The sequence below is a fragment of the Dasypus novemcinctus genome, chromosome 30 (assembly GCF_030445035.2).
Source record: "Dasypus novemcinctus isolate mDasNov1 chromosome 30, mDasNov1.1.hap2, whole genome shotgun sequence".
Taxonomy (NCBI): domain Eukaryota; kingdom Metazoa; phylum Chordata; class Mammalia; order Cingulata; family Dasypodidae; genus Dasypus; species Dasypus novemcinctus.
In genome coordinates this window covers 33,811,077-33,883,165 of record NC_080702.1, presented here as the reverse complement: position 1 = coordinate 33,883,165, position 72,089 = coordinate 33,811,077, and the positions used below count along the sequence as shown (strand labels likewise).

At 37.3% G+C, this 72,089-nt stretch overlaps 1 pseudogene; it reads right to left on the bottom strand.

Moving 5' to 3' along the window:
- Positions 1-36,553: 36,553 nt before the first annotated feature.
- LOC131276771 (vomeronasal type-2 receptor 116-like) lies at positions 36,554-66,843 on the bottom strand (annotated as a pseudogene).
- Between the last annotated feature and the right edge of the window lie 5,246 nt (positions 66,844-72,089).

The window sequence follows — 72,089 nt, the reverse complement described above, 5'->3', positions numbered from 1 at the left end:
AAGCAATTTTAATTGTTTTCAAAATGATTTTACCAGAAGATAATTTCACACAAAAGCACTGTTTTGCCTTGTAAATTTAGCTTTAATTAACTAAGAATTATTATTAAACCTATAGCAAAAGCTAATTTAAAAAAACGTGCAGTGTTTCATAATAATGTTTGAAGTTGGTCCTCATTCAGAAAAACTTCAATCTCCGGACTGAACTCAATCTAAAGAAACCATATCATTGGGAAGCCATAATACTTCTGTGAGGTAGGGCAAATCAGGACATTCAGCTTCTACTGCATATAAAAATTCAGAAAAAATCATGATTATTTTGCAAGAGTAAATGAAGTTCACTACTTACACTACCAGTTCAAGAACACATTATAGATTCAAATGTTTTATATAAACTACCTGCTAATAATATAATGAATAACCATAGACTTTATACATTTTACTTTTTCACAAGCATTGTAAATTTGTCCAACCAAATCTATTTCTGTTTGACATGTATTTTTACTACTTTTACTTATTACACTTCTTAGCAGGTTCTACTTCAGGGAGTATTGAATTAGTGTTTTCTTAAATTCTTTGAAAATATTCTGCCTGTAAATGTTCCACAGAGTATTTGTAGGGGCTAATTCTTGACATACTTCAAATTCTTTATTGGCCCTTAAATAAATAACTGAGCAGTATAGGTGGCATCTCTCAACTCACCCAAGGAAATTCTCTCAAAGTTGTTTGTCTTTATTTTAATTGGCAATTGATGTTGTTACAAATGTCCTCAACTCTTCACATAAGTATTCAATCAAACATGATCCAATTAGCTCCTCATAAATCAATGGCTTTTCTTGCTTATTTAACAAATGAGCCATCTGAAAGTTTACTTTGGTTGTGTGTCCATTTTCTATTTTTGTGAAGAATTTCTGCTGAGTTGAGATTAAAAAAAAACTTTCTAATTTTCCTGATCAATATTTTCAGGTTTGTTGAGGTATTTTGATGAGTGTTCATTCTGGCAATGTCCATATATGACATATTCTTTTATCATATCCATACTGTCACTGCATCATAAACACAATGATGTGGATTTAATAATAAAATAATTCACATTCCATTGTTAATTAAATGTGTGACATTCCATATTAGCTTTCTATTGCTAATGTAACAAATTACCATAAGTTTAGTGGCTTAAAATAACACAAATTTATCCTCTTATTGTGCTGGAGGTTCAAAGTCTGAAAGGAGTTTATGGGGATAAAATCAAGGTGTCAGCAGGGCAGTTCCTTCTGGAGTCTCCAGGGATTAAACCATTCCTTGCCTCTTCCAGCTTCTAGAGGCTGCTGGCATTTCTTGGCAGTTCCCTGCATCTTTGCAATCTCTGCTTCTCTCATTACATTGCCTTCTCTCTACATCTGACTTCTCTGTGCATCCTTCTTCGAAGGACCTTTGTGATTACACTGAAGCCACTAGGATAACCCAGGATTTACTCCACATCTCAAGATCCTTAATTTAGGCATAACTGCAAAGTTGCTTTTGCCAAAAAACTTAGTAATAATTTCAAAGGTTTCAGGGGTTAGGATATGGATACCTTTGGGATATTCAGTCTACCACACATTCAAAGCCTATTTTCTCTTTTTCAATTGTTTTGAAATGGTGGATATGAATTAATAATTTAAAAAATAAAGCATTGTAGTATGATCATATGTGTTGGAATGGTGTCAACTTATAACTGTGTCAATGCAGTTGTAATGTGCTGAGCCTGATGAGAAAGTCACATACACTCTAAGTTGCAAGTACTTAATTTGCTTTTGTATCATCAAAACAGCCATAGACAATATGCAAATGAATAAGCATGGACATTTTCTACACTGAAATTTAAATTACATATAATGTGCATGTGCCATGGAATATTAATCTTCTTTTGATTTTTGTCAACGAGTAATAAAATATAAATATTATCTTTAGCTATCAGGCCATACAAAAATAGGTGGCAGGCTTGATTTGACATGTAAGCCATAGTTTTCTGATTACTAGCATAAACCAAAAGACACACAATATCCAGACAAGATCTGCAGATATACCTTGGACCACCAAGTGATTTTTATAAAAAGAGAGAGCATTGATAATTAAAAATAAGGAGAAGGGAAACAGATGTGGCTCAGGCCACTGGGCTCCTGCCTGCCACATGGGAGGTCACTGGTTTGGATCCCAGTACCTCCTAAACAAGATAGCAAGCTGTCACAACAGGCAGGTGAAGCAAGCTAACATAATAAGTGACACAAGAAGAAGGAAAAAAAAAAGACATTCCGAGAGGCACAACAAAAGCAAGGAGCAGAAGTTCCTTGTGTCTCCTAAAGAAGACAACTAGCTCATGTGATGGGCAGGTGTGGCAAGCTGGCACAATGAGATGATGCAACAAGAGATGTGGGGAGGAAAAACAGAATGAGAGACACAACAAAGCAGGGAGTGGAGGTGGTTCAAGTGATTAGTCACCTCCCTCCTACATCAGAGGTCCTGGGTTCAGTTCCCAGTGCCTCCTAAAGAAACAAGGAAGACAAACAGACAGAGGAAGTGAGAAACAACAAGGGAGTGGGGAGAAATAAAATAAATCTTAAAAAGATATAGATGATAGGGGTTTATTTTTAAAAAATTAAGGAGAAGTTCACATGAAACCTTGCTTTCTGCCTCCTCTTATAAAATCCGAATATCCAGAAATAATGGGTCCACATGGCAACAATTTACCTCTTTTTTTCTTAGGACTGCCCTTCTGACCTACTTCAGTCTTTATGCCTTTGAGTTTGAAATCCAATATTCTTACCCTTCTAGGTTTTCTCTTAAGGTTAAATGTCTTAATTTCTTTCAACAATTCCTTCTAGGCCATCATTTCTCAACTCCCTCTACTATCTAAAACACTTTCCTTTGTACCAGTTCTTTTCTCACCTAAAATATGACATCCAGAACATTGTCCATTTAACACTTTCAATTCAGTGTTATCAATTACATTACCACTATTGTGCTTCCATAGCCAATATCCATTACTATTTTTCATCACTTCAAACAAATATTGCCCTCATTAAGCAATAAGTCACCTCTCACCTCCCCGCCCCTGGCCTCTGGTAATTTGTAATCTCCTATCTTTCTCTCAGAAATTTGTTTATTAGATATTTCACATAAGTGATCTCAATGCAATATTTGTCATTTTGTTTCTGGCTTATTTCACTCAGCCTGATGTCTCCAAGCTTCATCCATGTTGTAGCATGTATCAAAACTTCATTCCTTTTATGGTTGACTAACATTTCATTTTGTTTATCCATTCATTTGTTGATGGACACTTGGATTCCTTCTACCTTGCAGCTATTGTGAATAATACTGCTATGGACATTGGTTTACAAAGATGTGTTCCAGGCTCTGCTTTCATTTCTTTTCAGTATATACCAAGATGTGGGATTGCTGGGTTATATGGTAATTGATGCCTTTTTAAAATCACAAGTAGTCAAGGGTAGAGGTGAAATTGTGAGTTTCTGTATTTGCTCAGGTTTCAAGTGTCTGTTGTCCTTAAAGGGTATAGTTTTTCAGAGTGCTAAGAGTATCATCAATATAAATTTTGCCTTGTCTCACACCACACTTGCTTCTCCAAAATTTGCCATAGTCATATTTGATTTGTATTTTCTACTTTGGGACTTCAGCTACATTATATAGTAAGAGGTAATAAAAAACTTCCCCCTTGAAGAAAAATACCAAGAGCTGTTTCTCTAGTCACTTTTGATTAGCTCTAATCTGGCTCTCCAGAGAGAAAGAACATGACATTGGACATTGAGCCTCTCTATTAAAAAGCTGATTCTTAACAGCACTGAGGGAAAAGGTAAGATTCTTTTGATCCTGTATTTTAAACTTAAATTTTAATCTGCACCATAAAATTTTAATAACTGTCCTCTAGGTTTCAAAGTGAGTGGAATTAAGTATTTTGCTCATGCTGTATATTATACATATAACTTCAGATTCCTTTGTATCTGCAAGAACTTTGAAGACTGCTTATTAAATTAGTAATGACCACCAGTCAAAGACTGTCAACCTTTGTGTACTCATGAGCCTTGCCCACACATCGAAAATAGATGCTGCAATCCTTTCTGTTCACGAGCATAATGTAATCATATGACTGTGAATAATAAATTCTGTGTTTCTCATGGGACTCTCAATAATCATATCTCTAGCTTCTTCCAGACTCTGCTCTTTAAATGCTAATAAATGAAGAGGCCAATTGATGGTTTATACTTTCCAAAAGGCTGATGATAATGGGAACACTTCTGATCAAAATGCTTTACCCCTATTATCCTAAACTAAAGCAAAGTTTGTGTTCCAGAAATAGAAATGGATCAGTAGCCTAAACCCATTTAAAATTGGTCATTTTATTTTTCTGTTTAGTTTTTTGTTTTATGCAATGAGTAGATGGTTTTTAAAATTAAAGAATACATTTTGAAGAAATTATACCCTTTACCATTTTACATGTGGTGGAATAGGAGTATCTATAAGTCAATTAAGAAGAAACCAAAAAAAAAAAAAAAGAAACAAATGTGTAGTACAATTGGCAGACATATTGCTATTTTTCAAGAAAGTGTATTTTTTCCATTAGTTCACCCAGTGAAAATATGCTCAGAATGCACTACATGTTATGCACTATACAGGGAGATGAGATAGAAAATTTCTAAAACAAGGAGTTTTGTTTAGTAATTTGATATTTACTTATTACATAAAATAAACATAACTGTAATCAATCACATGAAGGCAGCAGAAGTGACAGAATGGAAGAAACATAGTAATTCAGAACAAAGTTGATTAGTGATTGCCCTGAGGGAGCAGGAAGCTTCAATGAGAATATAAACCTTAATTTAGTTCTTAAAATGTAAAGAAATAAGGAGGAGTTCACCAGTCAGATAAGTGGAGCAAGGACAATCCAGGAAGATCTCAGGTGAGTAAAAAGAAAGAGTGGCATGGAATGCATAGCCTTTTAGGGAATTTTTGAGTTATTCATTATTGATAGAAGATTGGGGGGGTGGAGAATAGGAGGTGATATTGAATAGGAAGACAAGACTTCACTGTGTGTGTGTGTATTTCTGTGTGTCCATGGCTACATGAGTACGGATAGAAGTTAAATAGTTGTTTCTAAGAATTAAAATGGCTACCCAAGCTATTTATGTATATATGCAATGTAGCAATGCAGGAGAAAATATAAGTGAGCATCAGATTTGCTATTTTATTCTCCTAACCCCATTGCCTCAACACCTTGTCCCCAACACTCAAACCCAAACAGCATATACAAGCAAAAATATATTTGGCACAGAATAAGGTATTCAATGAGTACAATCTATATATACTAATGACCTGGTAAGATACAAATTATAATAGACACAAATCTATATTTATTATCATAATGATTGACTCTAATGAGAGATTCAACAAATTACCTAAGTTGGTTTAATGTACTTTGTTTACTGAGCTATAATTTAAATGTAGTAAAATGGCCCTTTTTAGTGTACGATTCTATGGGTTTGACAAACACATACACTTATGAACATACCCAATTAAAATAGAGTACAGGGAAACAGATGTGGCTCAAGCGATTGAGCTCCCTCCTACCACATGGGAGGTCCATGGTTTGGTTCCCAGTGCCTCCGAAAGAAGAAAGAGAGCTGGTGTAACAGACAGGCACAGCAGGCTGACTCAACAAGATGATGCAACAAGAGACACAAGAAGAAAATCATAACGAGAGATACAACAAAGCAGGGAATGGCGGTGGCTGAAGTGATTAGGTACCTCCTTCCCCCATTGGAGGTCCAGGTTCAGTTCCCATTGCCTTCCTAAAGAAACAGCAAACAGACTCAGCAGGTGCAAACAATGAGGGTGTGGGGAGAAATAAATAAATAAAATAAATCTTTTTTAAAAATACAGTATGTTACTATCACTCAAATGTGTAATTATCAGAATGATCAAAATATAGTATGGGTCCATCGGCCCCGAAAATTTCTTCATGCCATTTAGTGATTAACTCAAGCCAATGGCAGCAAATGATTCACTTTTTGTCTCTGTAGTTATGCATTTCCCAGAGTGTAATATAAATGGAATCACAGTTTGAATCTGGCTAATTTGATTTGGCTTAATGCATGTGAGATTCATCCATATTATTAGATGCTTCAACAGTTCCTTCTGTTTTATTGCTGTTTTATTCCATTACATGTATGCACAACAGTTTATCTATTCACCAGTTTAAAAGCATTGGGTTGTTTCCAGGTTTTGCCAATTATTTATGAAGCCACTATATACTTTATATAAGTTTGCTTGTGAACATCAGTTTCCTCTTAGGTAAACATTTTGGAATTAAATTGATGGGTGATACAGTAAATATATTTTTAACTATATTTGTAACTGATAAACTGTTTTTCAGTTTGGCTATAGTATTTAACAGTCCCTGCAGCAAAGTATGAGAATTCCAATTGCTCTTCATTCCAACCAGCAGTGAAATTTTCCAGATTTCATTGTTTGTAATAGATATGGAGTATCACAGTGTAATAATAATTTCCTTAATGACACGTGATGTTGAACATATTCCCTTGTCCTTTTTGCCATCCATATATCTTCTTTGGTGAAGTATCCACTCAAAACCTTTTCCCATATTTTTAGATGGAATATTTTTTATATTTGTGCTTTGAAAGTATTTTTTATATTTGAATACAGCCATGTTCTGCAAAAATCTTCCCTCAACCAATAACTTTTCATTGTCCTAATGCTATCTTTCAAAGAGCAGAAATTTTTAATTTTCATTAAGCCCAAAGTTTTGGGTTTTTTTCTTTTATGGATTGTACTTTTGATGTCATAAATAAGAAATATTTGCTTATTCTAAGGTGACAAAAAATAAATTTTCTACTCCTAGAACTCTTGGCCTCTAAGGTCATTGTAGTAGAGAAAGAGATGGTTGGAGGACTGGATTTTGCACCATATTTTAAGTGCCATGGTTGAAAGTGACGTACATCAGTGCTTCTTCTACTTTAGTGTGCATCAAAGGGAATCTTTTTAATGTGGATTCTGATTGAGAACGTTGGAGATTGAGCTTGGGATATGTATTTCTAGCAAGCCCTAAGGTAATAGTGGTGCTACTGTCTCATAGCCCACACCTCGAGAAGCACAGACTCAAATTCCATCTGAATACATCCCTTTGGCCTGAACTCTTCATTTGCTCTAACCTAATTGCAAAGAGGTCAAGGAACATGTTTTTCCTATGTGCCCCAGAAGAGACATTATTTCTGTCCCATGAGACTATAACAAGAAACCTCAGAGAATCAAGATGGAATTTGCCTCTGTAGCTGCAGGGTCACTGTGGTTTGGCTGAATTATATCTCCAATGATGTCCATATCCTAGTGCCTGGAACCTGCTATGTTACCACATGTGGTAAAAGGGACTTTGTAGATGTGATTAAATATAGGATTTTAAGATCAGATGATTAGTCTGAATCATGCTGGTGGGCCCAATGTAATCACAAGGGCCTTGATAAGAAGAAGGGGCAGTGTCAGAGAGGGTGACATGATGATGGAAGCAGAGAAAGAGAAGCAGTTGCAGTGATGGAAGCAGAGGTAAAAGTGACATCAGTTGTGGAAGGGACCCACAAACCAAGGAATGCAAGTAGCATCCAGAAGCTGGAAAAGGTAAGGAATGGATTCTCCTCTGGAGCATCCAAAGAAATACAGCTCTGTCATACCTTGATTTTAGTCCAGTGAGACTTATTCTGGACTTCTGTACTCCAGAACACTCTCAGGGAACCTAGGAATTGGCTAAACACTCAGAGAAGCAACTGTTTTTAAAGACTTGGGACTGACATTCTGAAGGTGGCTGAGAAACTCCTGGCCTTGGACAAGGTTATGAGAAGGACACATGAGCCAAAACTGAGGGTGGAACTTTGAACAGTGAGCTATGATTCCATGAGTCTGGAGCTTCCTGATATTTGAATACTTTTCTCCCTCTCAGGAGATAGCATAGACAGTTTTATGTTGAAGGGAGCAGCAAGGTCTTAGGGTTAGCACATCCTGTCAGCTTGGGTCAGAGAACTGCTGAAGAAGGAACCAAAGAACTAAATTTGTCAGAGCTGGAGATTTTTGAGACAATCTATTTTAATAGTGTAATTTCCTGATAAGCAGGCCGCTCCTCCTTGCTCAACATCCTTGAACAAAGTCTAAATCTATTATGACATCTTTGTTTGCCTTTCCCCAATGAGTACCAACACTATCTCAGATTCATTTTCGGCTAGCAACCCACACAATAACCATTGAATCAGGCATGGATGTACCTGCTCAGAACTCCTATCAGGAAAGCACTTGCTGCCCAGCTGCCAAGAGTATGGCATCCTTCAGCTGTTAGCTCTTTCAGGGTCTGTCTCAGCTTTTGGGAGGAAATTGTATTCTTTTCTGGGCAACCCCTGCTCAATGCCTGAGCAGGGCCATAGTGTAAGGGCCCAGTTGTTAATAGCACCAGTAATTATGCCATAATATAAATTTTCCATTCCAAAAATCTTTGTATCAATGGGCCAGATATTTCAAACTCTTGGATAAACTTTTAAAAATGAAACAAATAAAATGATGGACCTAACTGATACTGCGGTAATATGCAGCAAGCTACCTAAGGTGGAAATGAGCAGTCTAAAAAGATAATTGAGGAGATGGGAGAGAGAGGCTTGACAGAATACAGAAGGCTCTAAAAACATGAGGTGCCCTAAACAACAACAGATAGCCATACTTAAAAAACAAAACTAAACAAAACACTGCTATATCCAAGTGTCCACATTGTGAAATTTCCTGACCTATATTTTTACTAAAATGAAATAATTGGAAAAACAATTACAGAGCAACCTAGCTAATAATTCAGGAATAATATTAGTAAGGAAAATAGTAGAGAAAAAAGAAGAAAACGTAGGATTACAGATTATTACCAGCTTAAAAAAAAGTAGTGAAAGAGACAAAACTCACACACTCAGTGGGGAAGTTTCAGGGATCTAAACAGTTCAGAAAGATGGGGTTTCCTTGTTTTCCTCCCAGGAAGGGAGAAGGTTGGAGAAGACAGGCTTAAGGAATTTGAACTCATTACTTTTGCAGTGTCTCATCAGACACACTTTGTCCTGTAACAGGGTCCCAGTGCCACTAACACCCACCCAATGGCCTTGAAAGGGGCCCTTTGGCTCTGAGCAATGACACCCCGAGGCAGCCTGTTCCTCCTGCACAGCCGCACCATACCACTATGATCAGCAGCACCAAGATCAGGAAGAGCAAGGAGAAAAGGGCCAAGGCCATGACCACATATTCTTTTATTTTTTATTTTTTAATGCCTAGGTGTGCATTTGTTTTTTTAAATATATTTTTATTTATTTTTAAGAGATACCTAGATTATGTAAAATGTTACATAAAAAAATAAATGGGATTCCCATATTTCCCACATTAACAATATCTTTTTTTAGTGTGGTACATTCACTGCAATTGATGAATACATTTTGGAGCACTGCCATAAGCATGGATTATAGTTTACATGGTAGTTTGTACTTTCTCCCACTCCATTCGGTAGGTTATGGCAGAATATGTAATGGACTGTATCTATCTTTGCAATGTCATTCAGGATGATTCCAAGTCCTGAAAATTCCCCCATATTACATCTCGTTTTCCCTCTCTCTGACTTCAGTACCTCCAGTGGCCACTGTCTCCACATCAATGATATAATTTCTTCCATTGCTACAATCACACAATAAGTCTATAGTAGAATACCAGTAAGTCTACTTTAGTCCATATTTTATTCCCCAATCCTGAGGATTCCTGGATGGTGATGCCCACTCCATCTCTAATTGAGAGGGGACTTTGATCCCATATGGCTGATGGATAGGACTCCCTTGCTTGCAGTTGTAGACACTCTTGGTTCCTTGGTGTGGAGGTTGCCCATCCTCACCTCCTTATTAGTTGTCCTGGGTGAGTCCAATGACCTGGAGAGTAGGTGTTGCAACTCCACTGAGGCTCAGGACCCAGCTGGCACATGGACAGCCCAGAGATTCAAGTTTCTTGGACATACACATACCAACTCCCCCACAACTATAGGTTGCAACAGCAGCGGCATGTGTAGAGAAGACACATCTGAGGTCAACTCTATCACATTTGGGAACCAAAAAGCAAAGTAGGGCCCACTGGGAAGGCATCAAACTCTGGAGCTATCTGCCATGACAATAGGACGTGGGTATCTTCAGAGCCCTCAGGAGCACCACTATTTTGAGTAGCATTTAGTTTGGCTGTCTGTGAGATCCTGCTGATATGTGCATGAGCATTACCTCTCTGATGACCTCCTAACTCACTTTGAAGTCTCTTAACCATATCAACCCATTTGTCTTTACCTTTTCCCCCTTTTATTCAAGTTCTTTTTCCAGTTGCATCACTAGCTGGTTATTGGTAGTAATCCCTTGGTGCCAGAGATGCTTGTCCCCGTGAGTCATGTCCCACACTGGGAGGAAGGTAATGCATTTATATGCTGAGTTTGGCTAGAGAGAGGCCACATTTGAGCAACATGGAGGCTCCAAGGCAGTAACTCTTAGGCACCCTACAATGCTAGCCTAAGCTTCAATTTCAAGAGCAAAAGGCTCATTAGCATTCTCATCAATATATAGGGCCTATTAATGGATCAGCCTTACTCACTAGTCATTGCTCCTGTACTTGGGGTATTGTTGCTGTTCCATTAGAGAATGTGACAGCGCTTCCCAGGAAGAAATTCAGTATTCGTTCAGTTGCTGTGCAGATCTCTACCCACTGTGGCAATGCCCCATGAACATCTGAAGATATTTATATACCTTATACATATGCACAGATGAACTTCCTCCCATGTATCCCCCATCACTGACACCTCAAACCAATGATGCTCCTCTGCCATAGTTGTAACCCTTCTGTGATCCAAAACTTCTTCAAAAATGAAGCTAAGAATATTCCCAATTTCAATTAATAAGAAAATGAAATAATAACAATAGATTTAAACATAAGAAATAAAATACTTAATAATTTTGAAAAACTAAAAGCAAAAAAATTGGGGCATTAAAAATGAAAAATAATTAAAAATTTTTTTTTTGCATTTTACCTTTCATCACCGTAATAAGTATTATCGGTATGTACAGTGGCATTTTCTTCCATTTCTTCCCCAGTGTCTTACTTTTTCTCATTTCATCTTCAAAGAAATATTTTTTGCTTTTTTTTAAAAGATTTATTTATATATTTCTCTCCCCTTCCCCCCCCCACCAGTTGTCTGCTTTCAGTGTCCATTCTTTGTGTGTTCTACTATGACTGCTTTTATCCTTAGCAGCACCAGGAATCTATGTTTCTTTTGGTTGTGTCATCTTGCTGTGCTAACTCTCTGTGTGTGCAGTGCCATCCTTGGGCAGGCTGCACTTTCTTTCATGCTGGGTGGCTCTCCTTACAGGATGCACTCCTTGTGCAAGGGGCTCCCCTACTCAGGGGACACCCCTGCATGGCAGGGCACTCCTTGTGCACATCAGCATTGTGCATGGGCCAGCTCCACATGGGTCAAGGAGGCCCAGGGTTTGAACTGAGGACCTCCCATTTGGTAAGCAGATGCCCTATCTGTCTCCAAGTCTACTACTCCAAAGAAATCTTATGTCACAGTAAAGTCACATACAGAATATAGGGGACTCCCATATATGTAACATCCTTCTCCTTTCCCCCTTCCCTATTAATAACCTTTTTTACATGTGGATGGCACATTCGTTACGACTGATGTCCAAATATTGAAATCATGGTCAATGGTTTACATTATGGTTTACATTTTAGATCATACACTTTTATAAATTTTTGATGAAATTTAACAAGGCCTGTATCCATCATTGCAAGATCATGCAGAACACTTCCATTGCTCCCTAACTACTATTCTTCTATCTATTCTATTCCTCCCTCCCCCTCTCCTCAGGGCCCTCAGTGACCACCAGCTTCACTGCTTGAAGGGCAAGATTCATAGATGCTTGCAATAATGCTGAGGACTTGACACACAAGTGTGTCCTGCCCTTTTAGGAATCGCCCATGCTCTTGAGAGACACCTAACCTCTTTTTAAGAACATATTGAGCCTCCCAAATTTGGAAGTCCAACTACTTCCCATTCATTATGTTGCTCTCCCTCCACTGATACAACACACTATGACCAAATGATCACTCACACTTTCTCTGGAAGATTGCCCCAGGTGTCCCCTGTGCCAAATGCCCCTCCACCACCCAACACCTGAACCAGTAACCCTTCCTTGTCATATTGCCAAAAGAGTTTTCTTAATATAGTAGTTTCAACCACATACCTCCCAATCCCCCATGTTCACCTGCTCCCTGTCCCAACCCTTCCCCCAGTTCCATGGACCTTCCAATCCATCCTCCTCATCCTAGCCCCCTGTCAAGCTTGCAGCACCCAACCCAATATCCTTACACCACTGTCATATCCCTTGATTGCACAAATACTCACTTCCACCTTCTCATAGATTTCGCCAGTGTGGGTCTTGGCTCACAACCTTCTTCTCGCTTTCTATTTCCTGTAAACCTATCTTCCAGACTCTAACTCTCTGAGTCAGCTCAATTTCCTTAATTCATATCAGAAAGGTTGTGTAATATTTGTCCTTCAATGCCAGCTTACTTCACTCAACATAAGATCCTCTAGATTCATCCATGTTATCCCATTTATTAGTACTGTATTCTTTGCTACAGCTGAGTAATATTCCATTGTATGTAAACACCACATTTTGTTTATGCATTTATCTGTTAATGGGTGTATTGGTTGATTCCAAATTTTGTTAAAAGTGAAGAATGCCACTATGAATATTGGTGTGCATACATCTGTTCATGTCCTTTTTTTCAGTTCTCCTGGGTATATACCCAGCAGTGGAATTTCTGAGTCATATGGCAGATCTATAGTTAGTTTTTTGAGGAACCACCAAACTGTCCACCACAATGGTGGGACCATTCTAAATACCTACCAGCAGTGCATATGTTCCCTTTCCTCCACAACCTCTCAAACATTTGTAGTCCTCTGTTTTTTCAATGGCGACCAGTCTAATGGGTGTAAGATGGTATCTCATTGTAGTTTTAATTGGCATTTCTCTAATAGTCATGTTGAGTGTCTTTTCATGTGCTTTTTAGCCATTTGTAGTTCATCTTTGGAGAAGTGTCTGTTCAAATCATTTGCCCATTTTTTAAATAGGTTGTTTTCCTTTTTACTTTTAAGATATAGGATTTCTTTATATATGCTGAATATAAGACTCCTCTCAGATAAATGGTTACCTAATACTTTTTCCCATTGTGTAGGCTGTCTTTTGACTTTTTTGACAAAAATCCTCTGAGGTGCAAAACATTTTAATTTTGAGCAAGTCCCATTTATCTATTTTTTCTTTCACTGCTCATGCTTTGGGTGTGATGTCATGAAACCATTTCCTATTACAAGTTCTCATAGATGCTTCCCTATATTATCTTCCAGTCTTTACGGACTTGGCCCTTATATTTAGATATTTTATCCATCTTGAGTTGATTTTTGTATAAGGTGGGAGATGGTGTTTGTATTTCATTCTAATGGATATGGATATCCAGCTCTCCAAGCACCATTTGTTGAAGAGGTCTTTCTCTCCCATTTGAGTAGGCTTGGTGGCCTTGTTGAATATCAGAAGACTGTATATGTGAGATTCTATATCAGAAGCCCCAATTCAGCTCCATTTGTCAGTATGTCTATCCTTGTGCCAATACCATGAAGTTTTGACCACTGTTGCTTTGTAGTATGTTTTAAAATCAGGCGTTGTGATTCCTCTGATTGCATTTTTCTTTCTCACTATGTCTTTGGCTATTCAGCACCTCTTGTACTTTGAAATAAATTTCATAGTTTTTCCAATTCAGTAAAAAATGCTGTGCTGATTTTTATTGGGATTGCATTAAGTCTGTAGATTAGTTTTAGTAGGATAGACATCTAATGATATTTACTCTTCTTACCTGTGAAGAGGGAATATTCTTCCATTTATTTAAGTCTTCTTTGATTTCCTTTAACAGTATTGTATAGTTTTCTGTATATAAGTCTTTTACATCTTTAGTTAGATTTATTCCTAGGTATTTGAATTTTTTAGTTACTACTGTAAATGGTATTTTTTCTTGATTTCCTCCTCAGATTGCTCATTATGGGTGCACAGAAATGCTACTGATTTTTACACATTGATCATATAACCTGCAACTTTACTGAACTTGTTTATATGTTCTAGAAGCTTCATTGTAGATTTCTCAGGGCTTTCTATGTAGAGGATTGTGTCATCTGTGAATAGTGAAATTTTCACTTCTTCCTTTCCAATTTGGATGCCTTTTATATCTTTTTCTTACCTCAGTGCTCAAGCAAGTACTTCTAACACAATGTTAAATAGGAATGGAGATAGAGTGCATCCTTGTCTTGTTCCTGATTATTAGAGGGGGAATTTTTAGGATTTCACCATAGTATGTGATGTTAGCTGTTGGTTTTTCATATATATCCTTTATCATGTTCAGAAATTTCCCTTCTATTCCTATCTTTTGCCGTGTTTTTATCAGGAAAGGGTGCTGTATTTTGTCAAATGTTTTTTTCTGTGTCTATAGAAATGATTGCATGATTTTTTTCTTTAGATCTGTTTATGTGGTGTATTACATTGAGGGATTTTCTTATTTGAACCATTCTTGCATACCTGGGATGAAACCAACTTGGTCATGGCATATAATTTATTTGATGTGCTGTTGAAATGATTATCAAGTATTTTGTTAAAGATTTTAAAATCTAGGTTCATTATAGAGATTGATCTGTAGTTTTCCATTTCTTGTGGCATCTTCATTTGGCTTTGGTATTAGAGGAATGTTGGCATCATATGAGTTAGGCAATGTTCCTTCTACTCCTGTTATTTGGAAGAGTTTAAGCAGCATTAGTGTTAGTTCTTCCTGGAATGTTCAGTGGAATTCACCGGTGAGGCTGTCTGGTCCTGGGCTCTTCTTAGTTGGTAGGTTTTTAATGACTGATTCTACCTCTTTACTTGTGATTGGTCTGTTGAGTTCATCAATTTCTTCTGTCATTAGTGTAGGCTGCTTGTGTGTTTCCAGGAATTTGCCTATTTCTTCTAAATTGTCGTACTTGTTGGCATATAATTTTTTCAAAGTATCCTCTAATGGTTCTCTTTATTTCTGTGCAGTCAGTGGTGACATAACCTTCCTTATTTCTTATCTTTTATATTTGCAGCTTCTCTCTTTTTTTATTTGTTAGTCTAGCTAAGGGATTGTCAATTTTATTGATCTTCTTGAAGAACGAGTTTTCACTTTTATTTTTTTCTAGTGCTTGGTTATTTTCTATTTCATTTAATTCTAATCTTTGCTATTTCTTTCCCTCTACTTCCTTTAGGGTTAGTTTGTTGTGCTTTTTCTAATTCCTTCAGGTGTGCATTTAGGTCTTGAATTTTAGTTCTTTTTTTTGTCTGACATATGCATTATGGCTATGAATTTCCCTCTTGGTACAGCTTTAGCTGCACCCCAAGTCATTTTCATTAATTTCAAGTATTATTGAGTTCGTTCAAAATTTCCTTCTTTACCCACTGTTTCTCTAATAGTGTGTTTATTTAATTTCCATATCTTAATTTCCATATCTAATCTGGTTCTCTGCCCCTTACTGATTTCCAGGTTCATTCCATTGTGGTCAGAGAAATTACTTTGTATAATTTCAATGTTTCTGAGTTCATTGAGAATTTTTCTGTGGCCTAGAATGTGATCTATTTTGGAGAATGGCCCATGAGCACTCAAGAAAATGTATCACACTGTATTTGGGTGTAGTGTTCTGTGTGTGTCTATTAGGTTCAGATCCTCTAATGTATCATTCAAAGTTTCTTTACTGATTCTCTGTCAAGAGGTTCTGTCAAATGGTGATAATGGTGTAATAAAGTGCCCCACTATAACTGTAGAGGCATCTGTTTCTCCACCTTAGTTTTTCCAGTCTTTGCCTCATATATTTTCAAGCACCCTGATTAGGTGCATAAATATTTATAATTGTTCTTACATCTTGAAACATTACCCTTTTTACTAATATAGACTGTGTATCTTTACATCTTACAATATTTTTGCATTTAAATTCTATTTTACCCAGTATTAACATAGCTACTCCCACCCTTTTTTGGTTATTGCTTGCTTGTAAGATTGTTTCCAGTCTTTCACTTTCAGCCTCCTTGAATCCCTGGGTCTCAGCATATAGGTGGGACATATTTCCTTATCCATTCTGCCAGTCTGTGTCTCTTGACTGGTAAGTTTAATCCATTAACATTCAGCACTATTATTCTCAAGGAATTACTTACATTAGCCATATTTTCTTTGGGTTTAGTTCATGTATATTGTATGTTTTATTTATTTCTGTTTTTTGTCTTTGTAGTTGTTCTTACACTCTCCTCCAAACTCTCTCTCCTGCTTTTTCCTTTCAGTCTGGAGAACTCGCTATAGTATTTCTTGAAGGGCAAGTTTCTTAGTGACATACTCTTAATTTCTCTTTATCTGTGAATATTTTGATTTCCATCATTTTTGAATTCCAGTTTTACTGGATAAAGAATTCTTGGCTGAATGTTTTTTCTTTTAGTATCTTAACTATGTCATACCATTGCCTTCTTGCCTCCATGGATTCAGATGAGAAATCAGCACTGGTCTCATTGAGTTTCCCTTTTATGTGATGGTTCTTTTTTCTCTTGCTGCCTTATTTTCTCTTTGTCTTGAGCTTGAAGATTTTCACACATGTATGTCTTGGAGAAGGCCTGTTGAAATTTATACTGTTTGTGGTTTGCTGTACTTCCTGGGCATGTACTCTATCTCCCTCAACAGGGTTGAGAAGTTTTCAGCCATTTTTTCCTCCAACAATCTTTCTGTTTCATTTCCCTTCTCTTCTCCCTCTGGGATGCCTATAATGCATATGTTTGTGCATTTTGTGTTGTCATTCAAATCCCTAATTCTCTGCTGGACTTTTTTCTATCTTTCATCTATCTGTTCTACTATCTGCTTGATTTCAGATGTATTGCCTTCCACATAGCTAATTCTTTCTTCTTCCGGTTGAAATATGCTCTTGTGTGCTTCCAGGGTATTTTCTATTTCTTGGATTGTGCCACTCATCAACATCATATCAGTTATCTTTTTCTCTATGTTTACAATTTCTTCAGTATGTTCTCCTGGTGTCTTAATATCCTTTATCTCTTCATTCACTTCATTAGGTTGGTCCATGAGATTTGTATGAAAAGCTTTGACTCATTGTTCCATGTTTTGAATCTCTCGCTGGTTTTTGTTTATTCACTGGACTGGGTCATGTCTCCCTGTTTCTTGATCTGGTTTGTAATTTTTTGTTGCTGTCTAGTCATCTTTTTATCTTGATGGTTTTAGTCAGGTGATTATGTTCTCTCTCTAATCCAAGATTTTATTTAGCTGTGGATTTGTGTGTGTGTGTTACATTTTCTCTTTGACACTTTGTTTTTGTTCTATTTCCTTGCTGTTTTCTTTGTTCCCTTGTAGGAAAAAGATTAGGGCCTGAGAATGCAAAAGATGTTAGAAAAGAAAAGGGATAATGGTTATAATAATAGTCAGAGTTAGAAGAGGAATCACTTAAGGCTAGGAAAATGAATATTTACCTTACATAAGCAGGATAGAGTAATAGAAATAAAAAAATGGAGTACCTACAGTGAAATGGAAAACTGAATAGAGAAAAATATATATAATGAATTATAAGGCCAGAATGATGAGGAGAAGAGGGAAAGAGAAAAGAGAGGACAAAAAGGAAAAAGTTGATAAAAGAAAGAAAACAGAATAGATGAGATAGAAACAAAAACCAGAAAAAAAATGAGGGCTAAACAAACAGGTAGAATGTAGGAACAACACAGAGAGTCAAAGATAGTAATATGAAGGAAGGAAAAGAGATAGCATTGGTAGACAAAATCATTATACAGAGAAAAGGGGGAATCAAAGAAGAGGAAACAAGAAACAAGTCAGCAGCACCTAAAGAAAAAGAAAAATGGGGAGGGGGAGAGAGGGGAAGAAAGAGGGAAAAAAAACAAGGAAACAATACAAACAAACACACAAGCAAGCAGTCAAACAAAAACTAAGGAAGAACTGCCTTCCCACTTAGGCCCCTGCGGAACTTCTCAGGCTGCCAGTGTTCATCGATCCATTACCCTGCAGCCTTCCCTCTGCAGGTTTTGAAGCATATTTTAGTGAGCAAACTAAGTTAAATTTTTAAACAAATGTAACCTTTTCTTAGGAAAAATAAGAGACCCAAGAGAAGCTAATACAAAAATAATATCTATCTTTTCCCTGTCATAAATTATCAGCTGGATGTTTGATATCCCAGGGGATCACTACTCTAAGAGGAGACAGGATTCAAACTAGGGACCTTGTATATTCAAGGTGGAAACTCCTCCACTGAGCTAAACTGTCTCATTGGGTCAGTTAGCTCTTCAGAAAGCTGTCTAGTCATTTTTCCTTGGGCAGATTTGACTCTTTGTAGTTGGATGAATTCCTGCTGATTGGGAGTCTGTACCAGCCTCCTCTTTATTCTTACTGCTTTCTCTCCCAGGGCAGCTGGATGCAATAGCCTATGTGAGCATTTCCCACCTCACCTCACCAGGTTAGGTTGTGCTCCCTTTTAAAATTCAAATGGGACCCTGGTGACTTAACTCACTGCAGAAAGAAATGATCACCAACCCTCTTCCAGACCACCTCCTCCTCCCAGGGGACCCTAACTAGACTATTGGAAGCTTATTAAGCACTTCCTATTGCCCACCAAATTCCAAATTAAGCACCAAATTCCTATTGAAATTCTTAGTTTTCAGCACAGGGCTAGTCAATTGCCTGGCTACCTTCTCCCAGGCCAAGTTTCCCTATCCCAGGGCAGTTAGGTGCCTCAGCAGCTTTGCCTCTCTCCTCCTCCTGGTGCCACCTCAAGCCAGCTGGTATGCTCCTCAAAACCCAAAGGGGATCCAGGCAACCAAATCCACAGAAAGAAAACTCCTCTCTGCCCTCCACCAGAGCCCTCCCACTTTCAGAGACATGGTCCTCCAGCTGGGTAGGGGCTCTCCCTGGCTTTTTTCCTTGAGGTAGGTCTTTGCCATCCTGCAGTTTCCAACCTCAAGGACAAGAAACTCACACTTTTTCCTTGAACAGTTTATCTCTTTGTCCAGCTCTCTCCAGACCAATGCCCTGAAGCCTCCTGCTCTGTGGGTTCCCAAAACAGTTCACTCAGGCAGGATCTTGCCCCAATTCCAACATATTCCTATTAGACAAATCAGTGTGGGTTATTTTTCCATGGATTCACTGATTTCAGCTGAAGCTGACACATGACCCAGGAAAACTGGCTAGGAAGATTTAACCTTTAGTGAACAGTCAATTAGGAGCCAGCACACACCTGAGTACCAGAGAATGCATGAAGACCAGCTCTTCATAGCTCTGTGTACAGATATTACAAGATTTTTTTCTTTCTTTCTTCGGATTGATCTTATATATGCCTATGGCAGAGTCGCTCAAAAAGCCCTTGGCTGAAAGGAAGTTTCTGAGATTCAAAGCCTCTGCTCTTAGTCAACGGTTTTTGATACCATAACTGCCCAAATCCAAATCCTCAGCTCACTTCTATCTGCATGCCATTTTCCTTTGTGTGATTCAGTACATAATTTACATGAAAGTCATCTCTCTATCAAGGGCTATAATTCTCCTTTAATTAGATTGTAATTAAAACCAAATAGAGAAACATGTCGATGAATAACTTCATAAATGTTTACTGCCAGAAAACAGTTGCTTTTTTCTTTGTTAATCAGCCTAAAATATATTCAGAGAACAGTTTTCTGCATCTTGATAGTAAACCGCTGAGTATGCCTGTGTGTCTTTTCCCCTGAAAGGCTCTCACACAGAGCATTTAAATTTTCCATAGTATTGTTATGATGACCTCTGAGACCTTGTAAAGGATTTATGATCCTGTGCTTTTTTATGGTATTTTTTCAATATTTTGTAACATTTGTATTTCTTGCTGATGTTTTTGGCATTAAAAATCACTCAAGTCATGCTAAAATATTATGGTATTCATTGAACCATACCATGGAAGGATAATTCAGTTCAGTGAGGTTATTCTAGCTCATCATGTACAAAAAGGATTGAAAGAAATTGTAGAAGAGTCTCAGCTTCTTACATGTGCAGTATTGAGACTTGCTCCCACGCCCAATAACTTCACGTAGAAAAACCTTCACTTGAACATAGAAATTTCTAGTTTAAAGTGTTTAGAAAGGACTAGAAATGAAAGGAATAATACAATGGCCCAAGAGATAAGAAAGCAAAGTACTGGTACTGGTAAACAGTTTCTCTGGATCACCAATATCCTTTACCTGTGACACAGACAAATATCAAGTTTCAACAAAGAGTCAGCACTCATTCCCAATTTCAACATATCTCTAGAGAAGTCCAACAAATGATGTCAACTCAAACTTAATTAACTTAGTAGAATGTGCTATTACAGATAGAAACCAGGGATGACTTAATGTCCACATATTTAAGTTGTCTGTAACTATGGACATGCCCACACAATGCCTAAGTTCGAATGCTATATTTATGCCATTTTCTACTTATTTTGCTATTTCTATCCCAAGAGTACACAAATACAGAGCCTCTTTCTTATCACACTCAGACTGACATATAGATGATAAGAGTATCTGGTATGTCTTGATCTTTTGTATATTTTCTGTTTTGATGGGTTAACCATTTATGTTTGATATTAATAATATCACATAAAGTCCTAAAAGCTGACTGGTCAAAACACCAATGTTTACATGCTTCAAGGATATGTGTGCGGGGTCTATGGGAAACTTTCATATTTTTTAATGTATCATTTTGTGTGATCTATGTATATTTTTTAAAAAAAGAAAATTGATTAAAAAAATAAAGGATGTATGTGTGCATATATGTTTAAATTATACAGTCCAAACATGTTTTGAATTACAAATGATTGAGTCCTTAAATTTGGTGTACCCATTCAATAGAAGTCATAAATTTTTTCTGAAGATGAAAAACAGACCTTTCAAATTTTATTTCTTGTAGATAAGAAAGTAAATACTGTGGCAATATACAAATGCAGTACAGTGCCAAGCACATGGGCTCTGGAATCAGCTAGGTCCTGGGTTCAAATGGAGCCACTGCTACGTACCTGCTGGATGGCTTTGGGCAAGTTACTTTTTCTTTTTTATGGCTCAAATTTATCATTTGTAAGATCAGTATATGTTTCAACTGTTACAGCAAAGACAATAAAATGATACTGAATTAAATAAGATAGAAGTTTATTTTTCTCTCAGATAATAACTCTGCTCATAAGCAGTCTAGGGTTGAAATAGCACCTCTAGGATACCAGGGACAGGGCTCGTTCTATTATGTTGCTTTGCCATTTTCAATATATAACTTCCATATTTTGGTCCAAAGAATGCTGCCTTAGCTCTAGTTTCATGTTTACATATTTGCCAGTGGGAAAATGAATAAATGGAAAGGAAGTGAGGTAGACCACAAAAATGGTCACTGTTCTCCACCCTTCCCTGTATCTATGTCCCTTTACAACATGCCTTGCAGCAATTCCTATAAAGTAGTCAATTTTCCCACCCTTTGAATATGTGCAGTCTTGTGATTTGCTTTAATTAATAAAATGCAGCAAAAATGACATTGTGAATGTTCTGAATCACAGTCTCATGAGGTCTTGAACTCTTCTGCTTGCTCTCCTGGAACCTGCTAGCCACTGCATAAACAAGCAGACTAGTCCACTGGATGAAAAACAGATGTGGAGCACCACTGCTCCTATGACACCAGCTCACAGTCAGCCCAAGTAGCTGCCAGATTACCACAACTGTAAAAGTTCACTGACTGCCAGAAGAAACAAACAACTGATCTTGGCCCAAATTGTCAGCTGCAGAACTGAGTAAAAGTAAATGGATGTTGTTTTACCCCACTAAGTTTTTAGGGGGTTTGTTAGTCAGCAAGAGAAAAAAAGAAAGACATTACTTTCTTTTGATAAATAAAATCTAGGAAGCCCATCGTGGAGGCACCCATGCTAAGCCCCACATCAGCAAGACCAAAAACCTAAGCAAATCTCTATTTCCTATAAATGCCTGACTCACCCAGAAAACCAAATTTACATACAGCCAATTAGTTATCACCAACTAACTTCATCCATCCCAAGCAACACTTGCACAAACCATTTTAGGAAACATAGTCTGAGCTAACCAATAAAATGTATCTCCCAATGTACTTGTTTATTCTACCTGTAAAAATTAATTTCTCTCTTTGTTTCCCTACTTCATGAATCGATTCACTGAAACTCTGAGATCCAACCAAAATTTGCTCAAGCTTTTATTTTAACACCTTCTAAGCTATGGCGGAATCTTCACGTATCACTTCCACCCATTTGCCAAAGATAATTTAACCCTCTGGCCACCCTAGCTGCAAGAGAATATGGGAAATGTAGTTTTTAGGTAGATGGACATCCTGTATCCAACTACACCTAAGTTTCTACTATTATTAAAGGATAAAGGGGAAAATCTATAGAGAGGGTAAAGTAGTAGTTTATGCCATCTCTCATTCTTCAGTTTGTTATGAAGATTACATGAGAACACAATTGCAAACTGCTTGGCCCCAGTGACTTGGAATTTCAAAAGGGCCCAATAAATATTTGCTGTTATTTATAGTCAGAATCAGAAATAGACAATATTTGTTCAAATAGTCACAAAGAATAATCTGCCATCTCAAATTCTCCAGACACATTTCTGAAGTCAGGGTCCACATTGGAAGAAGATCCATGGAGAGAACATAAAGGATGACATTGAAACACTGTGTCTTCTGATGTGATGTGGACAAAGCCTGGGTGCCTGCTAGAAAAGATTAGATAGTTGATGGCATAAAGGCAGGGGACAGGACTAAAGGAAGTCCGTTCAATTCTATTATCTGTCACTGTGTATAAATAGAGAATGTCACTGTGCAGCTGTTAGAAATCAGAGAAGAAAGTATTTTTTTCCACCTTTTTCTCTTTTTTTTTCCCATAAAAAAAGAAAAAAAAGGTGGTATATTAGTAAATGATTTTGGTCTTGAGCAGAGAAAAAATTGGTGCCTTTCCTGTGGTCAATTTATGTCTCTTCCCTATTTTAAAGTAAAATAAATGAAAATAAGCAGAATGGGAGATGGACTGTGTAGGAAAGTGACAGAAATGAAACCTAAATGTAAATCTTTTGAAAACAGCAGAATGAATGCATATAATCCTCCATAAAATATGATTGTCATTTATTGGTAAGTTCAATTATCACCTAATGATAGCTATAAAACAAATAAGCAACTAATAAATAGGCTTTAAACATGAACACAAGTTTATCTCTATATTCGGTATACCACAATAATTTAACTGAGCCTGTGGTTTCTTTAGATATCTGATGTTCTGAATTTTCCTCCAGACTACTGTATGGCTTTACACTTGGTAAGTAGTTATCATTGTTGAAATCTGTGTGAATCGTTCCTCTCTACATCCAGAGCTGCTGCCAATTCAGAATTTGCTATTACATGTCAAATCCTGAAACAACCTGAAAAAATATGAGACCCTGGATGGAAGAAAGATTAAATAATCAATAAGTAAAGTGGCACTTGCACAAAAGAATGAGACAGCAGTGAGATGGAGGGCAGGCACGGACCATCTTGTGAGTGGCAGTATTTATACAATAGGTCCAATTGAAATGCAAGGAAGGGCTCAAGGTCAACAACAACTAGAAAATCAGAAATCCCTAAGAAAGAAGGCCTTGTGAGGAGCCATATATGGGTAAGGACTAGCAGGGTGAGCCAGAGAAGACAAAGGATATTCCAAATGGGTGGAGAGAAGGAGCATAAACCAGTAAAATGGCAATGAAGGCAAAAAGAAAATGGAAGGCCCTAAAGCAGGGCTTTTAGGAATATTTATTTTATTCAAAATGATTAAGAAGCAAACACCCATGTCACCCATACGAGATGATATTCTAAAATATGAAAAATTGTGAGGCTAATTCTATCAAATGAATAGAAAATAATAATAGAGTATAGGAAAATAAAAACAAAGATTAAAGTGTGATGCCCAAGAGATATAAATCAGCAATCCCTAAGGATATTCAAAGGAGTACTAGTTTCTCCTGAGGTTAACAGACATCATATAAACAGCAAAAACTATGAGAGCATCAGGCAACATGTGGTTATATAGATTACTTTACTGGAGAGAATATTCAGAACTATTGTGCACTGTGGCACTGTAAAGGGAGAGAGTAGTGTGTTGTAGATTCCTGTTATTTATTCTTCCCAGGGTTCTTTCTCCCCCTTTCAGTAAAGCTGCCCACTTTTCCTCTGGGGAACAAGATGGAAACTTGATTTGGGACTTTCCATCAGAGTGCTCAAATTTTTTCCCCTTTCCCAAACTGCTGGACATATGACCCGGCCTAAGCCAATCAGGCTCCTCCTGAGAAATTGCCACTTTAGGAGCTGGACACAAAGACAAATTCAGTGCCATGAAGTGTCACTCCATTTTCCCGCCTCTTTCCAAGCTATGGTCGTTCAGTTTACCCTGAATGTTCTGAGGTACTTCACATGCTTCCCTTGAATTCTATTCAGGCTTAGTAACCAAATTATTTGTAACACTTCACAAACACATTTCCCTATAGATGTTCTCTCTCTCTCTCTTTCTCTGTCTTTCTTTCTTTCAGAAAAATAACCTGATACCACAAGCTATCTTCAGAAGACACACAGCTCTAGATATTAATGGAGGAGTCTGAGAACATATTAAGGGGACATAAACTGGACTCGGTGCTGATATTTACAACTCGGGAGTCATCTAGTAAAGAACAATAATGCATCCCTCTCTGTGTTCATGTCACAGAGGGATAAATGTTCTTGCTAGTGATGGTGAAGCCATCATACAAAGATATGGTATTGGTACCATGGCTATCAATGGCCACATGATTCTTTCTCTGGAAGAAATATGAGATCCACAGGCAAGGAATAGTCTTTACCAGGGCATCATCTTCAGAAATGACTATAAAAGGGAACCTTGCACTTATTACAATCTTCTGGGAGAACAATAATATTTAGTTAAGTGAACAGTCTCCCTCAGTCAGGAGGGATGTGGAAGGAGGAGAAGGGGGAGAGCATTCCTTGGAAGACCCCTCCCAAAGCCTAGTAATGGTTGGTATGTATATTTTTGAGAAGCCCAATAGCTCTTTAAGTGTATTCAATTAAGAATGAAGAATTAAGTAAAACTGTCCTAAGATAGAGGCACACACCATTAGCTTTGCCTTTGGAAAAAGCCCTCAACCAAAAGGGGGAAATGATAAATACAAATGAGTTTTTATGGCTAAGAGATTTCAAACTGAGTCAGGAGGTCATTCCAGAGGAGATGCTTGTGCGTGTCTCAGCAGGATCTCATTGACTGCCACAGTAAACAGTGCCTCAAAGAGCCTGGCTCCTGAGGGCCCCAGAGATACTGAGACACTATAGGCAGAGCAGACAAGCTTAGGACAGATACAGGTCATTATACATTTTGTCAAAACCTATAAAATTGTGCATTGCAAAATGTAAATTATAATGTAAACTACAGAACATGGTGAGCAGCAATGCTTCAATACATGTTCATCAATTGTAACAAATGTACCACATTAAGAGAAGATGTTACTAAGAGGTGAAAATCTGAGGGGGAGTGGGGTACATGAGAAACTCCCATCTTTCTGATGTAACATTTATGTAATCTAATGCTTACTTAAAAACAAAAAAGATTAAATTTTAAAAAATAGAGGTACAGCATATAAATATTCCTTAATATGAAAATGGCAGAAAGGGGAGAGTACAAGTGGAAAGAAAGAAGGGTGCTAATAGTACATGTGCAAATAATTTTAATTCTATATATGTGTTTCTACAATGATAAAACCAAAAAGCAACTATGATAATAATCATATTAATAATAGCAAAGATGAAAATATCACTTGGGCTCTATTCAATACACATTGCGAATCATTATCCCCATTATACAGATGAGAAAACTGAAGCAGGAAGATCAGCTAAGTTTAACATCCCCTCAGCTAATGTTTTTATCCTAACCTTTCTTCCTCTTTACCCCACAAAAAAATGCAAATATGATAAAATTTGTGATGATAGTTTTGTTGCAAGGACTTTGTACATAAGTATGTAAGTACTTCTTTCTGACTTTACCTGGTTCACACCCCAACTATTCCCAAGGTTATACCTTATCCAGCCAAATCTGCAAATCAGTAGCGGAAATCTGCTGCCAACTGTCTCCTCCGATTTTTCTGGGAAATGGAGCTTCAATTCCAGCCAAAAATAGTTCCTGAAGCAGCTTGTGCAGCTAGAGTAGGAAAATCACCAGTTTCCATGGATTGGCCAGTAATTTCCTGGAGAGGCAGGTGCAAGTCGCCACAGCTTCCTCCCTGCTGGACGTGGGGCTGGGACCTGGGCTGGAGCTTCAATTTGATCTGGATGGAAAGAAGCTGGTCCTTACCAGCACTGAGGTTTTCAGTCTGACTCACTTCCCCTCATGCCAGCTGAAGAGTTAAGATTGTGGGTCTCAGGCTTTTTCTGACTTGCACAGGCTCAAAATTTAGCTGTTCTCAGAATTATACTGTAGCCTGCTGAATTTACTCATCAATAGCTGAAATTGGTTCCCAACCATCTCTTCCTCCCCCATTTTGGGGAAGAGGAGCTTTCAATTACATCTGCAGAGCAGCTCCCAAGGAAATTTTGCCTCCAGGGGAGGATGGATACCAACCTCCACAGCATGGAGTGTTCTACTTACAAGTCTTCACTGAAGATGGGCAGTCTCCTCTTTCCACTCATTCAAGGATGTGGCAGGGTGATGTTGTGGACTCCTGGAGGCCCCAAACAAGTGTTTCAGCTAGCTCCAGAGAGCTATGCATGTTTGCTAACTGCCCTGTAGCAAGCGCAGTCTCTAGGGGCTCCTTACTCCACCGCCATCTTGCTCCTTCTCTCTCTTCTCTTTCTCTCTCTCTCTCTCTTTTTTTTTTTTTTTTTGAATAAGGGCACTTGACTGCAAGACTCAAAGCCTAAGATCTCAGAGTTTCAATTATTTGAATAATCCATGAAACTAGAGCTTAACCAAGAGTCACATAAGACCTTAAATATAATTTTTTTTGTGCACATATTTGATGTCTTTAAAATAGAAAAAATGGCAGGTGAGGCAAGATGGAATCTGAAACAGTGCACCTTATAGTCTCTCCTGCAAAGAACCAGTCAAATGGGATTGGAGTCTTGCCAGAATGGGGGGTCTTGAGGGCTTGAAAGGCAGGAGGTGTATGGATGTTGATCTGAAGAGACAGTGACAGAAGTAGTGCTTGCTAAAAATAGAATTGTTGGTTACAAGTACAGTGGCCAGTAGTTGTGGGCTGTCAGGCCCTTCCCCCTAGGGATAGTGGCCACCATGTTCCCTAAGAACTGTCATTTGAGCGGTGGTTTTCCTGGGGCCCATGATCCCCAGAGTCGTGGTCCCAAGGTCCATGTCCCTTAAGTCCCTATAACTCACATTCCAAAGACCTACATACATTAAGTCTTCAAGTTTCCCAGACTTCCGTTTCCCAAGCACTCCCTGAGGTCTGGGATTGCCCTAGCCCTCTGGTTTTGGACTGACTCTGTAAGTGGGAGGGATTCAGTTGGAGGTGCAGCAGAGGGACCGGGTTAGTGAGGCTTCAATTTTCTGGTTCTCTCTCCCCCGCATTTTTAATTTTTTTTTACACTTGGAGGGCCATACCAGTTGGCAAGGGAAGAGCCTGGGAAGAAATGAGTGATGAATCTATTGAGAAAACCCAATTCACCTAAATACCCTGGGATAAGAAATGTGGTCTGGAAGAAGGTGAAGTCAGAAAATCAACTAGCCCTCTGGTAGCACACTTAAAGGAGATTAACTGTAGGAGGTGATTTTCAAGTTTCCAATAGCATACTTGGGGTTCCTTGTGAGGTGTGGGTGCTCTGTATGGGAAATTAACAGTCATTGTTTCCTATGCAGATCTGGTTCAACAAGGAACCACTTGAACCTCCTACCAGACCTCTCAGGCAGATTCCCTGCTGTCCTGGGAGAGAGGGAAGGGAGGAAGGGAGAAAGAAGGAACATCAGGTCCCTAAGATATTATTTAACTGCAAAGAGGTTTCCTTGCTTCAAATTTTTTGTCTTGTCTTTCCTTCCTCTTAATCCCCTCAAGGTCCTTTTTTTCTTTTTCCCTTTTTTGTCTTTCTTTTTCTTACTTGCTTCCCCCCTCCCTTTTGTCCCTTTTTCTATTATTTTCTTTCTTTGTTTCTCTTCTTTTTTATTCTTTTTATATTAGGCACTACAGGGAGCATTTCACATTAGTTGTATTACCTCATCCACTATTTCCTCTTTTCTGTGTGTATAGATTTTGGCACCAACACTATACCCTTTCCTCTACATCTTTCTAGCCTCCATCATTTATTGTTTCTTCTACCTTCCACCTCTCTTTGTTTACTTTCCTATTTTTCTGAGTTTTTATTTCTAATACCTTTTTCTGATTTCTATATTATATTCACTCTTTATATTATTGCCTTTTTTTTCTTTTCACACTCTCCTGAAAACACTATCCTTTTAATTCACACTATATTCCTCCCCAAATACAGTTTACTCTCTCATTATACTTACTCTAATTTTCTTACTGTTATACCTCTACATACCTCACATGAGACTGATATCCATTCTCCTAGATCTCACATGGTTCCTCTGTAAATAATTACTATCAATACTACCATTATTCATTTTATTTTCTTACTCCTTTTGCTTGCTTTGGCCCTAATATTTTCCCTCAACTGAAATTAGTCAACAAAATGGAAATAAAATAAGAAGAACAAATGGAGAAAGAGAAGACTTAACACACAAAAACAACTAATTAAACCTCTAACTAGACAAAGAAGCTTAGCAACTGATTAAAATCTCAAGATAAAATGATGGCCAGACAGCAACAAAAAACTACAAGCCATACCAATAACCAGTAAAACATGACCCAATTCAATGAACAAACTAAAAATCAGGAAGAGGAACAGAACATCAAACAAGTAATGAAAGATCTCAAAACATAAATTAGGGGCCAATTCAATGAAAAGAAGGAAGAGACTAAGAATATAAAGGAAAAATATGGAGAGAATACAGAAGAAATTGCAATCATATGCTAAAAGATAACGGACATGATGGTGATGAACAGCACGATTCAAGAAATCAAAAAATATACTCTCATCAATAATAGCAGACTTGAAGAGGAAGAGTAAAGAATTAGTGATATGGAAGACAGTACATCTGAAAACAAACAGATAGTAGAACTGACCAAAAAAAGATAGAAATCATTCGGGAGGGACTGAGGGACCTGAATGACAATGCAAAATGCACAAACGTATGCATTATAGGCAACCCAAAAAGAGCAGAGAATGGTAAGGTTCTGGAAGGGGTATTGGAGGAAGTAGTGGCTGAAAATGTTCCAAAACTAATGAAGGAGATGAATGTACATGTCCATAAAGCATGATGCACCCCAAACACCATAAATGCCAACAGGCCTACCACAAAACATATACTTGTCAAATTATACAATGCTCAAGACAAAGATAAAATACTAAAAGCAGCAAGAGAAAAGAAAACCATCACATACAAAGGAGGCTCCATAAGATTAAGTGCTGATTTCTCATCTGAAACCATGGAGGCAGGAAGGCAGTAGTATGACATATTCAAGGTACTAAAAGAAAAAAAATTCCGACCAAGAATACTTTATCCAGCAAAGTTAGCATTCAAAAATGATGGACAGTTCAAATTATTCACAGATAAACAAAAACTAAGAGAGCATGCCAACCAGAATGCTGCCCTTCAAGAAATACTAAAGGGAGTTTTGCAAGAAGGAAGAAAAACACAAGAGAGACAGAGTTGGAGGAGAGTATAAGAGCAACTAAAAAGAAAAAACAAAAGAAAAAGTTAATCAAACAAAATATGAGAAACACAAATCCAAAGAAATTGTGGCTACTATAAGTAATTCCTTGAAAGTAATAACATTGAATGTCAAAGTATTAAACTCAAATTTCAAAAGACTCAGACTGGAAGATTGAATAAGAAAATCTGGCCCATCTATATGCTGTATACATGAAACACATCTTAGACCCAGGGATTCAAAGAGGTTGAAAGTGAATGGCTGGAAAACAATTTACAAGCAAACAATAACCAAAAAAGAGCAAAAGTAGCTATATTAATATTAGAGAATAGACACTTTAAATGCAAAACAATTGTGAGAGACAAAGATGGACACTACATATTAGTGAAAGGGAAAATCATTTATGTTCCTAATAAGGGAGGTTCCAAATATGTGAGGCAAACACTGAAAAAACTAAGTGAAGGGATAGATGCCTCTATAACTTTAGTGGAGGACTTTAATGTACCACTATCAACTTTGGACAGAACATCTCAAAAGAGAATCAATAAAGAAAAAAATTATTGAACAATATATTAGAGGAACTGGACCTAATGGACATATACAGAATATTACACCCAAATACTGTAGTATATTCATTCTTCTCAGGAGCACATGGATCATTCTCCAAGTCCACATGCGAGTCCTCAGAAAAGTCTCCATGAATTCAGAAATATTGCAAATATACAAAATAATTTCTCTGACGACAGTGGCATGAAGATGGAAATGTGCAAGGGACAGAGACCCAGATTTGGTACCAAAACTTGGAAGTTAAACAACACACTCTTAGAAAAAGAGTGGGTCAAGGAGGAAATCACAAAAGAAATTAATAACTACCTGGAAAATAATGAAAATTATAGCACAACATATCCAAACTTAGGTTTTGCAGCAAAAAGAGTACTGAGAAGAAATGCATAGCCATAAATTCATACATCAAAAAAAAAAAAAAAAGAAAGAGCGAGCTAAAATTGAACAACTAACTGCACACTTGGGGGAATTAGTAAAAAACAAAAAACTAAACCAAAAGGAAGAAGAAAGAAAGAAATAACAAAGCTCAGAGCAGAACTAAATGAAATAGAAAATCAGAAAGCACTTGAAAAAATAAACAAAACCAAGAGCTGGTTCATTGAGAAGATCAATAAAATTGACAATCACTTAGCTAGACTAATAAAAAAGAAAGAAGATGCAAATATGTAAAATAAGAAATGAGAAAGGAGATATCACCACTGACCCCACAGAAATAAAGACTATCAGAAGAGGATACTTTGAAAAACCATATTTCAACAAGACAGACACTTTAGAGGAAATAGAGAAATTCATAGGAACACATCAGTAGCTTACATGGAAAAAACAGGAAATTAATGATCTCAATAAACCAATCACAAGTAAAGAGATAGAATCAGTCATTAAAAACCTCTCAATGAAGAAGAGTCCTAGGCCAGATAGCTTCACAGGTGAATTCTACTAAACGTTCCAGAAAGAACTAACACCAACGTTGCTTAAACTCTTCCAAAAAATCAAAACCAAAGGAACATTACCTAACAAATTCTTTGATGGCAACATTAGTCTAGTACCAAAGCCAAACAAAGACACCACAGGAAAGGACAATTACAGATCAATATCTCTAAAGAACCTAAAGGCAAAAATCTTCAACAAAAACCTGAGCTTAGGCCTTATCATTATCTGGCGCTTGGTAGTAAACCCTCTGCCAGGGAGGCTCATCCCTGGGAGTCATGTACCATGCTGGGGATAAGGTACTGCATTTTACATGCTGAGTTTCTCTTAGAGAGTGGCCACATTTTAGCAACATGGAGGCTCTCAGGAGGTAACTCTTAGGAATGCTGCAGCTCTAGGACAAGTTCATATTTCAGGCACACAGGCTCATAAGCATAGTCATCAATATCAAGGGCTCATTGCTGGACCATCCTTCTTTGTTGGACTTTGCCATTGTGCTTGGGAAACTCCTGCTGTTCCCTTGGGGAATGTGAAAGAGCTCCCCTGGGTAGGAGCTCAGCATTCCCCCAGTTGTCATTTTGTAACAGTAACTACTGAGAAAATTCCCAAAATATATCCATTCTTTTTTATGTACCCTATATACATGTCATGAGGAACTCCCTCACAAACATGTGTGCCCCTCAATAACACCCCACACCGCTGTTCCTCCCTAGTTTCACACCAGTGAGAAGAGTTGGTGGAGGGTTAATGTATGAGACCCCTGTGTGATGTTATGTGTGTTAATTTTGTAAGTTTGCAATCTTCACTTATAGTTCATAAGTGTTCATGCATGAATGATAAACTTCAATGAAAAAAAAGGAAAAAAATAAATACATTTTTCTTTATTCTGTTCCCAGAAACTCACATATGGAGATGGAAAAACCAGCCAATTCATTTGAAAAATGAAGTAGTAGTTTAGTCTAAAAATTATAAGCTGTTCCATGTCATCATGCACAACATTTTTTCATTGTGAAAAGGAAAGGCTTTCAATTTTATCCATTTTAAAAGGTTAGAATAGATTGTGGTCATCATGGTTTTTAATATATTGACCTCTTTTATAAGTATTATTGGCCATTTGTGTATCATATTTTCTGAAATTTTCATGGTTTTTCCATCCATTTCTGATTTATGCTGTTTGTAGGTATTCAGCATATTTTAATCCATCAGGTATTTTTTCAGGTATACGTATTGAGAATATTTTCTCCTAGACTTTGTATACTTTTCAATTTATAAAGTAGTCTGTTTTGCTTTAGCTCTTATTGCAGTGAGGATTTGTTATTAATATCACAGCCCATTTCTTTCCTTTGTGTATGTGATATAATATGATACATACAAACATGTTGTTCAAAAACATTTCAGTTCAATTAACATTATGGTATTAAACCCATGGTTGGAATTTTAAAATGAAATAATATATATGTTTTGAACAATTTTTGAATACTTCACAATATTGATGTGAGCATTATTCTAATTCTAAAACCTCAGTTTTTGAGTGAATTGCTTTTTTTTCCTCATTGTGCAGAATATATGTGCTTTAGTGTTATCAAACTGACCTACACCTCTGCCATTAGCTCTTTTGGCTTAAACTATTAGAATATTCCCTTCCATCTGGTGAAGTCCATAGGTCAAAAATGTGTGTGTGACCAAAACTGAGCAATGGGAGGAAGTATATTTAAAGATTCATGGAGAGGATATGATAATTCATAGATTTATAGATAAATGCAATCAACTTCATACTTCTGCTTAAGCAAAATTAATTTTTTGTTGTTGTTTGCAAACCAAAAGATATCCAAGGTATGTGGTGATTTTTATTAATTATGATAGAATTTATGAGTGCCTCACTGGGTCTATCTTTATATCGAGTCAAAAGTAAGACTCATTTTAATTTAGATATTCTGTCTCTCCTTCCTCTATTTGCTCACCTCTTCAGTCTTATCTCTCTGATTTCATTCAGTCTTTCTCTTCCTCCATTGTCCTAATCTACTTCTATTCCTCTATGTTGCCTTTGTCCATTCCTCTCTCTTTCCTTCTTTCCCTCCGTTCATTGATTCATCATATCCTTCCATCTTTTCCCATTTGACTCTGTCTCTCCATTCATCCATCCCTCTATCCTTTCACTCTTTGCACGCTTTTATTTAACAAATATGTTTCCTTTCATTTGTACACTTAAGAATCCAGTAAGCATTGCACTAGAAAGAAAATTTATAGGCTAATATCATTTTATATGCAAGCAATAACTCTTTATGCAGATTTACTTCGAACAGTCTAACAAAAGATCAGCAGAGCAAGGCCCAATAAGGTTTTTCCCAATAATTCATATTTAACTTTATTAATGAATTTTTAAAAGTTAACAGGTAAAGAAAAAAATGCACTGTGAAAAAGGTCAATAAATATATTGTCCAAATCATTATAAAACTCTGAAAAATCTAGAAGTGAAAGAAATAGTTTTAATCTTAAAATGGTTATGATAAAAAAAATATGCTACAAACACCATAAGTGATCATGAAAGCTTTGGCAAATTTCACACTTAAGACATGAGAAGTAGATGGAATCCCATGAGCAACTTTAAGATTACACATTGTATTAGTAATATAAACAGATAAAGAAATAAGAGGGAAAAATAATTGGAAAGAAAAGAAATGTTGAAGTTGCCTACAAGCATATATGAACAAAGATGTAAGAGAAATAATACTTTTTGTATACAACATAAATAACCTTTGAAAATGTTGCAGAGGGAATAAAAACCTTTATATTAGCTGGAACAACTAAAAAGTTCCTAGGAACAAATATGAAGAGACAATTTGTTATCCTTATATGTAAATATATAGGCAAAGTACATATATATACATTAATTATCAATGAATGGTGATGAGCAGAGGAGAGATAGAAAGAGATAGAAAAAATCCTGAAAGAGAAAACTTACTGTTGCAAAAATATGTTTTCCCTTAAATTTATCGATAGCTTCAATATATTTCCAATCCAAATCTAGCAATATTTTATTATAACTTTTAAAGTCATTTCCAATGGCCAAATGAAACAAACTAAGCAAAAATAGCCATAGGTTTCAACATCATTCCTCCTTACTTATGTTATTGTCTCCATTCCCATTTTCTGAAGGAGAAGACTGGAGAATGGATGCAGAAGGGCGAACAAATATCCAGCACAGTACTTAATTAAATTAGTGCACTTCCTCCATCCTCTAGGTTGCATTTTTCTCATAAATCATTATATATGTAAATTGGAAAAATTAACCACTAAGACTTTTTCAAAGAACCTCACTTCAAAAGGCAGTCATCAATTTGTTTGATCCACATAGCACTTAATACTAGATAACCAAGATAGGTGGAATTGTACCAAGGTTTAGGAGATTAAGTGAATTTTCAAAGACCAAGAGGGCCTTGGCTTATAAAATAGGTCCATTGAATTTATGCAAAATCTCAGAGAAACACATGTTGAAAAAGAATCTTTCAAGATGAACAATCTGAGTAAGACTGAAGGATCATAAACATCATTATTATAACTGTATTTCCACTGGGCAGAAAGCTGCATCTCCAAAAAAGAATTTGATTTCCTTCCTTCCTTCCTTCCTTCCTTCCTTCCTTCCTTCCTTCCTTCCTTCCTTCCTTCCTTCCTTCCTTCCTTCCTCCTTTCCTTCTTCTCTCTCTTCCTATCTAATTTTCTCTTTCTTCCTTTCCTCCATTCTTTCATCCATTCTTTCCAACAAAATTTACATGCATGGCTTAAAAAAGAGCAAGAGAAATTCAACATGATATGTTGGAGAATGATTCAAAATGTTTGATCTACTTATAAGGCTGAAAATCAAATTTGATTCTGAGTTACTTGATATTAGTAAATATCTCAATTCTTAATTGTCAGAAAAGAAGAACATATTATTTTCTCAGAAAAAATATCAGATATTCTTAGACATCAAATTTAAAATAAACTCTTAAGGAGGACCCCTAATTTTAAATAAGACTCTGAACTGCAAAATAAACACAGTACTTCATAATACAACTAAAAATGTATTCAACAAATGCAATGAATGTGCCATGGTCATGGAAGTGGTTGGTGATATGGGAGGAATGAGATGAGAGGGGTGGGAGTTATTTGGAAATTTCTTATTTTTTTTAAGGTAACATTTTAAAAAATAAAGACCAAAAAAAAAAAAAGAAACAACAAGAAATAATAATAACAAGTGTAAGGATTTTTCATGAATTTTTATTGAAATCAGAGTAAAATATTAAACACACTGCATTTCAGAAGATAATGATCAGCACATAAACGTCCAGCATGTCCTGTGTGATCAGACCTGGACTCTATAGAGAACCTAGAAAGGGGAAGAGAAATCCCTTCTCTTTTAGATCATCTTTCCAACAACTAGCATTTCTGACAGACAGGTTTTTGAGTGGCATAGACATGTTGAGGATATTCTCTCCAACAAGTCCTGAAATGGTACAGTAAGGAGGGAAATGTACTATCAACTATAAAATAAAAGGCGTCATCGTTTTGTACATATTATGATGTTTGTTTAAGAGGGAAAAAGTCAAATAAAGACATTAGGAAGTGCAGAAGAAGGAGTTATTTATACATAGGAATTTATTATAATTAAAATATGGTCATGGCAATCTGGGAGAAAGTAAGGAATATTCCATAAATAGTATTGGATAATTATGATTACTATAAAGAGATGAAAAGGGAAATGTTGATAGTGTTTACCAGGTATATTAGAAAAAACAGAAGTGCAAAATAAAATGGGAGAATATGTGTAAATTTGGTAATTACACACACAATGAAGGCAGAATATCCATATTCATCTCTGTATTTGAGGAACCAAATTATGTAGTTTAGATTAAAAGTAATTTAGAAGGCTGAGAGATGTGTTTCTGAACACTGACAAACTGTATGAAATTCATGTGATAACTGAAGGAAAATTACATTATATTTCTATGTAATAACTGAAAGCAAGCATTTGGTAGATTTTTATCAGGCCCTCTATTTGTTATAGGAAAAATATGAGTTAAAAATTAAGAAGACTTATTACCCCTAGAATGTGTTTGATACCTTAAACCCTGGTGAGTGTTCCTATCTGGCTTTAAAAAAATAATATAGCACTTTGGGGCAAAGATGCAGCCTAGTAATCCAGCACTGGAAGCCAAGATGGAGAAGATCTCCACAGCTGCCATGACCTTCCCCTTGGTGCTGTGGTAGACAGGGAGGAAAGTGACCCAAACACTGCAGAACACCAACATGCTGAAGGTCAAGAACTTGGCTTCATTAAAGGTGTCAGGAAGGTTCCTGGCCATGAAAGCTACAGTGAAGCTCCCGAGAGCCAAGCAGCCCAGGTATCACAGGACACAGTAGAAGGCAGTGGGTGAGCCCTTATTGCACTCAATGATGATATAACCAGGCTCAGAGTGTGCATCTTTATCAACAAATGGGGGAGAGGTTCCCAGCCAGATGCCACAGAGTGCCATCTCGATCAGGGAGCAAATGGGAATAACAAAGTTAGGTGCTCCTGACACCAAATACTGCCTCGTCCTTCTCCTGGGAGCAGTGAGCTTGAATGCCAGAACCACAGTGATTGTTTTGGCCAAGATAGTAGACACAGCCACAGTAAACACAATTCCAAATGTGATTTGTTGGAGGATGCAGGTGGCTGTGTTAGGGCGACTGATGAAGAGTAAGGAGCAGAGGAAGCACAGGATGAGGGAAATGAGCAGGATGTAGCTGAGGATCCTGTTATTGGCCTTGACTATTGGAGTGTCTCTGTGCTTCACAAAGACCCCAAGAATAACAGCGGTGAGGAAAGAGAAGCAAACAGCTGTGCAGACCAGAGCCATCCCCAAAGGGTCTCCAAAAGCCAGGAAGGTTACAGCTTTTTGAAGGCAGTGATTTCTCTCACTATTTGCATACTGATGATCTGCACACTTCACACACTCGTCCATATCTGGTGAGAAAAGCAATGTGTCATCAGCTCAGGTTCAGTAATTTTAACTTATTTACAAGACCCCAAAAGAAACACATTGGGTAGTTTTAGCCATTGTTTCTCTGTGTGCATTGACTTCATATAACTGTGTGCTATAATCTCTATATTTTTCTTCTGTTACGCAGCCCATCTGAAGCACCTTTCCTAAATTCAAATAATTACATCTCCTACATCTTCAAAAATGCTAACTTGTTGACATGTAACCTAGATTCCTTCTGCTTGGGTACTTTGACCCAATACTATTTTTGTGAGATTCTTCTATGTCACAGTATGCAAATACAGTTTCTTTTTACAAACACATCTAGTCTGCTAAACATTCATTTTCTCTTCACTCTGCACCCATTACCTAGTAAACTCTACTAAACTTTTGACTCTGGAGATTTGATATTTCTAGAATTCTATTGCAAGTAATATAGTACAATCTCTTTGTTTTTGTAACTTCCATATTTCAAGTGTGTAATATTTACAAGTTTCTTTCAAGTAACACCATATCTCAGAAATTCATTTTTTCCTTGTGGCCGAATAATATTCTCTGATGTGCAAGTTCCATATTTAATCAATTTAGCTATGATGGACACTTGGATTATTTCCACATGTTGGTGTTATGAATAATGCTGCTACACACATTGTACACAATTACTATTCTGAGAACCTCTTTTCACTTTTAATGTAAACCTAGAAGTGCATTACCAGATCATATGGTGATTGCATCATTAAATTTTTGAGGATGTGCTGTAATGCATTCCACAGGGACTGAACTGCACTACATTCTCATGAATGGGTGTCTAGAGTTCCAATTTCTACGACTCCTCTCCACCACTTGTTATTTTATATTTCTAAAATATAGTGGTCTTTTTAAAATTGTATAAACTACTCACTTATATTGCTGGATAGATTTCAATATAATAATACATCATATTTTATTTACACATTTTACTGCTGATAGAAGTTTAAATGCTTATGGGTTTTAGTTATTACCAATAATGCTGTTCTGAGCATCTTTGTACATCTAGTACAAATATCATGCTCCATTACTGGGTAATAGACTATATAAACATCTTTGTAAATAATGCCATCCTGTTTTATAAATGGTTACACCAGTTTAAACTCCAACAAACAATATTCATTCCAGGTGTACCTTTTTCTGTCAGAACCTTAACATGGAAGTTGTTTAATTTTTGCTATTATGAGGAATGTTTTTAGCTTTTTTTTTTTAAAGTATTTCTTTTTTTTTTAAAGATTTATTTATTTATTTATTTCCCCCCTCCCCCGGTTGTCTGTTCTCTGTGTTTCTGTGTCTATTTGCTGCGTCTCGTTTCTTTGTCCGTTTCTGTTGTCCTTAAGTGGCACTGGAAGTGTGGGCGGCACCATTCCTGGGCAGGCTGCACTTTCTTTCATGCTGGGCAGCTCTCCTTATGGGCGCACTCCTTGCGCATGGGGCTCCCCTACACGGGAGACACCCCTGCATGGCACGGTACTCCTTGCGCGCATCAGCACTGCACATGGGCCAGCTCCACACAGGTCAAGGAAGCCTGGGGTTTGAACCATGGACCTCCCATGTGGTAGACAGGTGCCCTAACCACTGGGCCAAGGCCTTTTCCTGTTTTTATTTTTTTTCACCATGATTTTTGTTTGGAATTTCTTGGTGCCTAGTTAATCTGAACACTAGCTCATCTGTGCATTGCACATTTCAAAATGTTTTTCTGAGAAGAGCCTGTGCACAAGTCAGGCCATTTTTATTACTGTATTTTGTGTCTGTCTTCTGCATTTGTAAAAGCATTCTATATATGTCAGATATGATTTCTCACTGGCTAGATTTATTTTACATATTTTATCCTACTTTGGTTGTTCCCTTCTATTTCTAATTTGGTCTTATTTTTGTTGTTTAATTTTAAATAATGGATGAGTGCCGATTTTTATTAAATGTTTTCCTGAACTTTTTGAAATGATTGTTTCTACATTTCTGGGGGTTCATTTACTGAATTATTTTGCATAAAACAAACTTCATTACAATAACTTCTTTACGTAATATAGCTGGATTTGGATTGCAGCTTTTCTTTTTAGCAAATAGAAGTTTAGTCTCAAGAAAAAAAGTGATCTGTAAATTTGGTTTCTTGCAAAAATTTTATCAGAATTTGGTACCAATGTTAAACTCTTCTCATAAAATTAAATGTGAAGTCTTTTTCACATTTTCCTAGTATCTGGAAAAGTTTGAGTAGATAAGTATTCTTTTTTCCTTGACAGTTTGTTTGGATTTCTCAGGAAAGTCATAGACTTATAAAAACTTTTTGAGAAGATATCTCATTTTAAACTATGGTTTAATATCCTAACAAGATATGAATCTTTTCAGATTTTCCTTTATTACTGGGACGTATATGGTAATATTTATTTTTTTTGGAATTTGGGAATTTCATTTCAATTTTCACATAAACTTGAATGAATTTATTTATACTATCCATTTCTGATTTTAAAAATTCTGTACATATTTTCCAATTTTAAATCATTTATTATGTAATATTTCTTAATTCATTATTCTACTAATTTATCAGTTTTGACTTTTATTAGACAGCTTTGAGTTTTTATCCTTTCATATTTGTCTTTCATTACATTTTATTTTCATAATTATTATATTCTTTTATTTTATATTTATTCTACTGTTCTTATTTTAATTTGTGATACTTATAACTTCAGATTTTTACATTAAAATATATATACTAATAGTACACACACACATATATAAAATTTAGGATGATATATTATATTCAGAGGATATCTTTAGCTGCATTACCTGAAACTTGAAATGTGGAAATTCCAGTTTTATACATTTTATAAATCTTATTGTGCTATTTACTTTAAACCATGGTTTATTCGTGTAATTCTTTACTTTAATTTTTTATTTTTATATTAAAATATCTTTTTAAGGTACATATATCTCAAAAAAATGGTACATTAAAAAATATAAAAGGCTCCCACATATCCAACACCTCCCCCAATACTCCCACAACAGCATAATTTTTCATCATTGTGGCATATTCATTGTATTTGGTGAGTACATTTTGGAGCACTGTTGCACTGCATGGATTAAAGTTTACATTGTAGTTTACACCCTCCCCCAGTCCATTTAGTTGGTTATGGCAGGATATATAATGTCAAGCATATGCCCCTCTAATATCATTATGGACTACTCCAAGTCCTGAAAATGTCACCACCTCTCATCTCTTCTCCCCCTTCCCTGTCCTCAGGAACTACCATGGCCACTGTCCCCAGATCAATGCTACAGTTTCCTCCATTACTAGATGCAATACTTCTATAGCAGAATACTAGTAAATTCACTCTAATCCATATTTTATTGCTCCAACCTGAGGACCCTGGGTTGGTGATGTCCACTCTGCTGCTATCTTGAGATGGGGTTTAGATCCCACATGGTTGATGGATGTAATTCTCCTGCTTGGAGTTGGAGGCACTCTCAGTTCCCTGGTACAGTTGTTGACCATCTTCACCTCCCTGTTAGCTGACATATGCAAGTCCAGCAAACCAGAGAGTAGGCACTGCTACTCTGCTGAGGCTCAGAGCCCAGCATGTACATAACCAGTCCAGAGATTAAAGTCCTCTGGATAAACACCAAATCTAGGCCAACTATAGGTTCAGTAAAAGTGAACAGAAGAGGCATGTGTAGAAAGTTCATATCTGAGTACAACTCCTTCATACACAGGAACACAAATTCCAAAGTACGGTCCACTGATAAGGTGCTGGACTCCAGAGCCAATTTCCATGATCATAGAACCTGTGTTCTCTGTAGTTATCAGGAGCACCTGTAACTGGGATTGTATCTGCTTGTGCTGTCTCTGGGATCCTAATGATGTGGGTATTAAGATGACACATCTGATGACCTCCTGACACTTTTTTATTTTATTTATTTATTTTTTATTTTTTTGTTTGTATTTTTCTAAAGACAAAAGTTTTACTTTAAGTCATAAGTAGTGAGCTTTCAAGATACAAGGGATGTTCGCCTCAACTCAAGAAGGACGAGAAGAGCCTTCTCTGCTCTGGGGTGAATGCCAGGAAAAGGGTGGAGGGTGAGGAGAGTGGAGAACACCAGCTGAGCAGCCTCAAGGCTCCATGTGTGCACAGCTCTTGGAAGTCCTGGGGAATCACAGGGTCTGGGTAAGAGCGGCTTCCTTCAGTGATGGGTTTGTCTTTTTTACACACTCTTTTTCTGGATTCCTGCCAATAATCCTCAACAAGCCTGACTCAGTTCACTGCTCTCAGGATAGTGTAGGAAAGAGGGTCCTGAGGCCAGAATTGGAACCTTCTCTGTTACTCCAAAGAGCAGTGTGTCTGACTCCCAGTTTCATACCCCATGAAATTAAACGTCAGCCTGCAAGACTGCTAAGGACCCCCCCCCTTTTTTTTTATTGTTCTCTACCTTTTCCCTTTATTTTTTTAATTTTTTTATTCTTTTTTTAAAATATTACATTCAAAAAATATGAGGTCCCATTCAACCTCACCATCCCCACCCCACCACTACTCCCACAGCAACACAGTCTCCCATCATTATTCCTGATACTTTTTAAAAGACTCTTAGCCATATATACTCATTTGTCTTTGCCATTCCCCCTTTATTCAAGGCATTTTTCTAGTTGCATCACCAGTTAGTGATTGGTGGTAATCCATCTGTGCCACAGAGGCTCATCCCCGGTAGTCTTGTCCCCTGGTGGGGGGAAGGTAATGAATTTACATGCTGAGTTTTGCTTAGATAGTGGCCACATGTGAACAATTTGGAGGCTCTCAGGAGGTAAATCTTGGGCACCTTGCATCTCTAGGACTAGTTCAAATTTCAGGCACACAGGCCCATAAGAATTGTCATCAGTTCTTTGTCCACAAGCCTCTCCTGTTACTTTTACCAGAACTGTAGTTGGTGTTGGAATTTAAGGTACAGCCAGGGGACCTGAATCTCTGGACGGATCATGTGATAGCCGTGCCCTGAGCCACAATAGACTTGCAACTCCTACACTCTGGTTTATTGGACTTATCCCACTCAGCTACCCAGGAGGTGAAGAAGGTCAACCACCACACCAGGGAGCCAAGAGTGCCTATGACTGAAAGCAGGAAAATTGCATTCAGCATCAAAATGGGAAATCTAAGCCTCCTCTTGATATAGATGTTGAGTGGACACAACCATTCTAAGGTCCACAAGATGGAGGAATAGAGTATGATTTAGAGTGGACTTACTGATAATCTATTCATGAAATATTGTGATTAGTAATCAACAACATATGGCACTGGTGTGGAGAAAGTGTCATGGTGGCTGGGGGGTAGGGAGTGGGAGGAAGAGATATGATGTGGGGGCATTTTCAGGGTTGGAGTTGTCCTGGGTGTTGCTGCAGGGACAGTTACCAGACATTATATGTCCTCCCATGGCCCCCTGGGTGGGCAGTGGGAGAGTGTGGGCTATGGTGTGGACCATTGACCATGAGGTGCAGTGGTGCTCAGAGATGTATTCACCAAATGCAATGACTGTCTCACGATGATGGAGGAGGTTATTGTTATGGGGGGAGGAGTGGGGTAAGGAGGGTGGGGGTTATGGGGACCTCATATTTTTTTAATGTAATATTAAAAAATAAAGACAAAAATGTAACTTTTTATTATTTATATATCCTTAAAAAAGACAATTTATTAAAAAAGAAAGAAGAATGAAAATATAAAATTATACCACAACCACCACACCATGGAGCCTAGAGTGATTACAACTGAAAATGGGAGGATTGCATCCAGCATCCATGTGGAATCTGAGCCTCCTCTTGACATAGAGGTGCAATGGACATAACCAATCCAATGTCCACATAGAAGAGGTGGTATTGGATTGGGAAAAGTGGACATGGTGGACGATGGGTATGGGGAAAGGCAGGAAGAGATGAGAGGTGGAGGCGTCTTTGGGACATGGAGCTGCCCTGGATGGTGCTTCAGAGGTAATCACCGGACATTGTAAATCCTCACAGGGCCCACTGGATGGAATGGAGGAGAGTATGGGCCATGATGTGAACCATTGTCTATGAGGTGCAGAGGTGCACAAAGATGTACTTACCAAATCCAATGGATGTGTCATGATGATGGGAGCGAGTGTTGTTGGAGGGGGGAGAGGGGGGGTGGGGGGGTGGGGTTGAATGGGACCTCACATATATATTTTTAATGTAATATTATTACAAAGTCAATAAAAAAATTAAAAAAAATTATACCACATCAAGTGTTAAAAAATTGCTGTGTTGATTTTTCTTAGGATGTCATTGAGTTTGTCAATAAGTTTGGGTAGTATAGACATCTTAATAATGTGTCCGAGCATGTAGGGTATCTTGGAGAATGATCCATGTGCACTTAAGAATAATATAAATCCTGCTGTATTTGGGTGTAATGCTCTGTATACATCTATTAGGTCCAGGTCCTTTAATATATTGTTCAAGGTCTTTGTTTCTTTACTGATTCTCTGTTGAGTTATTCTGTCCAAGGTGATAGTGGTATATTAAAACCCTGACTATAATTGTAGAGACATCCATTCTTTCACTTAGGGTTTCCAGTGTTTGTTTCATATATATGAAGGTGCTCTAATTATGGGCATAAATGTTTATGATAGTTATTTCTTCTTGAAAGTTTATCCCTTTCACTAGTATGTAGTGTCCTTGTTTGTCTTTCATGATAGTTTTGCATTAAAATCTATCTTGTCCGATGTTAATATGGCCCATTTTTGGTTATTGTTTACCTGTAAGATTGTTTTCCAGCCTTTCACTTTTAATGTCCTCGAATCCCTGGGTCTAAGATGTGTTTCTTGTAGACAGCTTATAGATATGTCTTATTTCCTTACACATTTTTCCAATCTGTGTCTCTTAACTGATGAGTTTAATCCCTTGACATTCATTGTTATAACTTTCAGGGAATTACTTTTATTAGACATATTTTCTTTGGATTTGTCTTTGTGATATGTTTGGGTTCTTTTTTTCCCTCTCTTTTTCTCTTCTGAGTTGTTCTAACAGTCTCCTTCAACTCTATCTCTCATGTGTTTTTTTTTCTATCTTCATTGAGAATTCCTTTTGTTATCTCTTGAAGGACAGTCTTCTTGTTGGCATACTCTCTTAGTTTCTGTTTATCTGTGAATATTTTGACTCTCCATCATTTTTGAAAGCTAGCTTGGTGAATAGAGTATTCTTGGTTGGAAATTTTTTCCTTTTACTGCCTTGTGGATGACATATGACTCCCTTCTTGCCTCCATGTTTTCAGATGAAAAATCAGCACTTAATCATATGGAGCCTCCCTTGTATGTGATGGTTCTTTTTCTGTCACTGTTTTCAGTATTTTCTCTTTGTCTTGAGTATTGGATAATTTGACAAGATTATGTCTTGGTGTGGGCATTTGGGGATTAAAGTTGTTTGGGGTATGTTGTGCTTCCTGGACATGTTTATCCATCTCCCTCAATAGGTTTGTGATGCTTTTAGCCATTTTTTCCTCCTACACCCCTTCTGTCCCCTTTCCATTCTCTTCTCATTCTGGGATGCATGTTTGAGTATATTGCATTGTAATTTAGGTCCCTATGTCCCCGCTGTATTTTTTTCCCTCTTTTTACCAATAATTCTACTATTTGTTTGATTTCAGATGTACTGTCTTCCTCATCACTAATTCTTTCCTCTGCCTCTTCAAAACTGCTGTTGTTTGCTGATCGTGTATTTTTGATTTCTTGGATGGTACTGTTTATCACCATCATATCTGTTATCTTTTTTACATATGTTTAAAATGTGTTCTCTATGATCCCCAAGTGTTTTCTTAACATCCTTAATCTCTTCCTTCTCTTCATTAAATTGATCCATGTTATAATGTTTTGAGAGTTTAATTGGTTGTTCAATGTTCTGATTCTCTTCCTGGTTTTTAGCTTGTTCATTGGATTTGTTCATGTTTTCCTGATTTTAGGTATGGTTTGCAGACACCTGCTGCATTGTAAATTACCAGACTGCCCCCTCAGGGAGGATTCTGTTTCCACTTATCCAGGTTTTTACAAGAGAGATGACAAAGGTGCATTCAATCAGACACCATCTTGCCCCACTTCCTCAATAGTGTATTTCTTAATCTCCATATGTTTGGGAAATGAATTTTTGGTTAGACTATTCCTTTATATGTGCACATGGAACATTTATTCAAACTTACCATATAAAAATGTGTACATGAACCTTTTTTCCACATTGACTAAATTCCATGTTATTTCATCAGTTCAACAGGTCTCAAATAACTGAAATAATAGTAAACATTTCAGGAAATTCAACTACATATTAATTATCAAAAAAAACTTAGAAATTTCCAACCATAGAAGTGATTCTAGAATTTAATATATGAATATATATAATTTAAACGTGTTAATTATATTATGTAAAGAATATTTAGCTCTTTTCTACATCATGTCTCAAACCACATACCGAATATTCTGTGAGATCCTGTCACATAGAAACTGTGTTTTGGTACTCTGAAATTCTGAAAATTATGTGCAGTGATTATTTCCTTTTATTTTATTTTATTTTATTTTATATATAATAATTTGGCCAAGATTTTATCACATCCTCCACTCTTCTTACATAATACTAATGTGACTGCCTCTGTGAGGAATTCCATCAAACCTTCCTCCCAAGGAAAGTACTGGTCCCTAGGACCCTGTTCAAATATTTATAGCATATTTGAAACATGGACAAAAATAGTCTATGTTTACCTTCCCATTTACCTGTGAACTAGAGGAGAGCAGAAACAGAAATTCCTCATTAAGACTTTGTTACTTCATCCTCATGTTGGACGCAATAGAACTAAACATTCCCTAAATCATTTCCAAACTTTCTGAACATCTGCTCTGTGTCATGAACAGTTTTAGACACAGAAATGGAGTAAGGTTAAAACACATTACTTAATTATAATCTAAACATTCTTTCAATCAAGATGGAAAGCAGATACTTGTAATCACATGTGTTAAATTCCAAGAGAGGCATGAAAGGTATATTAATTTGGTGCGGTCAACAAAGGTCTTTCCAGAAACTATTTGGCCTTCAGTGTGTCTCAACAATGACTCAAGTAAATTACTTAAGGGCATAGAAAGGGTGTTATATCAAAGGGAAATATTTTTATTATAAAAACAAAATTACTAAACAAAGGAAAGAAGAAATTTGTTTCTGCAGTTTTCCTCCAGATTCTTTCCACTACCTTGTGTGGTCAGGGGATATAAAGGAGAGGTGGGGACCTTTTTGAGGGCAAAACTTACCTGTGTCATTGGAAATCTCATTCTCTGAGCAGGGGGTGCAAAGAAAGCAACATGCTGCTTTTCCTTCTTGAAAAGTCTTCCTGAATCCAGGCAAACACTTCTTACTACATACAGAGTGGGGAGTCTGGGAAGAAAACCAGATACATGTTATTAACAGCTGTGTATTTACTTCTCCAACCATTAGATGGTTTGGGGTATTGGGTATCAACAATTTTAAATTTTAAGTGCCTAAATCAAATTTATTGATAAGATGTCAGGTTTATTTTATGATATGAAATAAAATAATTTAGAAATGTATCTTTAAATAAATGTTTTCTTTTCCCATCCTGTGGACAGTATGTGAGAAAAATTTTCTTGTGTAAAGGTAAGTGGTTAAACTAATAATGTGAACACTTACTTAGCAGGAAGGAGGAAGACAACTGCTGTGGAGGTTAGGTCAATGTGTTAACACAGCCAGTGTTTGATCAAGTAAACCTTGGGCTAATTGTAATAAAGGACACTTATCGACTTTAGTCATCAGTGAATTGACTGCATAGATGACTGATTACATGTACAATCAACCAGGGAGATTGCTGTCAGCAATGGATAAGGTTTTATCCGATCAATTCAGTGCCTTAAAATAAAAAGTGATTTCAGCATTTGGAGAGAAATTCCCTGTTCTTTGAATAGCCAATGTCTCCTGTAAACTCCACCAAGGACTTTCATGGGACCTTCACCGGAATGCCTGTTTGCAGACTGCCTGCAGAATCTGGACATGTTCATCCCTTGGTCCCATGAGAGAACTATATTAACTCATTTACTATTTACAGATATCTCATGTTGATTATCTTTCTTTAGAGAACCTGCACTAATAAAATATCCATTGCAAGATTTTGTTACTTTTGTGTAATATTAAATATTGTAATTGTGGCCTACCTACCTCGGAAAATCCTGTGGCCCATTCTATCATCTCCTCAGAAAGAGACAATTGTTGATCACGTGGCATATCTGAGTTAAAATGTCCTACTTTAACTTTATGTCCAAAACCTTCTGGAATATTCCAAAAGTTGAGAATGTCATACCTAGCTTCAAATTTCCTTTCCTTATCCAAATTCACTGGATCACCAGCAGAATTGTTAAATTGGATGTTCTTCCGAAATGGATGTAGCTATAAGAGACACACCTGTGAGCAATTGTGCCCACTGAATAAGACAGATCACCAAGGTGGTAACATCTCTGATCCTCTGTCATCCCTGCTTCCTAAGGCAACTTTATCAGTAACATTCAATTAAGTAAAAATAAATAAATAAATAAGAAACCGTAAGGTGGACTAAAATGTTATAGCATTTACAAAATATTTTCAGTAGAAAATTCCAAATACAATGAAATCAAAACAATCTGTGAGTGTGTGATATGAACAAACCTTAATAGAAGAATCAAATCTCAGCACCCTCAATTACTAACTGAATTCTCCCCAAGTAAGTTCAGCAATACCTGAAGAGGTTGCAGAATTAAATGATATGATTGATGTGCAGTATCTTACAGAGTGCCTAAAACTAATTCGAAAACAAGTTTGTTCCTGTTGTCATGCAAATGTTTAATGGAAGAGGTCTAGGTACTTTATATTAAAAATATTAGCAGGGCAGAATGTTGAGGGCCTTAGTAACATGAAACATTGGCATTGATTAATAACTCCTTCCATATCTGCTATCAGCACCTTCCTGTTCATGACCATTTCTACCTAGGTCTAGGTTTACCTCTTAGACAGTGAACAAGTAAACAATCTCTTGCTCTTTTGGAGAGACAACCCTAAACTTCTTGACTTGAGCATATGTTCCACACCAAGAAAGTCATGATTATGGCATGTTCTGAAATACACATATTGTTCAATGGAAGAGGTATTACCTGCCAGGGGTAAACAACCAGTCCATCTCCATTTTCCACTTACTGCATTTCTAATCGTTGAAGAAGCATTTCATGAAGGCTCTGAGCTACAGCATACACCGCATTATACACATTGTAACTTCCTACTTTCATGTCCTTGTCAAACAGCCACCAAGGCGGCAACTCCAAGGAGGCATTGGGAGGACAATTCTCCAGAGTGTTACAATCAGATTCAGAAACCGAGCAATCAAAAGAGACGTACCACAATTTCGTGAGGTAAAAGTCTTCTGGGTATTTTGAAGGTTTAACTGTCTGCATGAAAGTTTTAAAATCAGGCAGTTCACCAATATTCTGTGAAAAAATGAGGGCCCCATGGAATGAATCAAGTAAAAAGTCTCTCTCGCTGGTGGTAAAATCCCATTGTGAGGTTGTGATCCAAACTTTCCCTATTACTAAGAAATTCCATCTCCAAAAGCTCAATCCCATTAGTGAGTCAGAGTCACCATAAATGAGAGTCACATTCACTGTTGATTTTCTGATCCGTAAATGATATTGCCAGTCTTTTGAGTAATATGACCTCTCAGTGACAGGAATCATTTCCAGAAAACCTGCACAGATTCCCTTTTTGTCCATCTCTTCTCTCAAGTCCCATAGGAACTTCACACCTCTCTTATCTTCTGAGATGACCAGTCCCACCCAGTTCCAACTAAAATGAAGCATCAGTGAGACCATGCCAAGAGCCAGAGATGTGTCCTTGGGGGTAATCTGATAGAGAGATGAAAACTGTCCATCATCACTCAGTTGTGGGTCGTAAAGGCCATAAGCAAGCTAAAGGGGAAGGATTAAATAGCCAGTATGAGAAAGAGAATTAGTCAGAAGCACAAACTCAGCCCAGATGAAAATTAAGCAATGTTTTAAAGAGGAAGAAGGGAAGACTTGCTCTTTTTATATTCTAATCATCTCCCAATCCCTGAGAGAATAATGGAAATTAATTGATCAGTTTCAAGGGTCTAGGAAACTCCTTTGTCTCTTACTCACCTGACCTCACTTATGTTCTGGGAAAGGATATGTGAACATCCCACCATGTCTCTGTATACTAGCTGTACCCTTTGAGAAATGTGTAAACACAATTCCCTCTTTTGACCTTTTCTTTTAAGGTCACTGAAAATAGCAAAGGAAACATTAATTCATCTTCCCTCTAATGAGGTTCACCTGTGGAATTTTGTAGAGTTCCAGCAGTGTCCCAATCTGGGTAGAAACTGCCCACGTTGTTCCCGTAAGGGCTGCTATAGACTTGGTCTCTTTCCTGCAGTTGTAATTAGGGAGGTCCTTGTCCAGTCCTGATTGCCAAATAATGGGATTCTCCAATGTTGTCTGTTCACTGTGTAGTGAATTGTACAGATCAAATCCCAAAGTAATGTTGGGTAAAAGATGGGGGTTCCTGTTGATCTCTTCAATTGCAAAAATCAAGGCCAGAACATACTGGTAGTTCTTGGTCTCAAACCTGTGTGGAAGGCAGAAGACTGAAATCATGATTATCTTCAAATTCAATTAAATGCCCAAATTCAGGTTGAAAGCACAAGTAGTCTCATTCTCGATGAGTTCTTCTGAAGCCTTAGAAATTTATCTAATTCAGAAAGAGCAAAAAGGTATTTGATTGCTATGATTGAATTCTGCTTCCTTGGAGGAAGATGATACTGTTTACAAAGGAAAGTGTAATGAGTGATGAAATTCATATAGAATTTTTAATTTATTCTTTATATCAGGAAATAAAAAAGATTTTTTTCATATTAATACATTATTAAATGATTTATATAATGACAGTATTATTGTCATGAAGTTGAAGTTAGAGTAATTCCAACTGAAGGTTATATCTCTTCAAAAGTTCAGTTCCAGTGCTTAGGTAGAATTGGATGTGAGAGACAGAGGGGCATAACATCTGCATGGTGAGAAGTGTCCACAAAAAGAATGACAATCAATTCACTGAAGGCTCTACCCCATCAAATTTTGGATCTGCCATCTTCCAACATCAACAAACTGAGAAGAATATTAGAGCACAGTATAGGAAGAATCATGCAAGGCAGGAATATTTGAGAGAAGAAAAATAATGAAGTGTGAGTTTTTGCCTAACTATACCTAATAGGACTGGAAACAATGTAGTATTGTAAAGGGAAAAGTGTTATGATGTCTAAAAGGTCTCTTAACCATTTCTTTATTAAAATATTACAGAGACAGATAAAGTAGATACAACCCCAGTAATTGGTTCTTCTGAGGGCTACAGAGAACCACAGGTTCTATGGACATGGCAGGTGGAATTCAGTGCCATGTCAGTTGGCCCTACTTTGGAGTTTATGGTTCTGTGTGATGGAGCTGGAATCAGACGTGATCTTTTCCCCAAGCCTCTCCTGTTACTTTTAACAGAAATATAGTTGGTGCTGGAGTTCAATATATACACAGGGGACTTCAATCTCTAGACTGACTATATGATAGCCAGGCCCTGAACCTCAACGGACTTCAGCTCCTACACTCTGGTTTATTGGACTTATCCCACTCAGCTAACATGGAATTGAAGAAAGTCAACCACCACACCATTGAGCCAAGAGTGCCTTCAACTGAAAGCAGGAAGATTGCATCCAGCATCCATGTGGAATCTAAGCCCTTTCTTGATATAGATGTGGAGTGGATACAAAGATTCCAAGGTCCACAGTTTGGAGGAATAGAATATGGATTAGAATGGACTTACTGATATTCCATTCATGAACCATTGTGATTACTAATCGAAGAAAATGTGGCATTGGTGTGGAGAAAGTGACCATGGTGGCTGCTGGGTGTGGGGAATGGAAGGAAGAGATGAGATGTGGAGACGCTTTTGGGACTTGGAGTTGTCCTGGGTGATGCTGTAGGGACAGTTACTGCACATTGTATGTCCTCCCATGGCCCACTGGGTGGACTGTGGGAGAGTGTGGTCTCTGATGTGGACCATTGACCATGATGTGCAGCAGTGCTCAGAGACAGTCACCAAATGCCGTGAATGTCTCATGATGATGGAGGAGATTGCTGCCATGGGAGGAGGAGTGGGGTAAGGGGTATGGGGGGTATATGGGGACCTCAGGTTTTTTGAATGTAATTTTAAAGAAATAAAGACAAAAAATATTACAGTCCTATTAACATTAATATTAATCCAAGATCTTCAGTTCTATTCCCTTCATATGACTCTTATTCTTTTCATCTTTATTGTTGATTTGTGCAGTTTCACTTCCTTAATCAATAAGTCATTTCTGGGCACAAATGAAATTCTTTACATTTTTATTACCCAGCAAAAGAATTTCCAAGAAGAATGAAAATCTGCTTTCATTTCAAAAGTCCTTTTTTACAGACTTGATTAACACAGTAATAGGTATTCCATACTGTACATTTCACCATTAGACACAGGTTTCCAAATGTGCTCAAAAAAAACAAACTTGGTAAACTTTTTTCAAATATAATTTATATTTAATAGATATATTTTATCATTTGGGAGAGAAAGGTTGAAATTTCTCACTATGATGCCTGATTTTATATCTTGTTTCTCTTTATTGTTTATTTATTTGAGGCTACTATATCTTTATGTATTTATAATAATTGCTTTTCCTTTGTGCAGATTTGAACATTTTATTATTATGAATGCACCATTCGATTCCTAAGGATGCATTTTTTCCTCACCCATCTATAAATATACTTACCTATGGTTAATTATGGCTCTTATCTTTAGTAATCTTTGGTATCTTTGTAACTAATTGCATACTTTGGTTTTCAAGTTTTCATTTATTTCTTTAAATGTGTCCTGTAATCACGTTTTACAAGGAAGTAGGATAATAAAATCTCCTATGGAAAACATTGAATTACCCTGAAGGAAACTCTTCTAATACATAGGGAAAAAAACAACATGCAGAAAATAATATGAAACAATCTTTTAAAAAAAGACTATTAGCAAATTAGATAATTTCCTATCAGTCTTCACTTTTCTGCAATGATTAAAATGTATGCACTCATAGAAGTTGATAAAGCATTAAAGAAAATTGAGCATGTAACTGAATATATTTGTTAGGAGAAGAGTATTTTAATATGAATAAACACACACACAAAAAAACACTCAAAATCAGAAATTAGACTCTGCTTATATGGATAGATATTGAGTAAAAATTGGAGGTGGCTGAGGGTGAGGTAATGAAGGATCACCCCCATTCAGGGGCTGATCTGCACAGGCAGATACTCTCCCCATTTCAGATCTGAATGAGCCAAAACCATTAGGCAAGTTTGCTGATGCAGAATGTCATATGCCTCATGTATCATGGGATGTAATTTGCTCGATGAATCCCTGAACAATAAGAATTTCCTTTAAAATCAAGGTAAGGATAAGGCCTGTTAATTTCAGGATTGCTTTGTACCTTACTGGAATTGCTAGCGATTAAATAACAGGCAAATAAGAATGGAAAGAAAGGAGCAAACCACAATCTTTTCATGGTAGTAAGATGGGTCAATGGGAAACCCAAGAGGAAATGTGAAAATTGTTTGTAATTGATAAGGAAGTAGTCAACCGAATATATACAACTGTTAATGGCATTTAAATATAATATCAATAATTTATTAAAGCTTTATGGGAAATAGATATGATAGCAATAAATTAATAATAAATTCTTTAATATTATTAATGGTATAATATTGGGCAATTTCATTTATGCATTTTAATATAATAACAATTAACATAATCATGATTGATTATTATTAAGAAATTTATTAACAATAAATTCACAGTAAATTTACCCATAAATCAATTCCTCTGTTACCAATGAACAGTATCATAAAGATCTATTGAGGAATGTAAAAGCATCAAAAAACAGGGAACTGGGTTTAATTCTATGGTTGAGCACCTGCTTCCCATGTATGAGGTCTCATGTTCAATCCCTGGCACCTCCTAAAAAAATGTCACAACTATGTCAATGGTCTGCAAACAAACATGCTATAAAAGTTTAGTAGTATTATGATGGAATTAATGAAAATAGTCCAGTAATGATTGAAGTGATGAATGCACAAATATGTGATTATACCAAATATCATTGATTGTGCATTTTTGATGAATTGTATGCTCCATGAATATGCATCAATAACATTGTTTGGTTTAAAAAAAGTTAAAACAATTAAACATTACAAGTTACAGGGCCCAGAGGATGAGAAGGAGAAAGGGAATTATTTTTTAGTGGGTGAGGGTTTTCTATTAGAGATGATTAAAACCTTTGGGTAATGGATATTGGTGATGACAGCACAATAAATGTGAATATCATTAATACCACTGTATTGTACACTTAACAGTGCTTAAAATGGAAAATTTGGATGATTTGTATATTAGTATAAACTATTTTAAAAATTCATTGAGATATTTATAAGGTAATGTTAATATGGCTTAAGAGGTTTTCTGGAAGCATGGTAAGTTCAGGAAATTAGTGAAAATAATTGAGAATGCTAAGGGGAGAATATGACAGAAAAACCAATAGTTGCAATTTTTTATTAGGCAAAATATTTTAAATAGAATCGAAGATATGGATATAGCACCAGGACAGAATATAAAATGGAGAAACAATCTGTGTTTAAGTGACTCTTCCATGCATTATCTAGCTGGTCTTGAAAAACAGTACAAGAATAATGACCTGTTTGAATAGTGGTGAAAGTAAATAATTTTGGAATATAGAATTGATGTTATCTAATTCATACTTGAGGCAAAATCTTTCCAAGTCTCAGAGGAAAAATTAAATAGTAAAATTAGCACATCTATTTTTCAAACCATAGACTAGGGAGACCTGACCAAAAAGGCACACAGAATAAAAGAAATTACACCTAAATTTTACTTTAAGTGAAATTTCATGCTCTTTTTTACTTCAACATATGTTATAGAAAAATATTTAAAACAAGCAAGAACAAAATAAAATGAATTTTTAGTGAGCAAGTTCTTGTTAATTCCAATAAGAAAAATATTCTTAAAAGGTGAAAAAGCCTGTACATGAATAGAAAAAATGGTCAAAATCCTGAAAGGCAAATCATCACACCCTCCAAGCTTGTGAGCAGTGAGCACTGTGCCTGCTGAGACTAGTGAATATGACTCCCAGGTGAAAAAATCTTATATATTTGCAAGTGCATATTACTGTCACATCGGGATTTATTTTCAGACAAAAATTAAAAAAAAAAAAAAACAAATCTGTCAAGGTGTATATTTTCCTGAAGTGGTTTGATTGCCCAGCAGAGTGTAAGAAGGGAAGCAGTTACTGCCTCCTACTCTGTCAGACACAACACCACTCTGTCCCTCGGTATTAAAGTGTTCTTAAAACAAGCTGGGACACATGAGAAAATCTGGCCTTCTACACCAGGAAATTCATGTCAAAATGTCCCGGAATGAAACAAATTGAACTGCACTGAAAAACAGCAATCACCAGCCTCCTTCAGAATTAGGTGTGTACATCAAAGACATTGACAACAATGGGACAAATATGTTTTGAAAATTATGAAGAGGAAATAAGCAGGGAAGCATTGGAGGAGTATTAAAGAATGAAAGATAGGCAGACAAATATCCAGAAACAAAAAGAAAGAAAACTTAGTTGCAAAATTTTTCAAAGGAGAAAAAGGTCTCAAATTCCTAATCTTTCCATCCCCTCTCAAAATTTTGCTCAGCTTCTTGCAAATGATATGTATCTGGCACTTTCAAAAAAGCATTAACCCATTATTTTATTGTGTGAAACTCCTTATTCTCACGTGAGCAGAAACTATTTGCTGGAATCCCCGGAAATTTTTTAATCAATTTTATTGAAACGTGTTCCCTTGAAGTTTCATTTCATCAATTCATTAATTAGACCGTCAGATATAGATCTTGCAGTCACAGAAATCTACAAAGCAAAGTAGTTTAAATGCCCACATGAATGAGAATGAAGCTGGAGTGGAAAATATCTCACAAATCATTCATCTCTTATCCCTAGACTGGCAGGCAGCTGGAGGATGCATGAAGGAACCCTGACAGGTGATGATACAGAGATATTTCAAACAGTAGTCAGATGCCTGTTTTAAGAAGTCTGTCCATGCATGGGGGACACAGGTATCTGGGGCATCTTGGTAAGATTATTAGCATCTATACTCATGGGGAAAGAAAAATGTGCAAACCATTGTTTGGGGAACAGACATATTTTCCTGTAACCACTTAGCAAAGCTCTAACACCAGTGGATTGCATTTCTAAAGAATATCACTTGATCCACTGCTTGTGGTGCAGAAGCAGAGGGAAAGGCAAGGAGGGTGTAGTTTTTTGGAGAGGGTTGTCTCACTTGGATTCCAGCACTGGAAATGAACTAAAAGGAAGAAAAATATAATATTCATTCCCACAGAAAAACTTCCAGTAGAAACAGAAAAAATAAATTACATTCTGGGATGTGAATAATAAGTGGGATGGAGAGGACAGATAACGTGGAGTATGTTGATCAAGCCACCTGCAAATTGCCTAGGCAGTTTTCATTGTAATAATCAAGCAGAAAATGAGTTCAAAAGCACTTACCGTTTCATATAGACTTCCTTGGTGGGTTTTGTGCTCCCATCGTATGTTATAAATGTATAAAGGGGGAAAAAACCACCTATAATCAGATCTCCTTCCTTAAATACACTGGGTTTCATTCTGATGAAGCAGGCAGGATAAGTCAATCACCATGCTGAGAGGGGAAGATGAAGGAGCAGGAAAATGAAAATAAATGGGTACATCACAGAAATGTCTCCCTGAATCAGAGCCAAAGCTTTAAGTCTGTGCACAGGATTTAGCAGACAGAGCTGAAATGGAATCTGTAGCCTGAAGTATATATATATATATATATATATACACACACATATGGATGTTTGTGCTGGATATTATTATGACCTGGAAAGGGAAATCTAATTCCTGGAATGACGTCTTTTTATTCATCTTTTCCATATCCTCAAAGACAATAGGGGGAACTGGAACATATTTTGCCCTTGGGCTCTGCATCTGAGGTCCTGCACCCAGGTGGAAACCAATGGTTGAAAACATGTTTGGATTATCCTCTTCACCCATAGGTGCTATGATATCATCAAGTCCACGGATAATAAGGCTCCAGGGACAACTTTCTCTCCAGGCAATTTAGTCTAACCTTTGTCAGTGCAGCAGGTCTAGTCAATGAATTGGTGTTCATTGCATGAGAACAATGATGTGTCATGAAGGACTCATGTTTGTCAAGATTTAGACAAGAGCATCCTGGAATCATGCACTCCAGAGTCCATAAAGATGGGCAGCCTAAAACATGTAGGTCCCAGAGTAGCCACACAATACACCCTATATGGCAGACATAAGCCTTCATGCCATACAATGGATCACAGCCACCCACAAATCAATGTGTCACTGCCTGGATAAGCAGCAGTCATGCTAAATTCAAATCTTGGAAATCAGTAGCTTAAGGACAATGTTAAAATAAATGTGCATTTGCATTATGAATTCCTAAAATGTGACAACCTTCAGTCCTTATAAAGCATCCTAAACCCATAGGTTAGCAAGTTATATTGATTCATTCCTCCACCTCCAGATTGGTTTCCTCAAATATTTGTACTTTTGGGGGAACATGGCCTTACGTAAGAAACTCTTGTCTTTTCTTAACATAAGGCAGAGAAACATATCAGGAAAGCATCCCCTACACTCTACTACATCAAACATTGATGACACAGGCAACGATAGATTTCTATTACTACGATGTAAAAAGTAAAAGACTTAAGGCAACTGACTTGGAAGGGAATTTGAAGATGTGACCATCATGCAGGCCCATACCCTTACAAGGCAGGGATTTTAAGTGTTGGGAATACCGCACAAATTTATGGTCTACCACACTCAAGCTTGCCTCCTCTGACTAGAGGTAGTAATGATCCCTAAGCCTACGGATAGTAGAGCTGACAAAGCCCTAGAAACAAAAAGACAACCTAAACAGACAACAAGGACTTATTCCTTATACATTCCAGGTAGGAGTGAAGGACACATATCACTGTGCTCCAGGGGGCCTTTTTCTAGTCATAGAGGCTGGTAAGTTCTTTGCAATATTTGAGGATATGTAGGGATGGACATTATGACAAAGATTGCATTTATGCTTGTTGTCCAAGAGTTCAAAATTGGAAGAAAGAGCTATTAAAAGGCAAATGCAATCATATCCAGGTGAACCTTCCCTGGTAATATTGAGGAGCAATGTCTCCTTTTCCAATACATGATGGACAGAAGAAGACCTACCATGTAATCACATTTTTCTCTTCTTAAATCCTGGCTTTGTGGCTGAAATTTCACTTACTCTACTTTGCCAAGAAGAACTTGTTGCTTGGTTCTAGATAATCTAAAGGATGCTTATGTGGAAGAGAGTGGTATCAGTGATTGAGACTCCAAGCATTGACAAGTGACTGTGGAAAAAGTTTATGAATATGGAGCAAGGCATTTTTTTTAGAAAAGTGATAGCTCTAGAATCTGAAAGGAAGAAAAGAACCTTGAAATCTTCTGAATCAGGTTTAAATAGAGTTTTCAGTGTGTGAGCTTGGAGTTATTTTTTACTTTATTTTTAAGAAGTTTTAGATTATAGAAATGTTAGAGGAGAAACATGGAGGGTATCCATGTGCCCTTCTACCGCCCCCATTCATATTTTCCAATATCAATAGCATCTTTCATTAGTATGGAGCAGTTATGCCAATTGGTGAATTCATACAGAAGCATTGCTACAAACCACAGTCAATAGTTTGCAATATGGTTTTCAATTTGCACCATACAATTTTGTGAATTTTGACATTTATAATGGTCTGTATCTGTCTTTGAAAATTCATGCAGAACAATTTCAATTTCCTCAAACTTGGGGAGACAAATGCAAGCACATACAGCAAGTCTCAACAAATTTAGATATATTGAAATTACACAAAGCACTTTTTCTGACTACTGTGAAATGAGGCTGGAAATCAAAAAGGGTCGAGAACATAATTAGAAAAATTATATGGAAGTTAAACACACGCTTACACAATCAGTTTGACTTGGAGGAACTCAGCAGATAAATAGTAACTACCACAAATGAAAATGAGAAAAAACATAAAATGTACTGGATGCAGCTAAATTAGTGCTAAGAAGGCAGCTCATTGCCTTAAATATGTACATTAAAAAATAAACAGCCAAAAACAAAACCTTAACTACACAGCTTAAGGAAGTAGAAAAAGAACAACTATCAAATCCCAAAGCATGCAGACGGAAAGAAATAATGAATAAAGCAGAATTAAATGAAATTGAGATTAAGAAAAATTAGAAAGAATAAAGAAAATGAAAAATGATTCTTTGAAAAAAATATAAAATTGAAAATCCCTTAGGTAGGCTAGGAAAGAAAAAAAGGGAGTTGATGCAAATAAATAAAATCAGAAATGAGAGAGTGTATATCACCACTGATCCCAAAGAAACAGAGTATTATAAGAGGATATATTGAAAAAAATTATGCCATTAATATGGACTATTTAGATGAAGGGTACAGATTTCTAGAAAGGCACATCAAACTACATTGATGAAAGAAGAAATTCAAGAAATTCAAGAACTGAGCAGTCCAATCACCAGCAATGTGATTGAAAGAGTGATAAAATTCTGTCTATCAAGAAAATCACAGGACCAGATGGAAGGATGGGCAAACTATATCAATCATTCCAGAAAGAAGTAATACTTATCCTGCCTAAAATTTTTCAAGTTTTGAGAAGAGGGAACATTATCTGACTCAGTCTATGATCACATGACCATCTCAACAGATGCAGAAAAGACATTTAACAACACACAGCCTCCTTCTTGATAAAACCACCTCAAAAGATAGGATTAGATGGAAACTTCCTCACCATGATAAAGAGCCTATAAGAAATCCCCATAGCTATCATCATACCCTATGATGAAAGGCTGTAGGCTTCCTCTCTATGATCTGAAAACAAGACAAAAATGCCACTGTCCCACTCATGGTTACCATTGCATTAGAAGTACTTCCTTGAGCACTTAGACAAGAAAAACAAATAAATGGCATCCAGTTTTGGAAAAGACAAACTTTCATTAATTGCAGATGCAATGATTCTACATGTTGAAAGCCAAAAAAAAAAAAAAAATCTGCAGCATAGCCACTAGAGATGATTAAACAGTACAGTGAAGTGGCAGGATATATGAGCAAGAGGCAAAAATCAGTTTTTCTGTGCAACAGTAGTGAGAAACCTGAAGATGAAATTTTAAAAATTCTATTTCCAATAGCAATTAAAAGAATTAAATATCTAGGAATAAACTTAAGTAAGATGTAAAGAACTTGTAGGCATAAATTACACAGCATCCCTACAGCAAGTGAAATAGGACCTAAACAAATGAAAGCATATTTCATATTGACTGATTGGAAGACTAAATATAATTAAGATGTCAGTCATTTCCAAATTGACTTATAGATTTAACCCAATTCCAATAAATTCCCAACAACTTATAAACAGACTTGGAGAAGCAAATTATCAAATATATTTGGAAGTGTAAGGGGCCCCAAATAGCCAAAAAATTTTAAAAGAAAAATAAATTGGATGATGTTACTTGAACTTAAAATACAATACAAAATTACAGTTGTCAAAACTTCATGGTAGGCAAGCACCAGCTGGTGATGCAATTAGAAAAAGTCCTTGAATAAAGGGTCAACTCAGACAAGAGGAATATCTCAACCTACAGGTAATGTCAGGTGTTAAAATCTGCTTTTTGACCTTGAATGAAAAGGGGAGCATGAAAGGACAAATGAGATTATATGTCTATGAGTCGGGAGGTCATCAAAGGAGTCACGCATATGCACCCCTCAGCAGAATCCCAGAGACAGCCAAAGTAGATAGAACCCAGGTACTGGTTCTCCTGAGGACTACAGAGACCTATTGCTTCTATGGTCATGGCAGATGGCTCTGGAGTTCAGTGCCATGTGAGATGGCCCTAATTTGGAGTTTGTGTTCCAGAGTTTGATGGAGTTGGACTCAGATGTAACCTTTCTATGCATGCTTTTTCTGTCACTTTCACTGAACCTGTGGTTGGTGCTGGGTTTGATGTATACTCAGGAGACATGAATCTCTGGACTGTCCATGTGGCAGCTGGACCCTGAGGCTCAGCAGACTTGCAACTCCTACCATCCGGTTCCTTGACTTATCCTGGTCAGCTAACAGGGAGTTGAAGTAGGTCAGCCACCACACCAGGGAGCTGAGAGTGCCTACAACTGCAAGCAGGAGAATTGCATCTGTCAACCATGTGGAATCTAAGCCCCCTTTCGATATAGAAGTGGAGTGTACACAACCATCCCATTGTCCACAGGATGGAGGAATAGAGTGTGGATTATAATGAACTTACTGATATTCTACAATGGAAATAATGTGATCAGTAATGGAAGATATTGAAGAATTGATGTGCAGAAAGTGACCACGGTAGCTGCTGAGTGTAGGGAAAGGGAAGAAGAAATATGAAGTGGGGGAATTTTCAAGACCTGGAGTTGTCCTGGGTCGTACTGCTGGAACAGATACCAGACATTTTATGTCCTTCCATGGCCCACTGGGTGGACTGGGGAGAATGTAAGCTGCAAAGTGGTGCAGCAGTGTTCCAAAATGTATTCACCTAATGAAATGAATGTGCCACACAATGTTGAAAGAGGTTGTTGATGTGGAAGGAGTGGGATGAGGGGGGTGGGAGTATATGCGGACCTCCTATATTTTTTAATGAAATGTTTATGATAACAGAGAAAAAATAAATGCAAAAGGAAAAAGAGTAAATTCATGTTAAGTAAATCATCCATGTAGAGCAGAATAGGAACAGACTGAAAAAGAAACTTGAGCCTCAAAAGTTCACTTAATTAGATTTGTTAATGTATAGTCATGATGGTAACACAACTTTGTGAATATAATCAACATTCGTACATTATATAACTGAATGTGGAGTAATAGGGGAACTATTGGTAGTATATATGTTGCTAAAATACAAATTAAAGGTAAGCAATGATAAGACTGTGCACTATAGTGAACCGTAAAGGAATTTATGGGTTATAATTAATAGTACAATTATATTATTCATAATTGCTAAAAGATGGAAAAAATGTAAGTGTCCATCAACTGATGAATGGATAAACAAAATGTAATATATTCATACATTGGGTTATTATTCCGCTGTACCAAGAAATCAATTGGATAAGCACATGACAACAAGCAGGAACTTTCAGAATATTAGGTTGAACAAATTCAGACACAAAAGGAAGAATATTTTATAGTCTCACTGATATGATCTAAATACAATGAGTAGACTTCTGGAGTGGAACTGTGAAGTATAGGTTGGTGGCAGATGGAATGTGGGATGTATGTAGAATTCTTAATCAGGTAAAATATAAATAGGTGGTAATGGTGGCAATTGATGGCTACAAATAATGAATGTAAGAAACACTGATTTGTGGAATGAATGTGGCTGAAACAAGTAGTCAAGTGAAATTATCGTTATATGGAGGACAGCTGGAGGATGATATTGGGAATGTATAAAAATGATTTTGGAAGGAGATGAAAATTGTGGTTAAAAATATAAAAGGAGGAATGGACTTCTACACATTTTTAAGAATGTGCTGATACAATCGGAACATACAAATAATATATTATATGGAATATACTTAAGAACACAACTGTAATATTTTTGAAGCAACAGCAAAGTTGGTACTATATTTTCTTTTTACAGATCTGAAATTAGGATTTATTGAAATATTTACACGGTTCATTGCTCATTACATGAAGGTATATTCTAGAGCTGACATTTTGTACACATTTACATACATTTTAAAACAATGACTGTAGACTATTTAATCACCCACTCCTCTATTGGCTAACCACTTTATTAGCAAATATTCTCTTTACCACCTTCCTTTTCTGTTTACCAGGAAAGATAGAAAAGTTCCTTGCTCTCTTTCACCTTGGCACATATTTAACTGAGGAGAATTTTACTTGGCTCCCCCATTCCTGTTTCTATCTCTGGCACATTATAAATGATAGGAATACCAATTACCCTGTACCTGGGCACACCCTGTCATCTTTTGCTATGATATTAGAGTAGCACCTTAAAGTTGACAAAACACTTTCAGTTACAACATATGAGCTTTACCTCAAAATGTGCGGTGATTTAGCCTGAAAAATGCTTTTATCTTCCTTTCAAAGATAGGAAGGTTGAAGAGCAGGGGAAGTGAGTGTTTTGCCCGAGATGACACTGAAGTTGGTACTATATTAATGCTAAAGGTTAAAAAAAGAATCAGAAATCTGGTTTTGAGAGCTATGAATATGATTAGCATTTTTTCTAATTTTTTTTCATTAATAAGGCGTGACTAGGCCGTTTAATCTGCGTTCATCTGTGTATCTTCCTGAACTCTAGAGGAATATCTGAGTTAGTAGTTGGAATTAGATGAGCTCAAAGTTCCTGGAATGAACTTTATAGGAACAATGTTTCCATAACTCGTTGAGCTGTGTTTTTCTGTTTTTTTAATTTTTTTAATTTATTTTTTTCTTTATTTTTTTAATATTACATTAGAAAAATACGAGGTCCCCATATACCCCACCCCCCTCACCCCACTCCTCCCCCCCAAAACAACAATCTCCTCCATCATCATGAGACATTAATTGCATTTGGTGAATACATCTCTGAGCACGGCTGCACCTCATGGTCAATGGTCCAAACCATAGCCCACACTCTCCCACAGCCCACCCAGTGGGCCGTGGGAGGACATACAATGTCCGGTAACTGTCCCTGCAGCCTCACCCAGGACAACTCCAAGTCCCACAAATTCCCCCACATCTCATCTCATCCTCCCACTCCCTACCCCCAGCAGCCACCATGGCCACTTTCTCCACACCAATGCCACAGTTTCTTCAATTACTAATCACAACAGTTCATGAATAGAATATCAGTAAGTCCACTCTAATTCATACTCTATTCCTCCATCCTGTGGACCTTGGAATGGTGTCTCCACTCCACATCTATATCAAGAGTGGGCTTAGATCCCCATGGATGCTGCATGCAATCCTCCTGCTTTCAGTTGTAGGCACTCTTGGCTCCCTGTGTGATGGTTGACCTTCTTCACCTCCTTGTTAGCTGAGTGGGGTAAGTCCAATCAACCAGAGTGTAGGAGTTGCAAGTCTGTTGAGGCTCAGTGCCTGACTATCACATGGTCAGTCCAGAGATTCAGGAACCCTGGGTATACATTAAACCCCAGCATGAACTACAATTCTGGTAAAAGTAACAGGAGAGACTTGTGGACAAAAATCACCTCTGAGTCCAGTTCCATCACACAGAAACACAAACTCCAAAGTAGAGCCAAATGACATGACACTGAACTCCATCTTCCATGACAATAGCATCTGTGGGTCTCTGGAGCCCTCAGAAGAACCAATGCTTAGGGTTGTATCTATTTTATCTGTCTCTGAGAATCTGCTGAGGTGTGCATAAGGGCAACTCCTCTGATAACCTCCCAGCTCTTTTTGGAGACTCATGGCCATGTAAACTCATTTATCCTGAAAGAAGTTGATGTGGGATGAGTGGCGGGTGTGGGGAGTGGGGCATCTGGGAGCCCCCTATATTTTATAATGTTACATTTTGTTAGATCTATTTATCTTTTAAAAAGATAAAAAAAAATTTAAAAAATATAAGTAAATAAATATATAAATATCACCAAAAATTTATAAAAATGTAGACTATAATGTAAACCATTATGTAACCAAAATTTTATGAGTGTGCAGTCTAAAATGTATACAATAATGCAAACAATATTGAAACTATGATTATTATCTGTGTTTCAATATCTGTACATCAGTCGCATCAAATGTAACATTCACATGTATAAAGATCATTTCTCGGGAAGGGGGAAATGGGTTTGATATTGAGCCCGTGGGAGTCCCCTATGGTCTATATATGGCTTTACTGTGACCTAAAACCTTTTTGAAGACACACACAGAAAAATGGAGACACTGAGGAAGAAATGGAAGAGATTGCCTTGCCACTGTACATACAGGGCAAAACCTATTACAGTGTTGAAAGGGAAAACATCAAAAATTTTCTTATAATATTTTTCATTCTTTTATTATTCCAGTTCATTTTTTACTTTATTTTAGTTTTTCTAAATTGTTATATATTCTAATTCTAATCTTTAACCTATCATTACCATTGCATTTTCCTCTTAACTGAATTTGGCAAGATATTAGGCTTCATTTTTTTAAGAAGTTTTGGATTACAGGGGTTTTCAACTCTGTCACGGGAGGAGCACAGATGGGGCATGTCCTTGATGGGGATGCATGTGTTGGAGGGAATTTTCCAAGGCATGCATATAGGATATGTAAATATGTTTGGATGTTGATGGGTTATGACATAAGAGGTAGAGTTTCACAGGACAACTAAGGGAGTGCTGAGGTCCCATTCTGGGAATCTCTGTTGCACTCCCCAATGGAGGAGCAGCAATCCCCCAAGTACAAGGGCAAAGAGCAGTGAAAAAGAAAGTTTCAGTGATTGGTCCTTGATACTGATGATTATGCTTATGAGTCTGTGCTTGAAATTGCTGATGTAGGAGGAGTGGGAGTGTGGAGAGGAGGGTATATGATAACCTCTTATATTTTTTATTGTAACATTATATGCTTTACATGTGTCTTTAAAAAATGATAATAAAAAATATTTCTAAATTTCAACTAGGCCTAGGGTTGCGAGGTGTGTAAGAGTTTCCTCCTGAGAGCCTCCATTTTGCTCAAATGTGGCCACTGTCTAAGCAAAAATCAGAATGTTAATGCAATACATTTCCCCCAGCATGGGTCATGACTACTGGTGATGAGCCTCCCTGGGACTGAGGGATTACTGTCAATCATTACCTAATGATGAAAGTTGAAAACAACTTGAATAAAAATGGTAAAGGCAAATGAGTTATATTGCTAAGAGACCTCAAAATAAATTAGGAGGTCATCAAAGGATTTGCTTATGCATGTCTCAATAGGATCCCAGAGAAACTGAATGGAGATATAACCCCAGGAAGTGGTGACCCTGAAGGCTGCAGAGACAACCAAGTCCTAGGGTAATGGCAGATAGCCTTGGAGTTCCATGCCGTGCTATTGGACACTATTTTGGAATTTGTGGACATGAATAGGACATGTGCCAGCTGGACCCTGACCCTCAGCAGAGCTGCAACACCGACACTCTGATTCATTGGACTTACCCAGGTCAGCTAACAGGGAGGGGAGGATGGTCAACCAGCACACCAGTGACCCAATGTGTCTACAACTGCAAGCAGGGGAATCACATCCATCAACCATGTGGGGTCTAAGCCCCCTCTCAATTTAGAGGTGGAGTGGACATCACCCTCCCTCAGTCTACAGGATGGAGGAATAAATGTGGATTAGAGTGGACTTATTGGTATTCTATGCTAGAATCACTGTGACTATAGCAATGGAAGAATTTGTATCATTTATGTGGAGATGAGGGCCACAGGAGGTGCTGAAGGCAGGGAGAGTGAAGAAGAGTTTTGATATTGGGGTATTTTCTGGTCTTGGAATTGTCCTCAATGATATTGCAGGGACAGACAAGGGGCATTATATATATATATCCTTAACCCACTGAATGGGCCTGGGGGGGGGGTGTAAATTGCAATGTAACCAATAATTCATGTGGTGTAGCAGTGCTCCAAAATGAATTCATCAAATGAAATGAAAGTGCCACCCTAAAGAAAGAGGTCATTTTTTTTGAGGCTGGGAGGTGGGGATTGGGGTACATGGGGACCTCTTAAATTTATATCTAGAATGGGATTAGGTATAGTACTTAATACTAATTAATGTACTATCCAATTCATAAGTTTCTCTTTGAGGTTCAATTAACAAGTATATGTTTCAGGTTTGCAATACCTTACATCTTATATCTCCATGGGATCAGGCAATAATGCCAGTTATGTTTAAATTCTACTCACAGTACTGTGGTGATCATTGTTCCACTTGTTATGTCCTTCACAGAGCCAACAAGTTGCACCATCATTGACCTTAGGGAGAAGCTAGGAAGGTAGGTTCCTGTATTCCACCTGCCTGGTGTGTAGCACCCTTCAGTACTATGAAACAATGACAATCTGGAGGTGATATCCATCGTACATTTGTCTGTACTGAGCCATCACTGGCTGCTGCAGGAGTTTGAAACTGCAATGTAGTCTCCATTGACTTTAGGAGCACAACCAGAGATGTAGTAGATGACTTTATTACATTAGGGATCAGTGAATAACTTAACCAAAAACTCAAATGGAGAGGAAACCTGCAGTGTATCAAGGGAGTTTTTTGAATGCACAAGAAAATTTGACAATGCTGAAGTTTATCTCTTGATTTTTATACTTTTTAAAAAATTGTATACAATGCATTACATATCAAATGAAGATTTAATACTTTGATTTTTACCTTTACACTTCTACCATGAAGACATTATTTAGCAGGTATTTTATTTTAGCAGTAGAGGAAAAACTACTCCTTTCTTAAAAAAAAAAAAAAAGAAAACAAGATTTCCAATGGAATCAAGGAAACTTTTTTATTACCACCACTTGAATAAGCAATCAAGGTGACATCCAGACAGATTTTACTGCTATGAAGTTACTTTTTCTTGTTTCTAGCTAATAATGGCTCTTAGAAATGGGCATTTAAATGCTTCAGTTTAGAAGAGGCTTTTTCAAATTCCTTATAATTAACCACAACTAGCAATTAAATAAATTCCACTTGTGATTTATACATTAAATCCACTCCCAAGACAGTATTGACATTTAAAGGCTTGTATTTAGGTGACCTTTCACCATTACTCAATTTTTAACAGGTAAACCCCAAATCTGATTTCCAAGGCACAAGTAAACTGACAATGTTAAACACAGATTTCATAGGTGAATGCAAGGTTAAGCACAGCACACATACAAACAAAATATTTATAACTTCAGCATTTCTAGAAGCTCTTTGATCTCAACTGATGGCACATGAGTTTTCTTATTGTCCAGGAGATGCTTATTAACTGGTCTGGATGTTGGTCTCTATTCGTAACTTTCATAGGCACAACTGAGTTTAAACAAATAGAAGATTGAGGTTTAATTTTTCATTTCTTTAAGGAGACATGACTTGAGCTTTCTGGACATCAGATCTATCTGTCTTCTTTTCTTACATGGGTTTAAGTGGAATTCAGGGTCATTTGCAGAGGCTGCTCTTGGCTATATTAGGGCCATGTAGGCCAGCAGGAGGCAGAATTTCCTGATTCCTGAAAAGAGACTCCTATGGGGAATGTGTTGGTATGCTAGCAGTTGTGCCCATTATTCTAGGAAGAATGAAGAATCATCTTTTAGCCACCAATCTGGCATCCCAGAGTCCTATTCTGCCTGAAATGTTCACCACTCCACACAATTTGAAGCTGATCCCCTGTCCCAGCATACTGAAAATTTCAACTCTCAGAGCCTGCCTGACCTAGAGGCATCCTTACAGGTGACATAAATCTTGGGGGATATCTGATGCTTCAGTTCAGTGTACCCAAGTTGAGCTGGTGGGAGATATTCTGAGCATTCAGAAGTGTGTGAGATAAGTCTCAGGGGATATTTGGCTGCCCTTTGAATGGAAGGGCCAAGGAATGGGGACTCTTCACAGTTTACTACTCTGGTTCTCATCATCTCTGATATTTCAGGGTCTTTGATTGACCGCATGATTACCCAAACAGAAGTTTTTGAGTTTAATCTCAGGAAATATTTGACTACTTTCTGATTCTTGCTACTCTGATCATAACAGAGTCCCTGGTTCCAGGCATTCCTGGGGCCATTTGAACTTGGAAGACCAATCGAATAGATGAGACGCCTTCCAAATTAAATACTGTTCCTTCCATGGAGAAGAGTCAGAAAACGTATTATCCATATCCCTCCAGAAGTCTTACACTCAGTCCTAGTTTTAAGATTTTACTGACTGATAATTTCCCAGCATATGGTATACAAAAATATTTGAAGATTCTTTGGGTATTTTCATAGTAGCCAAAGTTCCAAATGACAACAGAGGGAGTACAGAGTTTCAAGCCAGGGGAGCTCTCTCACATTCCCCAAAGGAACAACAACAATCCCCCAAGAGCAATGGCAAAGTCCAACAAGGAAGGATGGCCCAATGATGAGTTCTTGATATTGATGACAATACTTATGAACCTGTGTGTCTGAAACATGAACTATGCCTAGAGTTGCAGAGTGCCTAAGAATTACCTAATGAGAACCTCCACGTTGCTCAAACATGGCCTCTCTCTAAGTCAAACTCAGCATGCAAATGCATTACCTTCCCTCCAGCATGGGACAAGACTCCTGGGGATAAGCCTCCCTAGTGCTGAGGGTTTAACCCCAATCAATAACTTGTGATGCAACTAGAAAAAGACCTTGAATAAAATGGGGAAATGGTAAAGACAAATAAGTTTATATTGCTAAGAGTCTTCAAAAGAGAGTTGGGAGGATATCTGAAGGGTTACACTTATGCATGACTCAGCAGAATCTCAGACACTGACAAAGCGGATACAACCCCAGGTACTGGTGCTCCTGGAGGCTATGGTGATACACAGGTTCTATGATCATGGCAGTTGGCTCTGGAGTTCAGTGCCTTGTCAGTGGGCCATAATCTGGAATTTGTGCTACTGAGTGTGATGGAGAAGGACTCCGATGTGATCTTTCTATACATGCCTCTTCTGTTACTCTTACAGAACCTGTGGTTAGCACTCGAGTTGGTGTATACTCAGGAGACTTGAATCTTTGGACTGGTCGTGTGCCAGCTGAGCCCTGAGCTTCAGCAGTGCTGCACCTCCTAGTCTCCAGTTCATTGGTCTTACGCAGGTCAGCTAACAAGGAGGTGAAGATATTCAACCACAACACCAGTTAACCAAGAGTGCCTAAAACTGAAAGCAGGAGATTTGCATCCATCAACCATGTGGGATTTTAGCTCCCTCTCAATATAGAGGTGGAGTGGAGGTCAGCATCCCATGGTCCACTGGGTAGAGGAATAAAATATATAAGAAAGGACTTACTGGTGTTCCACTATAGAAAAATTATGACTTTAGCAATGGAAGAAATTTTATCATTGATGTGGAGACTGTGGCCAAAGTAGTTGCTGAACGGAGGGAGTGGAAAGAATAGATGTGATGTGTGGGCATTTTCTGGACTTGGATTTGTCCTAAATGATATTCATGGTCAGATGCTGAACAGTATATTCTGCCATAACCCACTGAATGTCCTGGGAGACAGTGTATACTACAATGTAAACATTCTCCAAGCATTGCAGCAGTACTCCAAAATGTGTTTATCAAATGAAATGAATATCTCTCAATGATGAAAGAGGTGGTTGATGTGGGAGGAGTGGGTTCAGTGGATGTGGGGTATATGGAAATCTCATATTTTTTAATGTAGCATTTTTGTGATCTATGTATTCTCAAAAATACAATTAAAATATAAAATAAAATAATGGTCATTAAGTGATTAGAGATTAATGGTGCTATCTAAAAGGCCTTGGTGCCTTGAGGCAACGGCTTCCTTTCAAGCAAAGGTTGCTTCCCAGTTTCACTGTTTTTAAGACATTCCAAAGCATCTAACAAAAATCTGTAAAGAGAAATTCAGTAGCAAGAAGTGGGAAGGTAAAAACATGGGTTAAGGTTAAACAAGCAAGAGTATCCTGGCTTGGGACCACCCTGGGGAAAGGGAACTTCCACAGCATCCATTTTGGCACTGCCTGCCACTGGACAGGCCTGCAAAGGTATGGGCCCCAGAAGCCCCTGGCTCCCCATTACTGCTGTGCACCACCTAGGGTAGAGAGTAGGAGAAGACAATGGTCGCCAGCCCCAAGGGCAGAGCCGACAGCTGCTAAAATTACTTAAAAGAGCATCTTAGCACAGTGTGCTCCTATTTTGTACCCCAGACCACCCCGCTGGGGTCAGATGTAACAAGCCCAGGCTTGTGGCATGGACACAGTGAGTTCCCATGCCCCAGCCCCTTCCCTTCTGGGATTTCATCCAATGGGGGCTCATAGGCTAACCCATTTAAAATGAAAAAAAAAAAAAGGAAGGCTTCAAACAAGCTGCAGGCTATAGTTTCACTCGGCAATAAACTCGTGGATGGGCTCACCAAATATGTCACCAGATTTTGTTTAGGTTCTTGACTATGCTGCAGAAATGAATTGCAAGAGCAGGTCAGGTGAGCTAGTCCAGTAATTTATTCAGGTAGGGAAAGAAGAGAAATCGGAGAAAATAACAGTTCAGGGGTCCCAGGTAGAGAGGCAAAGCCTAAAAGGTGATGAGGAGGACTGATTTAAAGACTGCAATCCCGCCTTGTAGGTTATAAATCGCCAGGCTTACTTGCATAGTGATCCAAGATGGGGAGAAGGCAGCCAGATTTTGGGCCCAGTGGAGAGAACGAGAGCTTCATGCTCAATTTTGAACTGTCAATTATCCCACCCCTGGCTTATGGCACAGGAGGAGTTCAACTGTTTACCATTTTGAATGCTCATTTCTCCCCTCAATCTCACATGAGGACCCAATGATAACGTCCTTGGGTAGTATCTGGGTCTGCTTCTGGCTTGCAGAGGAGGTCTTTGATGTGGCAGAATCTTGCCAAGGGTCTTCCAGCAGCCATCTTGTGGTTTGTCATGTCCACAGCGACTTCATGCCAAGTTCCAGATCCATCTATTGATTCCCTATCTTACTAGCCTGCTTCATGTCTTTTTAAAACTCTACTTGTGTCTGTATATGTGTTCAATATATATCTTCATATATTGGGATGGTAATATCAAAGTTACAAATGAAAATTCTTAGAGGAGCTCTATTTGAATTGAAATATCAAATATGCAGTTATACATGTGAAAAAGTATTCCTAGATCCCAAATTAAGCTAAGCAGGATGGAGAGGTAATATAGAAAACTGGATATAGAAACTATAGGGAAAGGAAAAAGATTTTCTTAGACTCTCTAATCTGCACTACTCCCTAGGCATTTTCTTTGAAAGAGCTGTGGGGAAAAGACAGTGTGATAGATTAAAACTCAATCTTCTGATGTGGGGAATTAAAAATCATAGTTACCCTGTGATTCCTCAATTTAAACATTTTAGCAGCCTTAAAATAAAGGTGGTTAATAATCTTATTACTGAATTTCAATAAGAGAAAGAAAAATCCTTGAAAGCTAAGGAAAGACAGTTTCTAAATTATAATTAAAACAAATAAAACATGATGTAAGTTGTAAATTCATGTCTAGAGAAATTAAGTTAAAGAAATGTAGGTCTGTCCTCTTTAAATGGATAAAGTAAATTCCATGTTTGCTAAATGGAATTTAAGGTAATCGAAGCTGGCAAGTAAAATAGGATATCAATAGGTA